Source organism: Amblyomma mixtum, chromosome 3, assembly GCF_055824585.1.
Source record: "Amblyomma mixtum isolate Tamu chromosome 3, ASM5582458v1, whole genome shotgun sequence".
NCBI lineage: Eukaryota > Metazoa > Arthropoda > Arachnida > Ixodida > Ixodidae > Amblyomma > Amblyomma mixtum.
Window position 1 is genome coordinate 39,982,151 of NC_143014.1, and position 71,398 is coordinate 40,053,548.

General features: G+C 47.6%; 1 protein-coding gene, 2 long non-coding RNA genes and 3 other non-coding genes across 6 annotated transcripts; 3 read left to right on the top strand and 3 right to left on the bottom strand.

Annotated features, from left to right (window-relative positions):
* Window positions 1-3,975: 3,975 nt before the first annotated feature.
* TRNAL-UAA (transfer RNA leucine (anticodon UAA)) lies at window positions 3,976-4,059 on the bottom strand. Its single transcript has one exon. It is a non-coding gene; the product is annotated as a tRNA-Leu (tRNA).
* A 598-nt stretch (window positions 4,060-4,657) lies between these two features.
* LOC149349814 (importin-7-like) lies at window positions 4,658-5,146 on the top strand. The gene is made up of 2 exons (XM_089575504.1): window positions 4,658-4,967; window positions 5,079-5,146. The coding sequence occupies exons 1-2, from the start codon at window positions 4,658-4,660 to the stop codon at window positions 5,144-5,146; spliced, it is 378 nt and encodes a 125-aa protein (XP_089431630.1).
* A 4,093-nt stretch (window positions 5,147-9,239) lies between these two features.
* TRNAL-UAA (transfer RNA leucine (anticodon UAA)) lies at window positions 9,240-9,323 on the bottom strand. Its single transcript has one exon. It is a non-coding gene; the product is annotated as a tRNA-Leu (tRNA).
* Window positions 9,324-14,611: 5,288 nt separating this feature from the next.
* Window positions 14,612-37,191, top strand: LOC149349816 (uncharacterized). The gene is made up of 3 exons (XR_016289421.1): window positions 14,612-14,738; window positions 32,632-32,681; window positions 37,165-37,191. It is a non-coding gene; the product is annotated as an uncharacterized LOC149349816 (long non-coding RNA).
* TRNAL-UAG (transfer RNA leucine (anticodon UAG)) lies at window positions 36,966-37,049 on the top strand. The gene has a single exon. It is a non-coding gene; the product is annotated as a tRNA-Leu (tRNA).
* Window positions 37,192-65,851: 28,660 nt separating the features above from the next.
* On the bottom strand, window positions 65,852-67,001 carry LOC149349818 (uncharacterized). Its single transcript, XR_016289420.1, has 3 exons — window positions 66,959-67,001; window positions 66,678-66,844; window positions 65,852-66,563 (listed from the first exon to the last, which is right to left on the bottom strand). It is a non-coding gene; the product is annotated as an uncharacterized LOC149349818 (long non-coding RNA).
* Between the last annotated feature and the right edge of the window lie 4,397 nt (window positions 67,002-71,398).

Genomic DNA, 71,398 nt, shown 5'->3' on the forward strand with positions numbered 1-71,398 from the left:
AGAATTTTGTTTTTTCTGCTCTTTTCGTTATCTCCGCAGTTACCCCTCTCGCCCCTTTCTCCTTTCTTCACCTGGATGGTTCCCCTTTGCATCAGCCATCCCCTTCACTTCGCTTTAAACCTGGCAACGGTCTTTTCGTCCCCCACTTCGTTACCCTCCCGAACTCCCTCTGTTCGTCATGGCCCACGGGCCGTGTTTCTTTTAAAGGTTTTTTCTACCTTATGGCTCGCCTCTGAACTGTGGAGCCACATGTTGAGCCACCGTTTCAACCTCCCAGGCTTTTCCTGATTTGGGGTGTCTTGGGTTTCCGAGCTTCTTGTAGCATGCAAGCGGAGTGCTGCAGTCGGCGCTGTTTGTGAACAGGCTTTTCCTTCTGGGCTAAATGTGAACGGGTATGTTGACCCGGCGTGCCGTTTTCTGTATTTCTCTGTGCGTGGAGTGAACCTCAGTTGTTGGCCACCTCCCGTGTTGTGTCATTCACTCTACGTTTTCCGTGCCGTTTTCCCAAAGTAATATCGCACCAGATATTCCAGCTTCAAAGTATCGCGCGGTGTGCTTCGTTCCCGCTACGATAGCGGTATTCAGGCAACAAACACGGCAAGGCTGTTTCGCGTCAAAAAAAAAAAAATTGCTTTCCCCCCCCCCTCCAAAAAAAAACATGGACGTCAGGAAGTCCTCTTGGAAACGGTTTTGGTGCTGTATTTTCATTCTTCTGACTGATTTCTTGAAAAAAGTGTCAATTTAAAAGTTGTAGATCACTTTGACAAACGGCCGGCTAGAGTGTTAGCAACAAGGTATCGTCCGAGTAGTTTTTTCTTAAAGCTCTAAAAGATAGCGCATGAAATTCAAATACATAACCGTGGTGCTACTTGAGCGTCCCCCCCCCCCAAAAAAAAAAATCATTTATCGTATATCCCACGCCTAGTGCAACCACAATGCTCATTCGGAGACCCGTTTTGGCTCGAACACCTCGCATATTACCATATGAAATAAAACTGTCATCCGCTATCTGCTCCTCGACAGCGGGCGCTTTTCGGGGCGCAAGGCGCGTGCATCTCCCGACGGAGAGCACAAAAATGAGCAGGCTTTTTGTATTTTCTCCCTGCCCGCGCACCCGCGCATCGCCGCCGCCGACGCTGACCAGCGCCATCTCTTGGTCGCACCAAGCAAGCCGCGGGTGACGTGAAGCGAGCTCGCGCTGTGACTGGTGCGTTCTCCGTGAGGCCACATTCTCACAGCCGGTTTTTCCCTTGCTCCGTCGCCTCCGTCACGCCGGGAGCCGACGGAGAGGGCTGGTTTTGGACCGTTTTCTCCCCCAAACCGGGCGGCCGGTGCCGCCGGGTCCTGCTCTACGTTTCCGTCGAGCGGCGGCGACTGAGCCCGCCCCCCACGGAGAGCGAGCCATTCACAGCGCGAGCTCGCTTCACGTGACCCACCGCTTGCTTGCTGCGACCAAGAGATGGCGCTGGCGAGCGTCGTCGGCGGCGGCGGCGATGCGCGGGTGCGCGGGCAGGGAGAAAATAAAAAAATCCTGCTCACTTTTGTACTCTCCGTCTAGAGGTGCACGCGTCTTAGCTAGTCTTGCGCCCCGAAAAGCGCCCGCTGTCGAGGAACAGAGAGCGGATGACTTTTATTTCATATGGCAATATACGAGGTGTTCGAGCCAAAACGGGTCTCCGAATGAGCATTGTGTTTGCACTAGGCGTGGGATATACGAAAATGATTTGTTTTTTTTTTGGGATGGTAATGAAGTGGGGGACGAAAAGACTGCTGCCGGGTTTAAAGCGAAGTGAAGGGGATGGCTGATGCAAAGGGTAGCCATCCAGGTGAAGAAAGGAGCGAGAGAGGTAACTGCGGAGATAACGAAAAGAGCAGGAAGAACAAAATTCCGTTCACCCGTTGCTAGCTCTTGAGGCCCCATTGTTTTTATTAGCCGCTTAAATTGTTTTGCTAGCTTAATTCTTGAATGGTTGTATAAAGACCAATCTCTCAAGCCATTGATAACAGAGAGAGAGAGAGAAAGGAACTTTAATGAGGGAAAGGTGGAGAGGTCGGCCGGTGGTAACATGGCCCTGGCCTGCTACTCCACAATTGATAACAGAGCTCATTACCACCCTACATATGTTCAATTTCGTGCATATCGGCCTGAATACTGGGACTGCAGCACTCATTTCTGCAGCGGCTTTAAAAGTAGTTGCTATACTCATATATATTTGTTTTGGTGTTGTACGCGTGGTGTTTCGCTGCGAAAACAGGGGAGTTGCGTAGAGTTAATACACTAACTTCAAACTTTTTCCACCGCTTGGGAGATCGCATTGTTTTTGTTTTCTTCGATAAGAGCCCAGTGAACCAAAGCGCAAGCAGACGACAGTCGACTTTCACCGCTACTTCGGCATGTCCTACGGACACCAGCGAGCAGCGTTTTTTTTTTTTTTCGCGCGGAAGAAAAAAAAAAGGCACAGACGTAGAGTCACGTGCGAGCAGCGAGCGCTCGCCCAAACTGGTTTGCCGGTGTCCGGCGCCTCTTTCGATTAGAACAACTCTCCGTTCCGTTGCGCTGGAGAGGAGACCGGAAACGTAGAGCAGGACCCGGCGGCACCGGCCACCCGATTTGGGGGGGAAAACGGTCCAAATGCAGCCCCCTCCGTCGGCTACCGGCGTGACGGAGGCGACGGAGCAAGCCAAAAACCGGCTGTGAGAATGTGGCCTAATCACTGGCAGCTGTCACGGTTGAAAGAAATTTGGAGATTCCTCGCCATGCTTGCGAATTGATGTTTGGTGACAGATGGGCCAGTGTGTTTTGACGTATGACGGTATCACCAACGTGCGAAAAACAGAAACTAGGTAGTATAGGATACAACAGAAGAACGAAGCGGCAGATGCCCTTCAAAGGAGGCCCTCCAGCCAATGGCGTCGACTGATTTTCATGGCGTCGCGGTTAATCCCTGGTCACGCTATAGCATGGCAGGGGATGGACCACAGATTAATTGCGACTTCGTGACAATCGCTCAGCGCCAATTGCTGGAGTAGAGCACCGCACAGGCCTAATCCTGAGGCCCGAGCCCGGCCCGGGTCCGCGACTTGAAGCCAGAGCCCGCTAAGTTATCACTTTACTGAACTTGTGGTCCGGTCCACCAAGCTCGTGGTGGGCTCGGGCCCGTTGCCTCAGCCGCGCAAGAGGTAAATAGCTCACTGTATGAAAGGAGATTCGTATTATACACATGTTATAAAGCGGCCAGAAAATGCGCTGAAATCGCTAAAACACTTGAGTAAATTCGTTTGCTAATTATAAAAAGAAATGAAGATGAGGCGGGTCCGCCCACACGGTTTTTTGAACAGTGATGTCATCTGTGAGGCAGCTCGGGAGTTCCGAGAGTTAAATGAAGAGGGCCGCATGCACGCGTAAACACTACTTCTAGTAGTTACCTTTAGATTTTTAATCTACAGTCATATTTTACGGCATGCGGTGTGTAAATATTAAAACGGCCTTGAATCCGCAGCAATAAGTTTTCTTTAATGAACACGCTTTCACAGCTAGAATTCATGGACGCTTTTCAGTAGAGACGAACAGCAAAAACGCGTTTAGTGCATATGTGTTAAAAGACACGACGTGGGCTAAACCAATATGCTTTTCCTCAGTGGCGTTTCTCAAAGCCTTCAGGTGTGATTTTGGGAACACACACAATGATCTTGGAACCGACTACTGCGGAACAATCGAATGAAGATCCTTCCGGACCCGCAACGTCAAGCCCGGCCCAGGCCTAGGAGCGACGGGTCAGCGAATGTTTCGTCCTGATCCCGTGCTGTGCTCTGGGGTGCCTCATCTGAGGATCATTTGGCGCTTTAGTTGTATCCGACTGCAGGGGAAAGGAAAAAAAAACAGGGCAGTGCTGCTTAATACAAATGCGTATTAGCGTTGCGCACCTGCAGCGTTCACAGTAGGTCCAAAAGGAGCAAAAATTAAAAAAATCGTGTTGTCAGAAGTGGGGTTCGAACCCACGCCCTCTTTCGAGGACCAGAGCTTAAATCTGGCGCCTTAGACCGCTCGGCCATCCTGACTACGGGATGGCGGCTTTTATGACCGTATATTCACTCTGTGTAAGTGTATGTGCGTACATGTACCTGTTCAGCTGAGTTATCACACGCTTGGTAAGGTTAAATATTGCACTGTATGAATGAATACGCCTGTGCGATCCCTGTAGCCTCCTCCTCGTCGCAACGCTGAGCGCGACCGAACTTAAAGGGACCCTGAAATGATTTCGATGGGCATAATGTATTGCAACAGATCTTTAAAGATGGTCTTTGTGGGTATTTTCCCGCCGAGGGAAGAAGTGCGATCCACGCGGAAATTCTTTTATCGAGACTGAGGAACGTAGCTGTGGTGTCAAGCTGAGAGCAGGAACTCAGCTTAATTCCTTTCCGCGCCTTTATTATTCCGCGCCCCGGGGATCCCGAGAGAGAGGCTGATAGAGGAAGACGACTACCGTCGAAGCCCGGAGCCCGAGGCGAGCGTAAAAGACGACGAAGGCCGGGCTGTTAGATGTGTTCTATGCTGACCAGGATGACACTGACGACCAGGGCCAGTAGTGTCCGGCGAGAATTGTGTAGCGCGCAATTTCCACCATCCTCAACCTCTACGAAGGAGTCAGAGCATGGCATGGAGTGGACCACGACGTCCCTCGACGAAGAGGAGCGCCCTGTCGGCGAATACCATGTCTCCAAAGAGGTCATGCGAGGCATCCAGAACACGGACCCGATGTGGTTTGGTGCGCTGTCGTCGGGACCGCCGTCCGTCGTGCAGCAGTGGTCCACACAGGAGGTAAACGTGCTGGCCAGCCAGAGGAAGGCCGCTGCAGAGTCGAGCCGGATCGAAAAGAGTGGCGGATACGTGTTCCAGAACCAGACGGTGCCCCCATCGTTCAGCTTTGTCGGCACACCCTTCTGTCGGCCAGACGATATCTACCAGCGTGAGTGTATTACCGTGTCTTGCTTCATTTTTCTTCTGTTCACTGTACCTTTTTTAGCGTTCCGCCTTTCCTTGGACGCGGTCATGTATCGGTGACATTTTTTCCATGCAGAGGAGGCCTCCACACTCCTGCTTGACCAACGAGTCGTGGTTCGACAAGCGGCTGGTTGGGCCGACTGAATGGAACTGCCGCATTCGCGGACTCCGGCCCCTGTGGTGGTGCCCACGGCGCCACTGCGCATGCTCATTCATTGTAATACCGATTCCCCATCAATAACTAAGTAGCGGAGAAGGTGGAGCGAGAACGTTCTTAACTTCATATGACTACTGCACTGTCGCTTGTTGACACTATCTGGGATGGATTCCCCAGTGCTCTGCAGGAGGACATTGTCAGTTTCGCTGTCTAAGATTGCAGTGCGCTCATAGTTTTCATAAAGTTATCTTCCAAATGTTTTGCCTTCAGAGTCATCCACTGTGACGCACGTTATGCGGTGGAGAGACCTACACGTGATCAGTTTTATGTGTCTTCGTGTTCTGAGTTATTTCTGTTGCCCGCGATTGCCCACATGCGCCTGTGTGTTTGTGTGATTCGTGACGCTTTGTATACATATGTATACAGCACCCACTTCTAGAACTTCCTTATGAAAGCTCCCGCGATGTCACGCAAACAGCTGCAGGGGGATTAAGCACGACGTCGCGACCATAGGCCGACGCCATCGGCTTGAGGGCCATCTTTTAGGGGCATTCGGCGCTTCGTTATTGAATTGTATCTCTACGTGGGACATTCATAGCCAAATATTCGCGCGCTGACATGCTGGCCGAGAAGGCTTGTCTAGCCGTTCAGAAAAGGCGGCGCTCTCTAGACGGTAAGATCACGTGATGCAGGCGGGCCTGGCTAGTACTTATGTGAAAACCACCTTTGCACTCTGGAGGAGGGCGTGAACGTTTCGCTCAGCGGATCGAGACACCCCTTTTTGTGTATGCCTATGCCGTAAACGAGTGAGCGCGATTGCAAGGCGCAAAAGTGACAAGCTGCGGGTTCCCTTTTATATTGCTTGTGCTCGTAGGTTCAGTATCGCGAGACTCAAGGAGGCAGAGCTCGCCATTTCACAGAGTCACTTGGATCGGCAGAATGAGGAGCAAGATGCGCCTTTTCATGTAGGAACGCATTCAGTGCCTCTATTCGCGGACCTCGGTGTCCGTTACATCCAGGGTTTTCGGCACGAGCGCAAAAATAAAGCGTAGATACAATGCAATGTCATCTAGATTTGCTTGGAAGAGGCTCATTTCTTCTTTACTGTGGGCTTAACACCGTGAGCCAGAAGTGATCATGTGGTGTTGGTTATCGTCGCTATTACAGCGATCATCATCGATGTTACATTCACGGTTGGAGAAAGGCGTAGTTCTGGCAGTGATTTCTTATAACCCCTGCGTTGCGCCAGGCGCGACTGCCCTGCATCAACATTCAAACCTGATTATTCCACTTGACCCTCTGCTGCCCTCGACTACACTTTTATTCCGTTGGTTTCTACGTGGCCACGCTAGGAGACAACCGGTTCTTTGTTGTGCATATTACGTGGCGTGGCCAAAGTCATTTCTTCGTGTTAATTTTTGTACCCGGTCTAATCGCATTTGTTCAGACACTGTCTGTCTGTCTGTCTGTGTCTGTCTGTCTGTCTGTCTGTGTCTGTCTGTCTGTCTGTCTGTGTCTGTCTGTCTGTGTCTGTCTGTCTGTGTCTGTCTGTCTGTGTCTGTCTGTCTGTGTCTGTCTGTCTGTGTCTGTCTGTGTCTGTCTGTGTCTGTCTGTGTCTGTCTGTGTCTGTCTGTGTCTGTCTGTGTCTGTCTGTGTCTGTCTGTGTCTGTCTGTGTCTGTCTGTGTCTGTCTGTGTCTGTCTGTCTGGTCTGGTCTGGTCTGGTCTGGTCTGGTCTGGTCTGGTCTGGTCTGGTCTGGTCTGGTCTGGTCTGGTCTGGTCTGGTCTGGTCTGGTCTGGTCTGGTCTGGTCTGGTCTGGTCTGGTCTGGTCTGGTCTGGTCTGGTCTGGTCTGGTCTGGTCTGGTCTGGTCTGGTCTGGTCTGGTCTGGTCTGGTCTGGTCTGGTCTGGTCTGGTCTGGTCTGGTCTGGTCTGGTCTGGTCTGGTCTGGTCTGGTCTGGTCTGTCTGTCTGTCTGTCTGTCTGTCTGTCTGTCTGTCTGTCTGTCTGTCTGTCTGTCTGTCTGTCTGTCTGTCTGTCTGTCTGTCTGTCTGTCTGTCTGTCTGTCTGTCTGTCTGTCTGTCTGTCTGTCTGTCTGTCTGTCTGTCTGTCTGTCTGTCTGTCTGTCTGTCTGTCTGTCTGTCTGTCTGTCTGTCTGTCTGTCTGTCTGTCTGTCTGTCTGTCTGTCTGTCTGGTCTGGTCTGGTCTGGTCTGGTCTGGTCTGGTCTGGTCTGGTCTGGTCTGGTCTGGTCTGGTCTGGTCTGGTCTGGTCTGGTCTGGTCTGGTCTGGTCTGGTCTGGTCTGGTCTGGTCTGGTCTGGTCTGGTCTGCCTGCCTGCCTGCCTGCCTGCCTGCCTGCCTGCCTGCCTGCCTGTCTGCCTGTCTGCCTGTCTGCCTGTCTCTGTCTGTCTCTGTCTGTCTCTGTCTGTCTCTGTCTGTGTCTGTCTGTCTCTGTCTGTCTCTGTCTGTCTATCTGTCTGCCTATCTGTCTGTCTGTCTGATTTTTATATGGCACACCAACACTGAGGGCTATGGAACACGGTGCAGCGGAGAGCTCGAAATTAATTTTTCGACCGCATGGGTTTCATTAACAGGCACATAAATCTCTGGATACGGGCGCTTTTGCATTTCACCGCCTTCAGAATGCTTCACCAATTTCAGTACTGCATCGACCCATGCCTCAGATCAAGATTGTCACTCGCCATCTCGATCCTCGCCATCTGGAAGCTCTTTATCATCGACTTCGTCTAAACACTGCATTTACAAACATCTTACAGAACTTTCCGTTTACTTCAAAGGAACGGTCCGTATTGCGTCAACTGCGGCTTAGTAGATACAGTGGAGCATATTTTGTCAGAATACCCAGCGTACGCTGAGAAGCGTGCACATTTTGAGCATCTTATGGAATCACTCAAGTCCCTCTAACACTGGACTGTGTATCAGGACCCTTAGCCTGCCATAGGCAGCAGAGACGCGCTAATGAGCTGCTGTGTCATTAGACAGGAAGGAATCTTTACTGAACCTCGCTACAGAGCTCACGATGTGACAATGCTTTCGCGTTCAAAGCACGTAAGCAGTCTTAAGTGCTGTCCGTTTTTGTCGTTCCCTTCACCTCAGCTCAAATGTCCGTAATCGCTTGTGCTGACGCCCTGAGCGAGATGGAAAGAAACACAAAGTAGAAACAGCTGTTCCCGGGGAAGAAACGCGAACCCGTGGAGTAAATCAGACACAGACGGCAGCAGAAACCATGGCCATCTTGGAGACATCCGAACTGCGTTAGAGACATCCGAAAGGACACCGAGAGCACTGCGCCCTTTATTGGCAGCGACGCGGATGGGAGCTGGGCGGGCAACAACAAACAGCGCTTGGGCTCTACAATGCAAGCCCGCGAGCGGTCCCTCTCCCGAACAGCAGATACCGGCCACAGTGGGGGTGGGGGACGTGGCCACCTAATCATTCGCACGAGCACAGGGGGGAAAAGGGCGTGTTGTGTACATTAAAAGGCGGGTGGACGAGACCAGTGCTAAACGAGTAGTCGTCGGAAGGAGTCGTATGTAATCTTTCCAGAATACAAGCAATGTTTTTGTTATCATTTTTCAGTTTTTGTCCCCGTTTGATTTATCCGCTATTATTCGAACCCTAAAGTTGAGAGTTGTAATATTATTGTTAAATTCAGAAGCTACTACACGAGATTCCTAATGGCACCAGAGCGATGGTCTACCGGCGCCATTGAGTGGGTGAGAACGCGAAGGAGTAAAAATTTGTGGTTTAACACCCCACAGCGATACGTGTGGACTGTGAGGGCCACCGTATAGCGGAGGGCTCCGGATTAATTTACAGCAACTGGGATTCATTGATGTACACTGACATCGCACGGCACGCGGGGGTTCCTGCGTATCGCCCCCATCGAAATGCGGCCGGCACGACCTGAATCGAACCCGCGACGTTAGCAACAGTAGCCGAACATCTCAGCCTGAGGGAAGAAAAAAAACACGACAGTGCGGCTTAATAAAAATATGTATTAGAGTTGCTCACGTACAGCCTTCACTGTAGGTCCATAACAAGTAAAAACTAAAAAGATATATTGTCAGAAGTGCGGATCGAACCCACGCCCTCTTTCGAGGACCAGAGCTTAAATCTGGCGCCTTAGACCGCTCGGCCATCCTGACTACGGAGAGGCGACTTTTATGAACATATATGCACTCTGTGCAAGTGTATGTGGGTGCATGTACCTGTTCGCCTGAGTTATAACATACTTGGTGAGGTTACATTTTGCACTGCAGGAATGAATACGCCTGTCCTCTCCCTGTGGCCTCCTCCTCGTCGCAACGCTGAGCGCACCGAGCTTAAAGGGACCCTGAAATGATTTTGGATGGGCATATTCTAGTGCAACAGATCTTTAGAGAGTCTTTGTGGGTATTCGATTAGAATCTGAAAGCTCTGCGTGGACCCTATAATTTATAATGAATTTTCAAAAATCGCTGCTCGCAGTAGCTCGCAACCGAGTAAGGCGGCACACATCACCGCGCGTCCCCTTCTCGAGCGTCCCCTGAAGGGCCAGCTTTCAAGCTCGCCCGAATCGGTCCAAATCGGCCTAGGTCATATTTCGTGGATGTCCTGGGCCAAATTCTTGCTGCTTGGCGTCCCGTTGAGCAATGCACAAGCAAGATTTTTGCTCATCTCTGACGATTGTATGAGTGCTTTCGCACTAAAAGTCTATAAATATGCTTGTGCCAGCACCGATGTACTCCTTCCTTGCTGCTGCCTGACCGACCGCAGGAAGTAAATGAAATTAAAAAGGAATCCTTGCGCCGAGTGGCCGATAACAGGCGATGAATCTAAGCAGCCATATTGCACACGCTGCTGCGTCTTCGCTTGGGGCTTACAAATGCATCTTGGAAAATCCAGTACAAAGGAAGAAGACGCAGACAGGCGCTGTCTTCTTTCTCTGTACTCGTCCCTTTGTTGCGCTGAATTTTCCAAGATGCTCCTCCTCAGCTCGCCCAGCCCAGCATAATCGGGCTTTCAAGTGACGTCACGAAACCAGCGTCTCCTTGAACGAAGCGAATTAGACAGTCTAGTTACCAGTCTAGCCTTATATAATCGCATCCAAGAACCCTTCGCTGGAATTGAGGGAACGAAAGGCGCATTTGTAGGCGGACACGTCAACCGCGCCGTGAGAAAAAAATATAAACAGCGACTAAAAACTTCAGTTGCCACCTAGTGCACGTGTTTGCAACTTTGATCGTTCGTGTTACTGGGTTGTTGTGACGCAGAAATGAGAACGAATAAAATGACAAACTAGAACGGTAGCTGGCAACTGAAGCTTTTGGTCGTTGTTTTTTTTTCTCACAGTGTCGTTAAGGTGTCCGCAGACTAGGAAAGCCAGTTATGCGCCTTTCCTTCCTTCAAATCCTGCGGAGGGTCTAGGCTCCGAATAAGGCTGGACTGGTAACTAAACTATCTGATCTTGTTTGTGCCAGCAGGCCCAGTGCATAAAGGTTTCTTTAGGGACAACCTTCCTTATGTTCATTGTGTTTGCATGAGAGGAAAACATTGAAGGGCACGCATGCATTCCTACTGTGGGTAACCTAGGTGTAGCACAGATTAAACTGCAATTTTTTATTACCTGCTAATTCCAAGCAAGCACAATTAATCACATCTCGCAAGGCCAATACAATAACGTTAAAACGGCAGCCGAACTTTGCCTTTGCTCTTTTAAAGACATTTCGGGTTCCATTCATGGTTTCTCGCTTTGCGGTTCATACACTTACTTTAGACAAACCACACTTTCGATGAAGTGCTCCCTCGCTGAGCGAGCATCCACATCAGTTTTCCACATTCTCGTTTTCCATACGCTGTGGAGGCAGAGCAACATAAGTTGTATGGCACGTATAGCCTTCATTCTTGACAGGTGGAAACAGTATCCCATACGGCGTGACGGGAGTCTTTTTTTAAAGAGAGCTGCAAGGTGTCCAACGGAAATTCTGCATCCTACAGTGGAGGAAAATTTGGTGTATGGTTTCTGGCTGACAGTTTACGGCATACCTGTATGAGGCTGTCCATCGACCATGGCACAAAAGCCTTTTTCTATCTACCATGGGCGTATACGTTGCTACTATCATAGCCCTTGTTTTAGAGCACATTCGTAATCAAATCTTTTCATGCGGCCAAATTTCCTTGCCGGCTCCAAGTAGTTGAAGTTAATACAATTTGCAAAGGTGCTGATAAAAATAACATTTCTATCTATAGGCTTATTTCAATGCTCCCTGTATTTTCCAAAGTCGTTTAAAAACTAATACACGAAAGAACGTGATCATTGACAGCCAAGCATTACATCATGACACCCTGTCAGTCTGTGTTTACAAAAAAAAAACGTTCGCAGAAAGCACTTTGGTAGGGGAAAAGAAATCCTTCTTGACGGTTTTGAGCATTAACTGTATACACTTGGAATTTTCATCGACTATTTTAATAGCATTTGATAGAACAAATTACGCCGCACTATTAAAAAAAATTGGAATATTGTGCTTTCAGAGGTTGTTTTCGGACCGTTTTCAACTCAATACCGCCACAAAGGGTGCACATAAACAACTCTCGCTCCAGCTTCAAACCATTACTACACGGCGTTCCACAGGGAATCCTTCTTCGGCCGCTGCTTGGGACGCCCCAAAGAGACTCAGGCTATGAGGGACGCCGTAGTGAAGGGCTCCGGATAATTTCGACCACCTGGGGTTCTTTAACGTGCACTGACATCGCACAGTACACGGGCCTCTAGAATTTCGCCTCCATCGAAATGCGACCGCCGCGGTCGAGATCGAACCGGCATGTTTCGGGTCAGCAGCCGACTACCGTAACCACTGAGCAGCCGCTGCGGCTGCAACTTATATATTAATGACCTTGTTATCAGATGGAAATACTTCAATTGTTATTTATGCCGGTGACTCGAGTTTATTTGTCTCACATCATAGCTTACCCTTGCTTGTATAAACAGCGAATGCAGTGCTTGATGCACTGAACACCTGGAGTCAAATTCTCTAACTATAAATGTCTCGAAGACAAAATCAGTTCTTTTCCACCCGAGAAATAAGCCAGGTTATTCAAATATTATCCTGCACCTTGGCCCTTCAGTCATAGATTTGGTACCGGTAATAAAAACTTTTGGTGTTGTTTTTGAAGAAAATATGCAGTGGAACACACATACCGACCTAGCTCACTCGAAACTTTCGCGAACAGTTGGTATTCTTACACAGTGCCCTTACTTTCTACCAGAACACATTAAATTACTTCTATACAATTCCCTTTTCGAATCCACATTAACTTATGCTTATTTGGTATGGGGCACATGCACTGGCAGAAACTTGTCCAAAATCTGTCGACTGCAGGAAAAGCTGTAAGAATAAATTCTAAAGCACCCTATGACACACACAGAAAACATATATTTAATTACCTTTCACAACCGATGTATTAACACAATTCTATTGAACCGTTATCACGCCTGTCGTGAAAATAATGACCCTTTCCTAGAAAAACTTGCAACCCTGGCTCTACGTGCAAAAACATACAGCACACGCATCAGTCAGATTGGGAAGACTCCGTACATCTCTACTGTAAAATATGCGCGCCAAATGTTGAAGTATTTACTGTCACAAACACTTTAACGCCTTCGTTAACGCGTCAGCCTAATCTTTACAACAGACTATGCATCGTTGCTCAAGTTATGGTTAACATATGCAGTTTTCTGCCCGCAGTTTTAGTCAGTCACCTAAATGTACGTGGTCTCTATATAAAGCCGTCGCTTACAAGGCTTTTCTTTGTTTTTCTCCTTTTTTTCCACTCTGAATCGGTTTTTGAACGGGGTTCTGGCCTTTGTAAAGCCATTACAGGCTTTTCGCGAGCACCCTGTAGCATCACGAGTATTGAAATTTCACTATCGGGGCTGAAATAAAGTTACTTGATTTGATCCTCACTCGGGCGATTGGCAAACATATGTATTCTTCTTTCGTCGATCACCGCCCTAATCCACGCGCACTGCCTCGTAAAATCCTCTGCAGTAACGTATGTGGAGTAGATTAGAGAGATTTAGCCGCCGCAGTGGCTCAGTGGTTATGGCGCTCGGCTGCTGTCCCGAAAAACGCGGGTTCGATCCCGGCCGCGGCGGTAGAATTTCGATGGAGGAGAAATTCTAGAGACCCCTGCACTGTGCGATGTCAGTGCACGTTAAAGAACCCCAGGTGGTCGAAATTTCTGAAGCCCTTCACTACAGCGTCCCTCATAGTCTTAGTCGCTTTGGACCGTTAAACCCCCATAAACCATAAACCAGATTAGAGAGATTTAGCGTACCGGATACGTATACTGGCTTACCGGACGCCGGCTGCACAAACACCCAGTGGCCCTGCCTGTCAGCTCCCATGCCACTGCGCATGCGCAGTCGGTGTCCGGTAAGCCGGCATTCATCTACGCTAATACGTCTCCAGTATGCTAAATCTCTCTGCTATGCCCAGGCTTGCCATTAACGTGCATGTCTCGTAAGTATAGCTCTAGCAGACACGTGTTTTCATAATTAGCATCTACTAATAAAAAAGACAAGTCTCGGGCTCCGGCAACAACTTGTGATGTGTCCAGGCTCCTGATAGACCGCTCGTTTCCTGGCTTCGAATGCCTTAGCTTTTCCTTCTTTCTCTTTTATTTCTTAGTCTCTTGTCGCTTTACAGTCCTTATACATCTCCACTCCGCTGCGCTCTTCCCGCTACAAAGTACGGCCTTCGTCGTTGGAGCTCTGTCCTCTGAAATTTCCCTACTTGTTTTAGGGCCTACCTGGGCGCATGCCTTCTCGGCTTGCCTACTGGCACGGAATTCTGCGGTAAGCTCTGCGGTGCGTTCCAGGGTTCTGCCGCCTGACCTGTCTTGTACTCATACGCGCTCGTAGCCGATCACTTTGATCACCTTGTCGTGGGTTCCAAAGCATCCTCTCCTTTCAGCCATTCAGAAAAGTTGCATTTCAAGTTGTAAGAGAGAAATCTGGAAATGACTGGTCTTGACATTTGCCCGATCGTATAAGCAGACAATTTTATGAAGAGTAGGTTAAACGCTGCCGTCTTGATGTGGAGGCGGAAGGTGTTCTTAACGTAAGAAGTTGGGCTAGTTCCCTGCGCCACGAACAGCGGCGTCGAGTAACACGGAGAAGCTCTTCATTGCGGGGCGTAAGTTTCTTTTTTGTGGACCAGTTTATCCTAGGAAGAGGGGGGGCAGTGACAGTAGTTATATTAATTTTCACTTGTTTGATAGTTCCTAAAGGCATTACGCTCGCTACGGGGACCCTCTAGCGAAACCACCAGAGGGCTTGTCGAGCAGAGGGCCCTTCGCCCTTGGCCGAAATATACATCATTACACGCAGGGATAATTTTAACCCCACGGACGAGCTGCGCCAAGAGGCTGCGAGCTCACCCTTCGTGTGGCTGGCGACGGAGGGGGGCGGCGGAGCGCAGCTCTGCAGCCTGAGTTAAATGGAGAACAGTGAGAGAGCATTGTGTAGGGAACGCTCATCAGTGGCGAACGTCTCATCGCATCTTGCTCGGCGCATGGAAGTACGTCCTACTGGACTAGAAGGTTTTTTAACCGCCGTAACACCCGTTGGCTGGCTGGCTGTCTGACTCACTGTCTCGCTCGTTCGTCACACTCTCTCACAAGCACTCACTCACTCACTCACTCACTCACTCACTCACTCACTCACTAACTCACTTACTCACTCACTGAAGCGCTCACCCACTCAATCACACAAGCACTCACTCTCGCATTCATTCATTCATTCATTCATTCATTCATCCGTTCATTCATTCATTCATTCATTCATTCATTCATTCATTCATTCATTCATTCCCTCTCGCCCTCAATATCGCCTGCTGCAAACGAAATGAACAGCACGATCTGTTTCAAAGTATTGTGTTTGCTTGCATAATGAACGTACTTTTTTTTCCGAAAAAATCTTTGAAAATATGGCGGGTGCGTTCATTACGGGGGGTAAAATATTCAGGAAAAGATTGGAAGTGGTTAAAACGGGGGGGGGCACAAAGTAGAATGGTTGAATAAATACTTATCCTTGCCGGATGCGATTTCTAAGTATATATATATAAAAAAAACGCAATTAACATGGTTTCAGCGCTCTAAAGAACAGCTAACAACTTTTATCTTAAAACCGTAACTCACGCAGCCGTCCATAATGATGACGTACGAGAGCACAGCTATAGTTCACTCTAGCACAATTCGCAGCATTCAACGCGAGGTACAACCGCAAAAAGTTACTACAATCAGTAATATGGAGGACCGAACAGAGAAACAACTCGTGACCAGGCATCATTTTTATTGGTCCTCGGATTCCTCAGGGTGCATTCTTATTGGCTGTTCATTCTGTTCCACCCCATGTGTTATTTGCTTGTTTCAGAACTAACTCGCAACCGAAAGGTTACTCGCGTCGTCGTTTTCGGTTATTGCGTCGTATTTCCTTTTATCTGTTGCTGCTACTTCTATGTGGTGATGTTGAGCCTAACCCAGGTCCGTCTACCGCAGAAACTCTGCAGATGCTCCTAGATGGCCAAGATACGATTAAGGCCAAGTTGAGTGCAATAGAACTGACCCAAGTTGAAAGTAAGAGAGCCATGCATGACCTCGGCAGCCGTATTGCATCGATAGAGTCAAGAATAGCGAGCTTTGATGAAATGAACTGTTCAGTTGGTGAATGGAAAAAACGATTTGAAGATCAGCAGCGGATGTTGAGTTCAGTAATGGCAAAGGTTGAGCATCTGGAGAACCAGAGGAGGCGTTGCAATTTGCTTTTCTTTGGTGTCGAGGATACAAAACCAAACGAGTCAAATGAGGACTCAGTAGAATGCGTAATTGACGTGTGTAATTCGAAATTAGGAGTTCAATCCGTAAAACTAGAAATTGCTCACAGGTTAGGCAGATTCAAGTCTGGTAGCAACCGTCCTTTAAAAGCGATTTTCGCCTCATACGCTGACAAGCAGAAGGTTTTAAAGAGGGCTTATAAATTAAAAGGAAGTGATGTCAGTATTTCAGAGGACTTTTCTGAGGAAGTACGTAGAAAGAGAAAGTTTCTATGGCAGTTCGCAAAATCACGTGAACAAAGTGGCGACAAGATCAGCCTCAGGTATGACACTCTTATTATAAACGGCGAGAAGTACTTGTTTGATGATAATACAAATGAGGTCGTACCGATAGTAGGTGATAAGGCCAGTGCTACAAAGGAGGTAGGAGCGGTTGAGTGACGGTGTCGGCGTAATGCAACGCTTATTTCCTTTCTCGTAATTAACTGCCGTAGCATTAAAAACAAGGTTGATGAATTTGCAGCTCTAATTGATATGGTGAAGCCGTCCGTTATTCTCGGCACTGAATCATGGTTAGCAAATGAAATTGCAGATGGTGAAGTATTCCCAGATCGTTTTAAATGTTATAGAAAGGACAGACACTTGCATGGAGGAGGTGTATTTATTCTTGTGGATGCTTCAATTTCTTCTTACCAAATAAATGTTGCCGATGAATGTGAAGCTGTATGGTGTAAACTGGTGCTTAATAACAACAAAGTTATAACTGTGTGTTCGTTCTACCGCCCGCCTGATTCATCAGTTGATGTGTTTGCGCAGCTGGCGGGGACAGTTGACGCAATTCAAACAGATTTTATGGTGATCGGAGGTGATTTCAATCTGCCTAGCATTAACTGGACTCATCAACCTCACTTCCTGTCCTTTACGAGTCGCTCCTGCCAAGAACTGATCAACTTGGTTGAACTTTATGAATTGCGTCAAACGGTTCTGGAACCGACACGTGGGGATCACATCCTAGATTTGTTGTTCACAAATCAACCTGAATTCGTCAATTCCACTCAGGTGCTACCTGGAATAAGCGATCACAGTGCTGTGCTTTGTGAAATGAAAGTTGAACATGTAAGGAGCGCTGGTACAGTACATAGGCGAGTATATAACTATGAAAAAGCAAACGTAAGGGAGATAAACGAAGAGTTGAATAAGTACCGATCGATCTTTGAAACGCATGCCGATAACTCTGGAGTGGTTGAACTATGGTCTAGATTTAAGGATAAGATGTTTGAACTGAGGCAGTGCTTTGTTCCGGCATGGATATTAACGAAGAGGAGGAGTAAAAGCAAACCATGGTTTACTCGGGAGCTACGCAGTATTACGCGCAAAAGGCAACGTGTTTACGTTAAATTTAAAGGAAATCCGACGCGTGAAAATTGGTTCAAGCTTCAGGAAATTGCCGGAAGAATGAAAGTTGCTGTTGCAGCTGCAAAGAATTCGTTTGGCATTTCAATGGAGACGAAATTAAAAGAAAATCCAAAGGAATTTTGGAAACATGTAAAGAGAAATGGAAAAGACTCTGTAACTATACCACCTCTTGTTTCTGGTGACACCTTTGTTGAGGATGATGCACAAAAAGCTGAGTTCTTTAATAAATATTTCAGCTCTGTTTTCAGCTCTGAAATCGAACATGCTGATATGAATACCCCGAGTTTCCAGCCAGTGGCGAGTGTTATGGATGATGTTGTGATCAGCATCAACGGTATACAGTCTCTGTTGCAGAATCTGAAGATTGCTAAGGCTGGTTGTCCTGATGACTTGCCAAACAAATTCTACAAACTGTGTGCTGAGTCGGTTGCACCCTACTTAAAGATAATTTTTGAAAAATCGCTTGAAGAATCCTGCCTTCCAGATGACTGGAAAATTGCAAGTGTTGTGCCAATCTACAAATCTGGCCCTCGCAACACTGTATCAAATTATAGACCGGTATCTCTAACTTCAGTTGCGTGCAAGACACTCGAACATATTTTGTTCACCAGTATAGCAGCACATATGGACGCACATTCATTGTTTAATCCTCGTCAGCATGGTTTTCGAAGGGGCCTGTCGTGTACTACGCAGCTGACTGAATTTGCGCACGATTTGGCTGAGGCACTGGACAGGCGACTTAGCGTGGACTGCGTGTTTTTGGACTTTAAAAAGGCCTTTGATACCGTGACGCACTCTTTACTAATTCAAAAAATGTCTTTTTACAATATTAGCCCTCAAGTGGTATCATGGGTAAAAGATTACCTATGTTTACGGCAGCAGTTTGTGGTTATGAATGGCGCCGAGTCTCAAAGAGTGCAGGTTGTGTCTGGTGTTCCCCAGGGCTCCGTGTTAGGACCACTATTGTTCCTGCTCTACGTGAATGACATTGGTGACGGAATAGTATCTCAAATGCGGTTATTTGCGGATGACTGCGTTCTTTATAGTGTTGTCACTAGTGATCGAGATGCGGAAATGTTCCAAGAAGATTTGAACAGAATCTCAGAGTGGTGCGTTAAATGGAATATGAATTTGAATTTGTCCAAGACTGTCCATATGAAGTTTACAAGAAAGAAAAACCCTGATGTGTATTCATATGTTATTAGGAACACAATGTTAGAACAGGTATTCGAATTTAAATACCTAGGCGTTTATTTTACTCCTGATTTGAGCTGGCGCCGTCACGTCGATTATATCTCTGCTAAAGCATGCAGAAACTTGGGATTTCTTCGCCGAAATGCAAGCACTTTTCCACTGTCATGTCGTGACATTTTATTCAAGACTTATGTCAGGTCGGTTCTGGACTACGCGTGCACTGTCTGGGACCCGCCTACTGCTAGAGATAAAGATAAGTTGGAGAGGGTGCAGAACATTGCCTCTCGTTTCGTGTCTGGCACACGCGGGGCTCGTTACAGTGCATCGCGTACGAAGGATGCACTCAACTGGGAATTGCTTGACACGCGCCGAAAGAAGTTGCGTCTGAAGCTGTTTCATGCTGTTTATTATTCAACTGTTCGGGTTGAACGCGAAAGGTATGTGCAGGAGCCTTTTTATAGATCCAACCGTGTTGACCATGTTTTTAAAGTCCGCGAATTTGCGGCAAAAACTGAATTGTTTAAAATGTCTTTCTTTCCGAAAACCATTAGAGAATGGAACAGACTACCGAGCGATGTTGTGAGTGTGACATCCAATGATGCGTTCTTTCGTTCTTTAATGATGTGATGCGATTGTGATGTGTTCTTTTGAAGTGAGATGTACATGGTGAAAGTTTTGTGCTTGTAACTCTGCCTGCGAGCGGAGGTGTCATGTGTGCTTCTTGTTGTACATTCCCCCCCCCCCCCCCCCACTGTAATGCCACGGCGCTGTGGGTTCCTTACTAAATAAATAAATAAATCTGCTAGGCTCAGGTATAGTAGCCTTCACAATAAACAGATGTGGCTTTATAATATTGCCCATTTGTTTCGGTGTCCAAAAAAGGGCGCCTGCTAGCATTCCCTGTCGTTCTCAGTAAACTGTGCGCCAAAAGGAAGGAGTGGGTCCCTTACGCGAGGGAAAGAAAAACACCTACTTTTTTGGTAGACAAAGTAGGGGGGTGCATCCATTATGCGAGTAAATACGGCACAGTAGGCCGATCAGCGCCATGGATCGAGGCAGCTTCTCGGAGTCACTGGAGCAGATACTTTTAATGAATGCGGAAGCAGCTGAATCTATAACCCAGATGAGGTTCATTTAAAATGAGCGGAAATGACAGAGTTCTGGAAGTACGAATTGCTGTTGTATGTTAGGTTGTGCTCAATCTGTTTCTCTCTGTTCTTCTTTCCTGCTTTCAAACCAAAAAAAAAAACGCCCGATCGCTCTCCTAAATGAAAACTGAGCACGGGGTAGGAGCGAGAGTTCAGACGCGACCGAGAAAGCAAGAGTAACAGTAGGGTAACGACGGTACATGTAGAGCTGGGAATATGAAATTATTGCAAGCACAAAATGCGCAAGAGGCGGCAGGTGAAGCCTCAGTCTGGTATAGCCCAACAACTCTTGATTTCGGATGCCAATTCAGCCTGACAATGGGACTTCCAAGCGCGCTTGCAATAGCACGACGCAGGAGGGAAACCCCAGCGTCACCACGATTACGCTACACTTTCGACACACCTCGTGTTTGCCGGCCGTGCTTGCACCAGTTGCTGCGCATGCAGTGCAAGATGTGGCTGGCGAAGCGAGCTGCAACTCGATCACGACGCATCACCCGAGTTCGTGAACGTCGCTCTGCCTGAACGATCTTATGCTCTAGTCTAACGCAACTTAAAGGTTATCACTTCAGGCTTAACCTACTCGGATGAAACTACTCTAACACGGTTTATTTTCGCAAGAATGCTGCAACGAATACATGAGGTTAGCTAGCCGAAGCATTCGGCGATCCGGCACCGTCATGTTTGTTGCGGACTAAGTGATCGTCACGCCAGGAAAAATGTCTTGGTCTGGTTTAGCCGGAACGAATGGGATAAATTTCAAATCGCGTTATACTAACGGCCTCGCGGGTATCTACGGGATACCACTCGACTGTCGATAAAGGAGGGGGGAACAGAGAAGCGCGTCGATATAAATTTAGCAGAAGTTTTACTCAATAGCCAACAAAGGAGCCTCATACACTTCGCTCCGTCTTGTCAGGACGCATATTGCATATAAAGCCGTTGCTCATGGTTTGTAATTTTCTACCGAAAGTATGTAATATAGGGATATTGAGAGGAGCAGCAACTTAAGGCGCCATCTAGAGGTGAAAACTCCACCCTGAAGATGATTTTGATCAATTCCAAGTTTACGCTGCGCGCGAAGAATTCAATTGTGGCAGCTCATCCCTGCGATACGCCCCGTCTTTGATATCCCTCCATTTCTGCATATACACTTGCACTTACCTGCTCACAAAATTTCTGTTACGTAAGCCTGTTTTCTTCATTGACCAGCGTGATTCTTGTGGGCAATCACTATTGGTCAGCGCTCGATCACCAGCCAGTCCAGAAGTCCTTTTACGTGAGGTGAGTTTCCGAATTTAGACCACCCCCTTCAAATCCTTAAGAAGGATGGCCATCATTCATGTTTCTAAGAGCAATAATGGCGTTAAAAGTGGTTCTAGGGGTAGACTACACGCTTTGGAAGCTCCCACACACAAAAAAGAGGAAAACCAATTGTTGGAGGTGTGCAGTCGCTCTCTGTTGTTAAGCCCAGGCAAACTCGCTTCGTGCTTAAAGGTGAATGCCTGAAGATATCGCTTTTACTACGGCGACCGTAATTCTTTTCTGTACACTTTGTCACGATGTGAACTGCTCTATCACATCCCCCGGCCGATACTAAACTGTATAACCACTGCATCTTACTGCACCGCCCTCAAATATTTATCACTGACACTCTACAGTTGCCTGGATGTCAGCACGTATACTCTTGCAAGAGTGAAATTATCTAGACGCTTTAAGCGAAAGCATTCGTGCGTGCATCGCCTTTGTTAGCTGTCGGGCTCTGCGAGGCACTACATCTTGATCGAGGTTCGAATACCCTCATATAAGATCTCAACATGAGACCCTTGAGGAATCAAACAAACCAATTCAACGTAGACTGGGAAATTAAAGGTGCTCCGTCTGCTGAAGCGATGGTTATAATACCTTCAGTGTTCAGTGATGAAAAAGACAATGCGGCGTTAAACGATTCTGTATACGGCTGAAAAAAAAAAGTACTACCTCTATTCCAAGAATTTAGCGCACAAAATGGGACGAGAAGAGGGACGACCACAGGAGCGCTCGTGTTATCGTCTCTCTTCTTCTCGTTCCGTCTTGTGCGCTAAGTTCTTGGAATGCAAAACCAACTTGCCCAACTTCATGCATTGGCACCCTACCTCTATTCTCTGAACAGTATGAACCTAGCGCTCTCTGGCACGGAAAATAATAGTTCTGGTACACTTGACAACACAGGCAGCGGAGAAGTTCGGTTAAGTAGAAGTAAGGAAGGTAAGGTCCGGCCTGAGTAGTATACCGCTCTTGAAGATAAATGCGTGCTGCCCGTTGCAACAAAAAGAAGTACCTGGAAAGAAAGTTCAACAAGGAACTGACTTATTACTTCATATTTGCTGCAGCCAGCTGCTCTATACGTGAAAAAAGATCACCAGCTGTTTCTTGAGACATTTCATTTCCGGCCGATCGGCGTATGCCCTCTTTGCGTTTGCACCACCGGCTACAGAAACCGTGCAAACTTCTCCCCCATCGAGCAGTGTTGGAGAGGCACTGCTGCGTCCATTGACGCTTGTGAAGGACGCGGGCGGGCTGGTATTCCGTCTCAATGAGTAATTCTTATCCTATAAAGACAGCTTCTTGCTTCAGCCTCAGAGCTGTTTGTCAACGCCACTGTGCAAGTGTGACTCCAAATCTATAGGTTCCAGTTTTTCGAGACGAGCGCGAGCTGATTTCTATTTGTGCGCGCGGCCTGCTGTAGGGCAACCTCATGTGAACTGAATTTCGGGGCAGACTGTTGCGTTCCCAGCCTCGACATATTGAGAAAAAGGGTAACATGTAACCTGCCCCACGTCGTTCACTTGTCATTTTGATTTCTTCAGGATGGTTGTGATTTGCAGGGGTTGCGTGAATGTGCTTTTCTTTTCTTTCAGCCAGAATGCTGTTGCACATTTTCATGGGTTTAGATGTGAGACGGAGCATGTCATCGTCCACTTTGTGGGCACATGCAGTTGCTCCCACCCGCTCAGAAGCCGGTGGTGTTTTGGTGTCTGACGGATGCGAATGCTGACTATAGATAGAGTTTTATCGAGCAAGTTGCAGTAGCAAGAAGCGACTAATAAAAAACTGAAGGAACTACCAGCGTACTTGCCTTCAAGTGCCATGCCGTGCACTTAGTCGGAAAGAAAAAATTCCTGCATGCTGGAAAACGAAAATTTGATTGAAGTAAAGGGTCACAGTTCATTGGTCTCATTTATGGCTAAAAGTGGGAAAGGGAGAGGCTTTGGAAGCGGCAAGCAAAGCTGCGCTAATTACACACTAGGCTTTAACTGGGTATAGGTGGTACTGGGGCAAAATGAGGCCGGCGAATGCGCCGCTAAATACAATGACTCCATCGAGAAGTATGCGAATGCTCACATTTAACGTATTACGTTATGTCTGCAATGCGCCGCGGGCACCAGTGGCACAAATGAAACGGCGTCTATCCACTTTGCACCTGAGGAGATTGAGGACGCAGACGTCTGGACTTCTGTTAGTCTTTCGGTGGTAGCGTCAGAAAAACTCTCGCGCTTTCAGCGACAACGAAACGTGTTTACGACACGAACGGTTCTACTTTAGCCTACTTTTACCTCAGGGCGTCGCCAGCGCTTGCACTTTTTCATGACTGCTTTTTGGATCAGCCCTTTTCCCTACTTAGGGAGGGAGGCTTTAAACGAGTCGCCGACCCCGTAGGCTTCACCTGTGGTGCATGTCGTAGTGGATGCCGTTTCAGGAGCAAATCCATTCGCTGAGCCTGTTTGCCAGAATGGACGCCACTGCAGCGCTTTGTCGCGCCTAGCCCACGCATTTTGGGCGTTGTATGCCCGGTGGGGATTGGCACTACAGCAGGCGTGACCTTGCGACCGTCGCCGCTGAGTTGGCGCGTTCGATTGTTGCCTGTTTGCTGGTCAAAAAGAGGCATACACTAAGGAAACTGGGCCATTTTCTCTAAATAGTAAGCTTCGGCCAGCTATAACAAACGTACTTGTATGCTTATTAAATCGCACTAGGCGAAACAAACTCAAACAACTGCAGTAATATAGATCCGTTTTCAAAGTGCCGCACCTTTGAAAATGACGAACGTCTCTCCTTCAAAACAGCTTTGTGGCAATGAGATGCTGCGCAATCTCTTATTTTTTTTCTAGATAGTATATAGTAGTTTTTGTAGTAGTGGATAGCTCTTTTTCTAGATAGTAGATACTTCCTGCTTTTAATGAACATTCCAGAGAACTCAGTAGGAGAACCATCTTATCCTCATCCCTAGAAAATGGTTACTGAAGCTAACTTACGGTACAAAAAGAAAGCGATATATAAGACGCCAGACAGTAGCCTGCAGCCGACTCCTCCAATTTGGTGGAAGCTGAAGACGGACAGAGGATTTTGACATGCGGATCGCATGTTTGATTTCATTTGATCTGACGTGATTCATACAAATAAAATATTGAGAAAGGGCATCAACGTGCCTGCACCCTATCGTGCTTTACTTTCACAACGCTTGCTGATGAGGTTAGTCGACAAAGCAAATACTGGTTGGTTATGCGATGCAAATATATTCCGGACAGCAGTGAACGACGAACAAGCAGCATTCATCAGCTTGAATATCTCCATTCTGATATCGCGGAACTTTGGAGGCAATCAACGCCGGGCCTTACCGGAGTTCGCGCTTTCTGCGTTCGGCATGCAACGAACATGCAACGGTCGTGAGAGCTGGGTGTGTATGCTGAGCGCTTTTGCGTCTGTGGAACGGCGGCGTTGGCGGCACAAAATTGCCGGCTGCAGGCGTATCGAGAGCCTTTGCCGTTTGTTTGGCGGCTCTTTCAGGTGGTGTCATGACGAGATGAAGCGAAAACGTGGTTGGGCGTAGCGCGCACTCTTATGCTTGTGTGATTTGTCAACAGTTGGTGACGAATGCGAAGAGAGAAAAGGAGAGAAAGAAACACCCGGCTTGTGTAACGAGGATTGCGGTGAAGATAGTTAGCCGTGGTGTGTATGCTCCTGGGGCTGTAATGACAACGCAATCACTTTCCTTTACATATTGGCGTCTGCATTTCCGCTGCTCCTGTCTGCAAACAAAGGTTAGGGGTAGTTTGAGTGCCCCTGTGTAAATGTTGAAAGTCTGCATACCTCCTTTCTTAGCAGCAGGAGTTTATCCAGGATTCAAAATCCATGTGGGGCTCAAAGCTTGCGAGAGCTTCTCCGTAGAGGGCGAGGGCTTGCTCTTAGCCAGATATGACCCCAGGAACTAGAACAATAACATGAGCATAGTTCTGGGGACCATTGCCCTAAGCCAGGTTCCCCCAACCCGACTTTCGCCAACTACTCAGAGACCGTGCTTTTGCACGAACCACAGTCAATGCTTCGGCACTTACTCCAAGTTCATGTCGAAACGGGACCCTTTCACGGTTTTCGGCATTGGCGGCGCATGCTTGCAGCAGTTAACCGTAAACCTGAAGCACGAAACAGTGGAGAAAGGGGAATCGCGAAGGTCACAACCTGTGGTGCTGACGGGGTGCTGTAGACCATCTTCGTTCGGCAAGTGACGGGCATGAGCTTTAAGGCCAACTATCTCGTTTCAGTGGACTGCATCACCAGCTCGCCAATTACAAGGCTGCCAGCATAATTAATCGAAATTGCAGGAGACACATAAGGTGTGGCTACATATAGAACGATGGCGTCCTTGTAGCGCGCATGTGTTTATTGCCGAAATACGCGTCACTTGCGCGCGACATGGTTGCGCATTCAACAAAGGAGTGAATGTAGCACACGTCCCTAATCCAGAAAATGAAACATATACGGCCGCCGCTCATAAAATAAAGCGATGGACAAAAAGAAAACCAGTTTCTACAAACAGCCCTTCACCTGTAGGACACTGTAGTGCCTAGTTGAACAGCAATCCCACCCCTCACCCGAGACAGCTACGTTAATTGGGTGGGTAATGGTCCCTCCTGCGGCCTCGATCTTATATAACCTCATTCGTTTTGTAACACTCCAAACGGTCCCTTAGGAAATTAAGTTTGGGTTCGTTTTATCGGTTTCATTGTCCCAAAGCGACTCAAGGTAGGAGGGAAGTCGTAGTGGAGTACTCCGGGTAATTTCGACCACCCGGGGTTCTTTAACGTGCGCCGACATCGCACAGTACACGGGCCTCTCGCATTTCGCCTCCTTCTAACTGCTACCGCCGCGGCCAGGATCTTTCGGGTCAGCAGCCGAGCACCATAACCACCGAGCCACCGCGGCGGCAAGAAATAAAGTCATGTGGTCTGATTTTGGGCGGAATTGCTGTGCTATCAGGTCACAAAGCCTTTCATCGACACTTCTGCTCAGGCGACTACCATGAGCGATACAGCTACTGCCCCTTTCTTTTCTTATGTCCCCCCCCCCCTCCCCCCCACGCTCCTTCCTTTCTAAGGAACGGTTTGTTTCATGACCAAAGTCAGCTTTGCTGTAAGTATCAGTTCATTTCTAACGAGCCTTGAAACTCCAACTAAACGAATTACGTCCGCTGCTTTCTCTTTCTGTCATGGCAGACTCCTAGAATAAAAAAAAAAATTTAATCTTTCGGAAAGTTAACAACAACGAAAGCCAGGAAAAAAACACCAGCCGGCGAAATCCGTCTTTATGGGCCATCGTGTGGTTGAAAGTGCGGTGCTCGCTTGCGTGCAAAACTTCAACTGCAGCCTTCAAGCTTCTGAGAAACCTTTTTAACGAATTTCGTCAGGCAGAGACCATTTTCGCGCGTTGCTTAGGTGAAGGAGCTGTGCCGACGCTTAGTTTAAACCAGCTCGGCGCGGTACCATGTCTTACGTTCCATGCTGTTAATACGTTTGTGCAGGAGAGGCTGGCGATATTTGACCGGTTCAAGTGCAAACAAAAGAAATCTTGAAACAGTGAAGGAGCAGATTTATTGGATTTTGGTTATTTGTGCAAAGTCGCACTAAATGGAAAAACGAACTAAAGGAAAATGGAACTAAGTCGAAGAAGAACTAAATGGTGGGTTACTTGACAAAACTACACTTTGACTTTCAGGCATACCGCACACTGGAACTCGGAGCTAGTTTTAAAAAGCATCCTACTCGTATTCGGGAGGCATACGTTTAGGGTACGCTTATAGGTTTTCTTCTCGTAGATTAAGGGATTACCCTTCGCCTCCGTCCAAACGTGGCTACCGCGGCCGCATATTCTGAACACGCGAAACGGATGGCAGTGGTTCTAAATAGGCTTGTAGGCTTGGTGTAGACAAAAGAATTTCTAGCGACCAAACTTCGAGGCAAATTTGGATGTGGGGTGGAAAGGGCAAAGGTGGCAAAATGAGCCCTTTCGTCTGTGTAAAGAAACGTGTTTGTTCGTTATTTTCCCCGCTTTCTTGATATTTGATCATGAATGAGCATCGACGGACAACTTTCACGTGAGGATAACCAGCGAGCCCTGGCCTAGCAGACGACCCATCTTTTGGGGCCTTAATCTGACTTCCACAGTAAATTTATTCCGACTGATTGACGAACCATTGAGCTGCGTCTTGGTGCAAAATTATTCACAAGTGCTAGTTCGTGTCCATAGAACTCCTAATTGCTTGTACGTGCGTACGTTGGCCTTCCGTCTTTTATGCTTCCCCTGATGGTGGAAATGGCCCCTTAGGTGGCTTTTGCCTTTACTTCATTCTTAGCTCATTAAATATCCTCACTTTTGCACTTGTTGTCTTCAGTAAAGCGCTGTTTCTCCCTTGTGACACATGAATATAAGCTTCAGAAGTTCGTTAAAACTGTCTGTCACGGTGCGTTTCTCTCCTCGCACCTGCCACTCATTGGCAGCGCATACTACTTTAGAAATGAAGCAGTGAATTATTTTCAGGATTGAGTAATGTTGTGACGCTCCGAATAACTTCGAAGAGGTAATTTCAAGACAAATTTATTCATTACCTTTGTGCTTTCCTTGCCATTTAAAAGTCTACGAAGATGTTGAGCCGGGCCTGTTGAAGCATATTTCTCAATGAGCAGCGCGAAATAGCAGGAAAGAAAGAAGGAACACGAAAGGCGGCACTGGTACTTGGAGCGCCATAGTCGTCTTACATGCTGCTGACTTGTAGGAGGAGTGCGGCCCGTCATGCAAGCAGTCTATGTTTTCTTTTTATTCTCGCCACTACCACTTTGTATGAGCGAAGTTAAATAAAAGCCTGACTGACGGTCTGTTTTTGCGTTTCCCTTGCACTAAATATTCTTCTGGATGAGAGCAAGGGCGGGAATCATATCCATCTTGATATCGCACTTGGTGGAGCGTTAAAAAAGAATAAGCACGCAAGACGCAAACATAAAGGCGCTATCGACGAAGCAGGGCAACCGTAGGCGGTGGGCTCTCGCCTGTTCTGCGGCAATGGACATTCGTTTGTTTAGACCATACCGAAAGAGCGAGGCGGAGGATACGACGGCATTGTCTGCTGCATGAGATGTCAGCAAATGCGCCGCGCGCACCCTCGAGTTTTCTCACAATCTGGTGAAGGAACCCAGGCGCGATAGCACGGCTATCGGCTACGCGATAGTTTCGGCGCTACAAGCTGAGGGGCTAGAGGACGTGAAGTATTGTCTTCTTTTCTGCCATCCCTCAGGCGGTATACACGGAGGCTCCTTTTGTTGAGCCGCCTTCCGTTTTTGGCAATGGCGCCCGATGTCACGCCACTGACGGCGAATTTCTGATACGGGCTGATAGCAGCAGCGACGCTCGCCCTTCCGCCGTCGTGTCACGGCGAGCAGGAGGGACTTTTCTTTTGGTGCTGTCGTCCACCTCGCCTTACGTCACTGGGAGCCCCGACCAATGAGAGAGGAACAAAACAAAGGAGGGCTTACGTCACCGGGATGACGCGACCAATGGCAAAAGATTAAACAAAGAGAAACAAAAGGTTACAAAATACGGCCCCGGGATTTTCTCGTTCCGTTGCGAACCACCACGCCGCTTCAACATCCCATATAACCTGGCACGAACAAACCTGATATAAATCTGGTTCAGCCCAATATCTACCCGGAAAAGCACGCTCAATAATGTGAGCGTGCTTTCAGTATACCCAGGACTGTATTCTGAAAAGCGCCAAGATGCAAGACTACCAGAAGAGGCGAAATACGGGCTGGTTGGTGCATGTTTGAAGAATTGGATAAAACAGCGCAACGGAAGACGAAACAAGAGACGAGCGCTGGTGTTTGTCCTTCTATTGTCTCGTCTTCCGTTGCGCTATTTTATCCAATTCTTCATGCAAGGCTACGCAGATAACCAACTAGCCGAGTTTGAAAACGCTGTTAAGGTATTTCTCGGGAACTTCCCTCACGTCGCAGGCTTGGTATTAGAAGATGTATGGTGCAGGACGGTTAACAAAGTGCACAACGAGAGCAAACAAACACGCACAAGTCTCGAATTACTTCGCGAATTAATTCCGCTTCTACGTTCGAGCTGACAATTTTCCCCCTGTACCAAAATTTCCTGCATAGTGCACGGCTTTAGCAGTCCTATAGCACGGCTGCACTTCTCAGCAACTTAGTAGTACTGCCTAACTGCACCAGACTTCATCAATACTTTGGTTCCTGGTGCCCTTTCGCATTCCGGCGTCTGCAGTAATAGGTTATTCTTGGAATAGATACACCGGATGCCCCAGCTAAAAAAACAACAACAAGGTTTTAAACAATACGGAGAGTCCTAGGCGAGTGGAACCAATTGAGCGCTGTTGAGAGTCGCATGGTCTAGTCAGCAGTATTTTTGTTTCCGTTATGGAAACTTAATTATTTAGTAAAGATTAATTAGCTAACTTTTAAAATCCTTGTTTCATGAATAAACTCTCAATGCGGACGTTATACAGGGTGATAGAAAGTAAGCATTGCAGATTTCTTAAAGTTAGGCACTGCAGGTACAGTGAGGGGCAGAAGTCTCCGGACCACGTGTTCCTCAAACGAAGCTTATAGCGCTACTATCAGACAGCGGCTGGAGACCGCACTGGTGGAGATGAAAGAACAAAAATTTAACTTTTACCTCCACAAGTGTGGTCTCCAGCCGCCGACTAATAGCAGAGCTGTCGGCTTCGTTAGAGGAACACGTGGTTCGGAGACTTTTGTCCCCGACTGTACGTACATAAGATCCACTTCACATGAGTTATGTGGTCAGGGGCACACAAAGCGACATAACTGACACCGTCGGGCGCCGAAATAGCTAAAATACAGACCATATCTGAAACAGCGCATGGACGGGACATAATAAGGAGACACCACGAGCGCTCGTGGTGTTTCCTCACTGTGTCGAGTCCTTGCGCTGTTTCAATTATGATTGGTAACCAACAAGCCCAATTAACAACACTTGTGAACTAAAATACAATAATCAACTTCTTAGTCACTGCGGCTAGCGTGAATGTTAGGTTTTAAAGATTATCATTTAGTCCAATGTAGGCCATTTTTAGGTAGGCCAGACTCCACACAGGCAGGCCCTAATGCCTGCTTGTAGTACGGAGTGCCGCATGAGGTAGCGTAAGGCACGCATACTATAGAAGCTAATATGGTCAAGTTCGGCGATACTCTTATATGTATACGCATTCATGACGCCGAAAAGTTTCGTAAGACACAGTAGAGAATTTTCGCGCCCAGAGAACGCGTTAAGAAATTGCATTACGCGTTTATTACTCGGTAATATCAGCGTATGTTGGCAATACGAAGAGCAGACTCAAGCTTTGCAGCTACTAAAGGTTAGAGTGGAGGACGTGGCAGGGCGGGCATGTTTTGCAAGGTGAGTACGATGGGGAGTCGAAGCCAAGGGTGGGCGAGGGCGAAAGAAGGAAAGAAGCGCAAATTTTTAAAGGTGAGGACGAGGAAGAAAGCAAAAGTGAGGCCATCTGCATATCCCTCGGTCGTACCCTCCCACTCCATCTTCCAGTGGAGTGGAATCCCGTGTGCGGTGAAGGCTTGCGCAAACGTGTTATATTCGCGCGCTCAAGAGTCAGCCTCGCGGCCTCGCAGCCTACTCTCTTCACCTTCACTTATTTCTCTCTTCTCTCTTTCACCGCCTTTCTCCCTATCCTCAAGGAGCGGTTTAGCTAAGTGGTTGCGGCATTCAGCTGCTGAGCGCGAAAACGAGAGATAAAATGCCGCCTGCGGCGAACGCGTTCAGCTTCAGGCGAAATGTTAAAGAAAGGCGATGTCAGTGCATGTTAAAGAACATCAGGTCGTGGCAATTAATTCGCAGCCCTCCGCACGGTGCCTCTTTCTCTCTCTCTCTCTCACTTATTTCACTTCCTCACGGCACGGTGGAAGTGTCCACCTAGAGTGATGCCCCTCTCTGTGCCCTTCTCTCGTAATCAATTCTCACGGAGTTTTTCACGGAGTTCTTCATATTCAATCGGAACAGCCCGCCTTGCCTTCGTAACCGCCTCTGTGTACAGACTTCGACGCTAAGCATTTGAAACTTGGGCTCTTCTTGCAATGCGTCACAGCAACAAGCGTCTGGACGAGAGCTTTTTGCGATTTTCTTCGTTGGTCACAACGTGCGCCTCGCACAGGATACAAGTGCTCACTGTGTACGTGAAACCATTCCTGACTCCTGGCTGTACCTTGCAAAGGAATAGCGGCGACGGCTGAGATAGTACACGCTTTGCAGCATACACACTGTACAGCGTCTAACCCGACCGCGGCGGCCGCGTTTCAATGGAGCCGAAACTCAAAAATGCGCCCGTGTGCTGTGCGATGTCAGTGCACGTTCAGGACCCCCAGACGGTAGAAATAATTCAGGAGCCCTCCACTATAGGGCAACTCTCTCTTCCTTCGTTAACTCGCACCATTATTCCATCCGTCGCGGCGCGACAGAGGTGTGCACGAGGAAGTGAGTTGCTGCGCCTTTCAGTTCCCCCAAACCAATATTCATTTTCAGAATAACTGATATGAGCGGCGTCATTATCTACAAAGAAGCTTCTGAAAGCGTTAGTTATCAACTCAGGGCTGTCATTAATCGCATCTCCATATACATATGTCAGATAGACTGTTGTGACTGCAGTTCGTGGTCAAAAACAGATTTGAGGATTTGACCAGTTGTAGTTTGTACTGCTACCGCATTCGGTTATTTCATTTCGCAGTAGCCATTTTTCGACCTCTTCAGTAGTGCGCTGACAGAGTTGCAGAATTTTCAATATCGATTATGCAGTTTGATTTAAATTGCTCTTATTATTTGATAATTTTCGTGCCTGAGCACGGCCTTATCAGTTATCCACGGATTTAGCGGAAAAGCAAAAATATTTTTTTCTTTCCTTGCTTGTGAGATCAACAGTGAAGGTAGAATGGCAGAAGTGGTAAAAACGGAGAAAATACTTGCTGTGCACTATCCGTAGCAGTAAAAGATGGCCAGTCAGCGTTAGAAAAAGCGTCGAAAAATTTCTCTTTATCAAGCAAAAGCTACTAATACTAGAAAGGTTTTCTGTGAGATGGAGTTAATACAAAGTAAGGCTTTCAGAGCAGTGAACTCAAGTCCGAGGCACTCCCCAGCTTCTCTTCCATGCGGGCGTCTTCATTGGCAAGCTGCTCACCGCCTCCTTTGAACAAAGCTGGCTCCTCCATGTGTGCTCTAAACTAAAAAAGAAAATGGTTAATTTGCATAGATAGGCCGAATACGAATTAGGGCGCTAACAACTCAGTTTTCACTTCGGTTTCGGTGTTCAGATCCAGTGTTCACGGATGGCAGTTGTTCGGATAGCGATAATGGGTTAATGTCCATACATGCGTAATCGGTCATTCTCTACAGTGATAGATCCCTGGGAGTCTTCCTACCAATTCCTGGCGCAGTGGTGCAGCGGTCTCATTATTAATTGACCTGCCCACGCTCGCTGGGCAGGCGAGCAGCACAGGAATATCCTCTTACTTTCGCAGGTGAACCCACACCAGTTCCGCATATCTGCCACAACGTTTTCAATGCCAAGGTAAGCGGCGCACATCTCTCTGTCACTACAGCCACGTAGCTCAAAGCGCGATTGAGGTGCACCTTGATCCACGAAGCCAGTTATTCGCCTTCCCTTTCGCGACTGTCTCAGAGAATTCACGTAAGAATTGGTTTTTAAGCAAATGAAATGGCGCGGTAACTGTCTTACATCTCGGTGGACAACCGCGCCGTAAAGGAAGGCATAAAGGAGGGAGTGAAAGAAGACAGGATGACAGAAGTGCCGTAGTGGAGGTGTCCGGAATAATTTTTACCACCTGGGGATCTTTAACGTGCACTGACATTGCACACCACACAGGCGCCTTTTGCGTTTCACCTCCATCGAAACGCGACCGCCGCGGCCTGGTTCCACATTTGATTTCGCCCGGTAGGATCCTAACAGTGCTTCCCAACAATAAAAACTAGAATTGCCGCATCTGCTCCTCTCCCTCGCCTTTCCTTCACGGCGTGGTTTAGGTGTCCAGCCGGAGAGCTACGGCATGCCACTCATCGTAATTAAACCAAACCTAACCTACGTGGGTTTAGCACAAGTTTGATGCCAAATACGAAGAATAACGCCGAAGACGAGACCAGTTATTACGAGTTCCTGTATAAGCGTCCTAGGCTTAGTACAGGAACTTGTCTGTTGTGCATTTTTTTAGGGGGGAGTGGGATAAAATGGATGAGGACTGTGGAGGTGAAACTAGGCTGTAAGCAAGTCTATTAACCGACTCGATCATTAATCACCAATTACTACTACCTGTTGACCACACGCAAAAATCCCTGTTCCGTTGGCTGCCGGTTCAACGATTAATGACGGAACCGAGAATTTTGCAAAGCATCGCGCTACATGTTCACTGAAACTAATTATGTCAACCGACAGTGTACAAAAGAATTTTTACACCACGCGGTCACTGGCGAGTCATGGCCAGAAAATAAAAGTATCCTTCAGCTGTCGGCCTACTAAAACGAAGTATTAAATTCATTTTGCAGCACACCACGCCAGTCTCTGTGTCTGAATTGGTGGACGGGGGAACGTTATGGAGAAATAGCCCAACTGATAGTGCAGTCACCCAGCACAAGCTATACGCTTACGCAGCGAACACTGTATTCATGCTCAGTACAGCCCTGCGACACAAAAATTTCGGACACACTGATGCAACTTTTGGTCATTTGCATCGAACTTCGCACTCTTGCTCACTAGTTCAATGTGGCACATTGCTCAGAGCAGAATACTGAAATGAGCTGTAGGTGAGCTGTTTCGTCCAAGGATCTTAAATGCTACAAAGGAAGGAACTGCGTGTTCCTAAAGCATAAAAAGCTGCAGCGCTTTCAAATACTCTAGGAGTGTCTCTTTGATCGTATGAGGATATTATGCATTCATAAGTGGATAAAATTTACCTCTCGTAGGGTGTGTTTAATATCAGTCTTTACTGCAATGCTACGGTGCGTACGACCTTAAATTCAATGTTCACCAATGCTCCTATTGCTATTGTCATACTTATTGCGAGCTAACTATTACATGAGCAATTGCCCCTTTGCATAAGCTTCTATGACCTGCATGCCTGTTGACATGGGTGGCATTGAGTGTATCTGTATAGCTGCAGCAATCATTTGGGCTGTTGAGGTTACTGGGAGAAGCCTTTTTTTTCAATATTTTCTTTCGCATCTATTTCTTTCAATGGCCTTCTATCTGCCCGCGGCCGTGATAGTGGCGTAGTTGGAGGTAGTCATTAGACGTTTTTAGCATACCCGAGACGTATTCGCGCAGACGTATACCAGTTCTACCGGACGCCTCCTGCGCACGCACAGTGCCCTCGCCCAGCTCCATCCATGTCATTGCGTGTGCGTCCAGTAAAACCGGTACACGTCTACGCTATTGCATCTCAGGTATGGACTGACGAACGGACAAACTTCTGTGCACAAAGAGAGGCTGAAATGTAGCGCTAAAAGCAGTCCTGCATTAAAAAATAAAAGCATGCAAATACTTGGCAGCAGTGATTTCGTTTTCATCGCTTTCCATGTGTTTCTTACGGCTGCGGTGTCGAAAACCATCGTGCAGATTGTTTTCATTAGTCGCCGCTAGGATTTTGCGCGTGTGCAGATCGGTCATATGAAACGCGCCTCGGTTACGTAAAGGGACCCTGAAATGATTTCGATAGCCATATTCTAGTGCAACAGATCAGTAGAGGTGGGTTTCGTGGGTATACGAGTCAAATTTGAAACCTCTGCGTGGACCCTATATTTTAGAATGAATGCTTAAAAATTGCAGCTCGCAGTAGCTCGTTAGAGATTAGGACGACACACCTTACCCCCTCGTCCGCTCCCCGATGACGTCAGTGGTCAGATTGGGCGACCTTGAAGACTGGCACTTCTGGCCACTGACGTCATGGGGGCAGGGCACGCGCGGTGAAGTATGTCGCCCTAATCGGTTGCTAGCTGCTGCGAGCAGCGATTTTTGAAAATTCATTATAAATTATGGGTCTAAGCGGCGCTTTCAAATTTGACTCTTATACCCACAAAGCCCACCTCTACATATCTGTTGCACTAGAATATGCCCATCGAAATCATTTCAGGGTCCCTTTAAGTAACCGGCGCGCGTTTCGGTCGCGCTCGGTCGTGCTCAGCGTTGCGACGAGGAGGAGGGTACAGGGAGAGGACAGGCGGAGTATTTGCTGCAGTGCAAAATGTAATCTAATAATAATACCCCTGCTACACGGGCGTTTCGAATGCCTTCCAACCGAATGTCATTCGACTCGACTGCCGAACTAACGCTGCTACACGAAGTTTTTCAACGGCATTCGGTTCAGATGACATTCGAGTCGAAGGAGCTCCGCGGAGACATTCCAGATTTTGGAATGCCTTCGAAACGCGACACAGCCCGAACCAACCAATAGCCGTCGCCGCCTCCGTCGCTTCGCCCCGCCCACCGCTGCGCGACTGCTTTCGGCTCTGTGGCTGTTCATTTCGATACCCGCTACTCGCTTTTTTCTGCTGTTTGTTTAGCAAATTGTTCGTGTTCCGTCTAAGTGAGTGCTTGCAGATAGTACACCGATGAACATTTACCGCGTGTGCATGAAATTTCCCCAGGAGTGCGCCGATGAGGACGACTGCAGTCATACTACTGTTTACATTGGTTTACATCGCTTCGTATGAACAGCTTGTGCTCGTTTGCAAGACACAAAACGAAATATGCGCTTTAGTTCTATTAAATAATCTCTTCTCTTCTGTACCAATTGTACCCGTGCTTGTTTACGCAGTGCGACAATCTGTGGGAAGCGCCGACGCGATCGCTCGCCTGGGAAACACTTGACAGCCGGGTTGTTGACATCGGATGATCGGCGCTTCTCGCTAATTTTCCCGGCTTCCTCCGACATGTCCAGTACTTTATTTTAAACTACTTTATCCAGAAGTATGTTTGGTGACCGTTCGCGCTAACTGATATGGCCTAACTTGTTAGTCACAAGCTAGCGACGGCGACGACTGCTGCTGGCCGTAAAGCACTGCTCGGCAGCTCGAGTCAAACCGCCGCTTCCCGTTCATCGTATGCGCTTCCTGCGATGTAAGCAATAGTTGATTTCATGTGACTGTTGTCAAAACTACACTCGTTGACCATTTGCATTTGCTAAAACTTGTGAATTCGTTCTTCACAACCACCGCAATCACCGATCCAACTTTGCGGACTCGCTAGGCCTAGTCGTCGCTGAAGGGAACGGAGTCGTCGTCGGCTGAAATTGATTTGGCAAGTGGTTATCGCTATTGAGTGTCCAAGTGTGCACATGTGAAATATAGCCGTTCGTTTCGCTTATTTCCAATACGGATAATGTATAAGCGCGCATGTATTCGCACTGTCCCCTCATCAGCGTGTTTTCGCTCAGCCGCCGAACTCCCGAGGGCATGAAGGCTGACCGTCCGCCGATCGGATTCGTCGGTGTCGTTTAGCCAAAAAACTTGTCCCACTACAATCATGTTATAGTAAACTAGATAGTTCACTATAATCACATGATGCTGTACACCGTGATAGTGCCGTTGTCGGACTAGTGTGACCGTCGTCGTCGTTGTACACTGAAAACGAGCTGAGAATTTCGAATGCGTTTGGAAACTGCCGTGTAGCACCGCGGGAGTCCGTCGAGTTCGAATGCCATTCCAAGTCTCGAATGCCATTCGACTCAGATGTCATTCGAAAGTACCCGTGTAGCACAGGTAAGATCAGCTGAACAGGTACGTACATGTACGCACATGCACCTGCACAGAGTTAATATATGGTCATATAAACCGCCACATCGCAGTCAGGATGGCCGAGCGGTCTAAGGCGCCAGATTTAGGCTCTGGTCCTCGAAAGAGGGCGTGGGTTCGAACCCCACTTCTGACATTAGCTCTTTTTAATTTTTGCTCCTTTTGGACCTACTGTGAACGCTGTAGGTGCGCAACGCTAATACACATTTGTATTAAGCAGCACTCTCCTGATTTTTTTTTTTCCCCTGCAGTCGGATACAACTAAAGCGCCAAATGCCCCTCAGATGAGGCACCCCTTGCACATGATGGGATCCGGACGGAAAATTCGCTGACCCATCGCGCCTAGGCCTGGGCCGGGCTTGAAGTTGCGGGTCCGGAAGGAGCTTCATTCGTTTGTTCTGCCGTAGTCGGTTCCAAGATCATTGTGTGTGTTCCCAAAATCACACCTGCAGGATTTCGGAAACGCCTCTGAAGAAAAGCATATTGGTTTAGCCCACGTCGTGCCTTTTAACACATACTATGCGCTAAACAGGCGTTTTTGATTTTTGTCTCCACTAAACAGCGGCCATGAATTCTACCTGTGAAAGCGTGTTCTTTAAAGAAAAAGAAATGCTGCGTCTGCAAGGACGTTTTATTAATTAGACACCGTGCGGCGTAAAATATGTCTGCAGATTAAGAATCTAAAGGTAACTAGAAACAGTTTTTAGGCGTGCCTGTGTCCCTCTTCATTTATCTCTCGAAACTCCCGAACTGCCTCACAGATGACATCACTGTTGAAAAAGCCGTGCGGCCGGAGCCGCCTTTTCTTCACATTCGTTTTATAATTAGCAAACGAATTGCTTCAAGCGTTTTGGCGATTTCAGCGCATTTTCTGACTACTTTATAACTTATGTATAATACGAACCCCCTTCCATGCACTGAGCAGTGGAGGGCCTCCTTTCAAGGGCGTCTGCCGCTACGTTCTTGAGTTGTGTCCTGCTATATAGTTTCAGTTTTTCGCGCGTTGGTTATACCGTCATACGACAAAACACACTGGCCCAACTGTTGCCAAACATTAGTTCGCAAGCACGGCGAGGAATCTTCACATTTGCCGCCGCGGTGGCTAAGTGGTTATGGTGCTCGGCTGCTGACCCAAAAGACGCGGGTTCGATCCCGGCCGCAGCGGCTGGAATTTCTTTGGAGGAGAAATTCTAGAGGCCCGTGTACTGTGCGATGTCAGTGCACGTTAAAGAACCCCAGGTGGTCGAAATTTCCGGAGCCCTCCACTACGGCGTCTCTCATAGCCTTAGTTGCTTTGGGACGTTAAACCCCATAAACCAAACCAAACCAATCTTCACATTTCTTTCAACCGTGGCAGCTGCCAGTGATGCCGCCGTAGGATTACACCTAGCTGTGGCGTCTGGTGACATGCCATCACGGCCCCCACACTTTATGCCTGCAGCGGTGGCGCAATGGCTTTGGTGTCCGGCTGCTGATGCCAAGGTTACGGGTTCGATCCCCGTTGTGCCGACTGTATTTCGATGGAGGCGAAACACAGAAACGGGCGTCAGCACAAACGACACGGACATTTTAGCTGAGGTGGAGGGAACGATCAAAACGGAGGGTACTTAAGACTGCTTACGTGCTTTGAACGCGAAACCATGGTCTCATAGTGAGGTCTGTTGCGAGGTTAATTAAATATTCCTTCCTTTTTAATCACACATCTACTCATTAGCATATAGTCGCAAGGAAATGCATATACTAGGTACGCCTCTATTCGCGGAGCAAGTCGGTTCTATAGGATGATCGCCGAGTTGCAAGTCGCGATTTCGGAACACATTCTGTTTTGTGGCCTATGGGTTGCGTGCTCGCCTCGCTATCTGAAGGTCCATGGTTCAATTCCCACACCTACGCAGGAAATTTTTTTCGCACTGTAGGCGTCGATATATCAGATGGTTTACTGCTTACTTCACGCGAGAGCATGGTGACGTCACTGGGGAATATTGCGCCATGCACGCGCGACGGACGCTGGCTTTTGTGCGGATGGTACATATGTTTTCGCGTTAATATAGGCAAAAGCGTGCGCAATAAATCGCAACGAAGCGTCAGCGTCCCGTCAGCGCGTCGAATACGCCATCGCGCTGCACTTTGGTGACCACGCGGCATCATGTAATATGCAATTCGAATTGAATGTTGCACAAATACACGCATCTGCGTTGTCTTGTATAGTGATCACGTCCCACAAATATTGCAGACTGTCGACTGTACGTCTTTTCTGCTGGTTAGCCTCATTGCGCGAATCATTGTACTGCATCGATGTTTGCACCCTGAATGCACACAGCTGTCGCTGTCAGACAAATTGTCACTCAGCTCAAAAGGTTTGACATTGAGATTCCCAGCCGTCGCCACAGTGCTACTGGTACCAGGCGTCGTTTAAAGATACCGACCACTTCTAGGGCACTGTTGAGGCAGCTCGAAATTTTTGGCATTGGGATTGAGGGCAGTAGCCACTTTGCTACTTGTAGCAGGCGTCGTTGAACGATACCGGCCACTTCTAGTCTTGCTGGTGGTGCTGCTGGTAGACTCTGCAGGGGAAACATAATTCACAAGACAGCAAGGTGCTTCGATGATGATGATGATGTCCTCAGAACTGCGACGGTTATGGTGATGATGTCTTCAGGCTCAGTGGCACACGCACACGGCGGGGGATTGGCCAAGGTGCATAGCGGATAAAAACGCACACATGTCCAAGGAGTGGAGTATTTGCATGGAATACTTTTTCTTCGTCAGTTTTTTTCGCAACCGGGATCCCTTCGTTTCTAAAAAAATACCAAGCAGCTTGTGGTAGCTTGAGAAATTCGATGTAATCTACATGATATGCTTATTGGTCTGGATATTTAAGGCAAATACAGAAAAGGCGAGGAACATATTGCGGCAACCCTGTTTCCGTCTTAGTCGATCGGTGCAGTCGTCTTCTAGTATATTTCACAGGGTAATCTTGTCTGCTTAATAAGAAGTAAACTTCACGCTGAACCCACGCACGCAGTCACAGCAGGTATTCAAATAAAGTTCGTCATGCAGCCCGGGCCCAAATTCAGAGCCCTGCATTTATACCTTTCCCCTGGCGTAGCAAAAATCTTTTAAATGGCGGATTAGATGGGAGTGGATTAAGACTAATCGAAAGAAAACGCCGTGAAGCCTTTTTCATAAAAAATGGGATGTTTATGTTGGCGAATTCTTGTGCTATAACTAGGGGTTGGACTTCTAATTTTTTTAATTTTGAAAATCTGGTGTAGAATATTTTGGTTCTTTTCTGCGAACATCTTTTCTGACGGAAGAAATGCGTTTTTTTTTTTTGTGATATATGTGGCAGTCATGTGCGCTCAAAACACTCGCATAGTTTATCTTGGCATATTTCTTTGTAGGAACGCTTTATGTACAAGTATTTTACCCAAAAATGCTCATGTTTAGAATAATGGCTGCAATATGGAATAATATCGTCGTAAAAGCACAAGTAACAGCCTAACAGAAGTAACAATGCGATTGAGGTGTCTATCGATAAGTGGGACAATTGCCGCGCCATTTCCTTTTTTCAAAAAACCAATTTTCATTTCCTACTCAGAGACACACTGCCTGAACACGTACTCTAGAACTCTGCAGAATTCATCATGGCACTAATAGGCACATGATAACTGAATATTGCTGTAGAGTTAAGACAGCCGACACTACGTAAATCGTTTCCGAAAAATTTAATCCAAAACTGTGCGAAAGGTTTATTATTAGTACCTCAAATGCCCCTTGGTGTGGGGTATTACATGAGGGATGGGCATAATGTTCAAGTGAAGAGTGGTTCGATGGCAGTCTTGAAGGAATGTGGGTCGGAGTGGCGCACAGCGTCGACAGGCAGTTTTTTTCCAGTCCCGAGCGGTCTGAACAAAAAACGAACGAAGATGTGCTGTGGTCTGTGCTGGGGGCGGATAGACGGCTTTAGGATGGCTGGTGCGGCTTGACTGTCGATGAAGTGGTAAGATTGCTGAAACATTAAGTGGCGTATGGTAGAATTTGTGAAAAAGGCACAGCCTGAAGATGCAGCGTCGCTTTTCAAGATTAGTAAGATTAGCCCGTGATTTGAGTGCAGTGACACTGGAATGATAGGAGTAGTCTGAGAAAATAAACCTTGCAGCGCGATTTTGTAGAGCTTCGAGGGTGTTAGAAAGATTAGCTTGATGGGGATCCCAGACTGAGCATGCGTATTCTATTTTAGGTCTGATAAATGTAAGATAAGTAAGTGTTTTCACGGATGCAGAGGCTAGGCGCAAGTTTCGACGGAGGCAACCAAGAGTGCGATTGGCTTCGTTAGTAACTTTCATTATATGCTCTGACCAGGTTAGTGTATCTGAAAGGGTGACGCCAAGGTATTTGTAAGAGTGGACAGATAAGATTACCGAGCCACAAATTGTGTAACTTGATGCCTGATAGTTTTTCCGACGGTGAAAGGAAAGCAAAGACGTTTTGTTAGTGTTTAGGCACATTAACCATTTGTCGCACCAAGTTTCAATTCGTTTAAGGTCATCCTGTAAAATTCTAGAGTCAGAGGTGGTGTGGATGGGGCGGTAAAGTACGCAGTCGTCTGCGAAAAGGCGGATGTTAGAGGATATGTTACTAGGCAGGTCATTAATATAAATTAGAAACAGCAATGGTCCGAGTACTGTACCTTGGGGGACTCCGGAGAGGACTGGAGAAAAAGACGAGGAGCAGTTGTTAGCGTACACAAATTGCTTTCGGTTCGTAAGGAAATTAGAAATCCAATCTAATACAAGGGGGTTAATGCACAATCTTGAGAGTTTAAGTAGTAGTCTCTGATGGGGAACTTTATCGAAGGCCTTTTCGAACTCTAAGAACAGCGCGTCTACAGGTATGTTCAGGTCTAGGTTAGAGCTTATGTCATTTATGAATGAAGCTAATTGTGTATCACATGAGAGGCCCTTGCGAAAGCCATGTTGTCTAGGATTGAAAAAATTAACAGATATTAAAAATTTTACTATGTGAGAGTAGAGGACGTGTTCCATTACCTTGGAACAAACACTTGTTAGTGAAATGGGACGATAACTGGAACATAAATGTGAAGGACCTTTTTTCGGGACTGGAACTATTTTGCCCACTTTCCAGTCTTCCGGCACCACTCCTGATGACAATGACTGCTGAAAAATATTGCATAGGATCACACTTACAACAGTTTTTGTGCTCTTTAGTACTTTAGTGTTGATACCATCAATTCCGGATGAGGATGTTAGCTTTAGTGATTCAATTATTTGGGCTATACCGGAGGCATTAAAAGTGATGTCGGACATGAATGAATGGTGGCACTGGGGAAAATCTGGTAAATTATGATCAGGTTCTTTTGTGAAAACAGAGCAAAATGCGGTGTTAAGTTCTTCGGCTGCTTGACTGTCTGGAATCGGACAATTCTGGCTGTCGTACAGTTTTAATGGCTGAGAGCGCTTTGGGTTAATCGTATTCCAGAATTTTTTAGGATTAGTTTTTATCATGTTCGGAAGAATTTCAGAATAAAAATGGCGCTTTGTTTTGTTAGCTTGTGATTCGAATTCCTTTTCTGCAGCGTAATACTTTTGCCAGGTGCACTGCGTGTTAGTTCGTTTAGCAGAGCGGAAAAGTCTTTTCTTTTTATTATTGAGGCGTTTGAGCGCATGATTGAACCATGGTGATGTTATAGTTGGTGTTATAGTTGGTGTTAGGTTGGTGTTATAGTTTTGTGTCAGCGCTATGCATGCACTCTCCATGATCGCTACTGTCATGACAGCGTGTTCTACGGCAATTAGTAGCTGTAGGCAAAGACCTACGAGAAATTCAGCCTTTCATTTCCTGTGACGTTCGCATGCTGACCATAAAGATGCCGGATGAATTCCGTTTCAATAAAGGTGAAATGCGAAAGTTGCCCGTTTGCTTTGCGACGTCAGTGCACGTTGAGGGACCTCGGGTGGTCAAGATGATACGGCGTATCTTTCTGCCTTTTTTCACTCCCTACTCCAGCCCTACTTAAATGCTGAGCCGGAAGACGCGGGATAAATGCTGGCCGCGGGGGTCACGTTTCGATGGAGACGAAGTCAAAACGCACCCATGTGCTGTGCAGAGTCAGTGCGCGTTGCAGGACGCAAGGGCTTCGAAGTTATTCCGCAGCCCTCCACTGGGGCCTTTCTATTTCGCCTCGTCTTTCACTCCTTCCTTTATCGCTGCCCTTCACGGTGCGGTTCAGGTGTCCACCGACGAGTGTGACAGTTACTGCGCCTTTCGTTTCCCCAGAAGCAAACTTTTTCATTTTTATATCGCGGCGCGAATGAGGTGTCTATCAAGAATGAGAAAGTTATTGCGCTGTTCCTCAGAGTCATTTCTCTTAGGCTTTCCTCCTCAGGCTTCTCCCCTTCTCAAGTCCCGGATGTTGTCACGCCAACTCACATGCGTCCGCTGGGTTTCCTCGCCAGTGAAGTCTGCCGTCTTAAACTGCCTTCCTCGATCGACGGTTCCTATCTTCATCGCGAACCAATCAACACAAAAGTGCTGTGCTCTCGAGAGCTATGTGCACAAAATTCCAGACGAAAGAGAAGCTACAGACGCACACAGGACAAACGGATGAACTCGCGACACTCGCGACCGACCAGGCCATGGCTTCTATAAAACCTGCTCGACCATTCCCTCCCCCCCCCCCTCCTTCCTTCCTTGGCTGTCTTTCTTGGTGGCGAGTGGACTGGGTGGACCCACGCTCAATCTACAGCGACCTACTTTGCCTCGCTCCAACTCCGTCAGCTTCTTATTTTTCTCGTCACCTTACCCCATCTATCCTTGCGCATTTCATCTTTTGCAAGGAAAAACTATAAAGAATGTTTTTATCATGTTAGCTCAGCTTGCAGCACCGTCTCTCTCCCTCTCTTTGGTTCTCACTCCATGCGTTCAACGTAGCTGCCTCTTTTTGCCGCTCCGATAAAGTTGAGCAGACTGAATCACGCTCATCCATTTCAACAAACTCTGCGTGCTTGATTTCAAGGGAGAATGACATGCTGCGGCTGATTGAGTAAGTTCCAACGGATATATGTCAGCACCCACGTTCGCTCGACATTAAATTCGCAGTGATTGTAGCGCTCTCTGAGCGTGCACGCATGTGAATCCCTCACTCAATCCTTGTGTGTGAGAAATAAGGAAAAGCGATCGCTCTGCGCGTGGGCAGAGTGTCTCGACGAAAGCGCAAAATACCGCGAACATGAAGCAGCCCCGTTAAACGTCCTCGCCTCTGCTCGTTTGTCCTCACTTTGTTGGACTGCAGCGAACCACTTTTCCGGCGTCAGCGTCGGACGTGCCTGGCGCGCATGACTTGAGTCTCTTGCGGGGGCCTCTGCTTGCGAAGAACAGCATGCACTTTCCGCGTCAGTCTGGCAAGGGGTAAAGCCGTTTCGGAGGTGCGCATGAGCCTGGTGCACAATAAAAAAATATAAACAGGCGCACCAAGTGCCAGCTGTGCATAAAGCCGCGCTGCAGTGCTTGTCATTTACGCCCGTGCGACACAATTCAATTTCTAGCCGAGAAGCCGAACAGGGAAGAAGAGCGCGGGCGGCTCGATTTGAATCGCAAATCACCGGTAACTTTAAGTTCGGTTCGAGCTCGTCGCGTTAATGAGCGCACTCCATTGGTGGGGTATTAGCGCTATTCAGGCGACGATTTAATTAGGATGAGATGTGGCGGTGCCTGTCGCCAGCCTCCCGCAACACAGCAGTCAACTGCCTGAAGCCCTGCATCTGTCCGTGGCTGAGGGTAGCGAGAATACTGCAAATGCAAAACTTAATTGGTCATATATAGCGGACATTTATTGGAGCATTCATGTCTTATTTCATTACGCGTGGCGTTTACTATCAGGTGTCTGCAAAAGGAGAAAACGAGGAGGACGGGGGGGGGGGGGGGGGGGGGAATTCCCAGCAACTGCGACGAAGAGGATTGTTATCAGTAATGACGAAATGAGCAGGTTTTCACGCATGGCATTATGAAATGCGATGCGCGAAGGGGATTCATAAAAACGAAACAAAATCATTTCCCTGCCCATTCGGCCTTGGGAAAGTTTGACTTCGAACTTGGGACGACATTCGCTTGCGAAACTTTTACCTCAGTCTTGCTGAAACAGTGAGCAGCGTTGCATCTTTTCTTGAGCACAAAGTGCCTACGCTGCGCCGCACGGAGGACGGACACGTAAGCGCTTGCGTTTTTCTTCAAATGAAATAAAACATAAAGTGAGCACATTCGAGAAACGAAGGACGGTGAGTTAGCACAGCGAGAAAAAAAGGGAGGTCATGTCTCCATTAGCGACAGCGATCAGCACCTCTGGGAGCTGGTTCCAGCCTGCGATCCCCTCGGTGAACTTTTCTCCGCGGAACGCACTTCCTCGTTAAGTTCCGCTTCACTCCAGCTTTGTCGAAGTGCGCTGATTGCCGTTGCTTTCATTCCGTCGCTGCTAATTCAGCACTTCCGAACTGTCTGCGCCTGACCCAATTTTCGGATGCGGCAATGGAAGCAAGGGTCCACCTGTTCACGAGAAAGAGTTGCAGACAAACTGCGCAGAAGCCGCAGTGCAACTTGGGGAACCACTGCTTCCGGTCTGAGCTGAACAACACGAAGCTACGGAGGAAACGGCTTTGCAAGTTGCGAAGACGAGCGCAAAAACGGCCCTAGACGTTTCAAAGCAACTTAATATGTCCGAAGCGCTCTGTTTAAGGCTGTGAAATGGGCGAGAAGACGACGTACAGAAAGTGCTCGGTTTTCATTCCGCGTCACCTTGCCTCGCGAAACTGCGGCGAAACATCCAAGCTGCGACGATTCCATTCAGTGGCGTTTGTGGCGAGCGGAACGCCGCTGTTAGCGCGCTGTTCGCTACTTCCTGGTTCCGGTTACAGCGGGTGAAGTCTGCAACAAAGCCCCCTTCCAACATCTACCAATTACGCAATTTGCCTCGTTAAATCTAGATTTTTCGGGCCAAACTTTTCCGTCGTCTGGCTGTCAGCGGATCACTATAGTCTGCTATTTGCGGCTCTCGGCCTTCCTGTCGCGAACAAAACAACCTTCGAGCTGGCTGAAAGGTATTCACGCAATTTAATTTGTCCAGTTGTAGTTCCTGTTAGTTTAAGGCTGACTTTCTTTGTACAAGGATAAGGTGCAAAATTATGCATGAAATATACTAAGCCAGGCGAACGATACAAGTCTGTCTCACGTGTCGAGATGCCAAAATAGCTACGACACTATTTCAGTGTTTTGCCACCCCTCACCCTTTTTACTGCTAGTTTGTAGGTGTACAGTTTGCATCGCTTTAGTTTATTTCAACTACACACTTCGTGGGCTCTTCGAAGACAGTTGAAATCCAGGTACCTGTTGCTGAAAAAAAAACGAAAAGAAAATCTGACCGAATGATCAGGCAACCTGCTGCGAGAAAGCTGCGATACCAGTTAGATTAGCCGTCGATGATTATTTGATGCGTTTCCTCTAATAAATGATTTTACTCATATCCTAGGGTTCACACAAATGCCAGAATTTTTCTGCGATTCGATGATGACATTGCCTTGCTAAGTTTCTCGGGATATGAACAGCGAAGCATGATGAATGACTGAGACAGGCAGAGCAGAATGGTGGGTCTAAAAATTAATATGCAGAAAACCAAAGTAATGCTCAACAGCCCAGCAAGGGAATAGCAGTTCGCAATTGGTAACGAGCTGCTGGAAGAGGTAAGGGAATACGTCTACTCAGGGCAGGTAGTGATCGCTGATTTGAACCATCAGAGGGAAGTAACTGGAAGAATAAGAATGTGGTGGAGCGCATAGGACAGGTTCTCTCAGAACACGAATGGCAGTTTACCAACATCCCTCAAGAGAAAAATAGGCAACAGCTGTATCTTACCGATACTCACCTATGAGGCAGAAACGTGGAGGCTTACGGAAAGGGTTCAACTTAAGTTGAGGACAACGCAGCGAGATATGGAAAGAAAAATGATAGGTGTAACGTTAAGTGAACGAAATAGGGCAGAGTGGGTGAGGGAACAAACGCGGGTTAATGATATCCTAGTTGAAATCAAGAGGAAGAAATGGGCTTGGGCAGGGCATGTAATGCGAAGGCCCGATAACCGCTGGTCCTTGAGAGTAACAGAGTGGATTCCAAGAGAAGGCAAGCGGGGGGCGGCAGAAAGTTAGGTGGCATAGTCAGGCTGGTGGTGGTGATGATGGTGATGAAGGTGGACGGGGGTTGGTAGTGCTTCTGGGAGGTGGAGGTGGGTCGAGGGTGGCGGTGGGTGGGTGGGCAGCCCCCCCCAGCCAGATAGGTCGGGTGGGGAGGTGGCTGGTAGGTGGTGCTTCTGGACAGCAGCCAGCTTTTTCACTGCGTCAGTAGATTCGATTTTGCCGTCGCTTTTTTGTTCCGCTGCTGGGTGGGATTCAGGTGGATGAGGCATTGTGGAGGGTGTAGGGTTTTTCGCCTAGGCTTCACACAGACGATTCCGGCGTTTTCCTCAAGTGCCGCTGGTACTGCTATCTGAATGAAGTGTGTTTGTCTGCGGAGAATATTATAACTTCTCTGCAAATTGGCCATAAAATTGGCGGACATTTCCCTTGCGCCTTATCTTGGGGGGAATTTGATAACTAATGCAACACACGTCGAGGACTTTGGCAGAACAGAATGTTTTCGAGCGCTTAACATTCGTTCTTGCAGTGCCATCTAAAGTTAGCTCCATAGCCTTCCTTCCTTCCGGTCTTCTTCAATTCGCAATAGACGAGCGTTTTCGCATTGCGCCTCCAAAAGCAAAAACGACCATGGGTTGAAACTTCGGTCACCGTGGCCGTACGAACCCTCGAACATCATGGTGTTCAGTAGGAGAACACCGTAGCCAGTGATCCGCCGCTGCGTCGTGCTCATATGGTGCAAGACTGTCAGTGTTGTTACCCTGTGCAGCGCAGGGTAGCGGCTTTTCGCTATCTACAGAGTACCTTCTATAATGCACCGTTTACCGTTTAAGGTGCACCCTCGCGGACAGGAACGATACCAATACGGCGCCCTCAGGATCAGCCGGCCAACCGATCGGTGCAGCAAGCACGCTTCTCTGTACGACATCGAAGGCTGTTGGGGCGGTATACAGACAAGCAGAGGGGTGAAACCGGGTCGGCGTGATGGAGAGAAATAAGACCAAAATTTGGGCCCTTTTCCATGTGCAGAAGGACAACTAAACATGACATGGTCATAGCAGCGGAAAAAGTCATTTCACGGTTAGTTCATGACGGCATCACCCTTTCCTAGTAAACGTTTTCGCGATAACTTCACTGAACTCTGATGGGTTCCAGTGCGTGCTCATCGCCATCTTCGTAATCATTCTCACCCGCACTGCCCTAGCATTCTCTCGCCATTCGATACAGACCTCGCGCTGGCCTCTGCGCAAAATTGGCGAGGTTCTGCGAGAGCCTTGCTGAGAATTGCTTCACGCCATAATGTTTGAACAGGAAAATCTACTCGAACCTTTGCAGTTGAAATGGTAGCATTGGAATCTCGTGACGTTGTCAGCAATAGCCCCCCCCCCCCCCCCGCCCCCCTTTCGCAGAAAAAAATATCGCGGAGCAGTGAGCCCCTTATGACGATTCAAGATGCCACAGTGGCCGATGCAGGCAGCGAGCTCTGAAAGCATGCACCATGTTCATTTTACCTTGAATGAAGTGTGCAACTAGAAAGTTGAACAAAATACGCTCACATTCGATATACCGGATGTTTTACCTAAGATCACTTAGTAAAACACGTTGCGGGGCTAGTTGGTTAGGCATTTTTACGCAAGATGTTCCGCAATTTTCAGGAATAGGCTTTTTGAGTTAGAAAAGCGTTTTTGCATCAGATTACAGTTACGATGCGCTAACTAGTCGGCTGGTTAACTAATATCGAATAACTAATATTGAGTTGAATAACTGATATTGAGTAAGGGTTAGTCAAATTCACTCTAACGATTGACGCCGCCATGGTGACTCAGAGGTTGTGGCGCTCGGCTGCTGACCCGAAAGACGCGGGTTCGATTCTGGCAGCGGCGGTCACATTTCGATGGCGACGAAATATAGAGGTCCTTGTACTGTGCGATGTCAGTGCACGTTAGAGAACCCCACGTTGTCGAAATTGTCTGGAGCCCTCCACTACGGCGTCCCCCAAGCCTGAGTTGCTTTGGGACGTTAAACTCCGTAAACTAAATGAAGTTACCTAACGTTTGACATTTCTTCCGTGCAAATGGTACAGAGTGACGCCACGCAACAGCTTGGCGAACGCGTCTTGTGGTGAATCCTGTAATGAGGCCGTGTTCAAAAACGGTTGTCTTACTTGCGGTCGCTCCCTGTTTCGTTGCTGACTTTGCGTTCTCGAGTTTCGTTTCGACCACGGCAGCCGCATTCCGATAGAGCCGAAATGCAAAAATGCCCGCTTGCGCTGAGATCCAGGTTTAACTCGACGGCTTATTCTTGGGCAAGTTGGAGCATAACTGAAGATAGCTTGCAACAACGGCAGCACACACGTGCGGAGGAAAAAACGGCACTACAGTGCATGGTGTGATATCCTTCTTCATGTCTGTGTCCAGGGCTATGCGTTGCGGTGTGCGCATCACGCAGGTGTAGTTTTGCGTGCAGATTTTTCTTTCTTTTATCAGGAAATGGTTGCTACTACATTTTTACATGCGGGGTTCTTTCCAGAAATCCTGCCCTAACATTCTTGCGGTAGGAATGCAAGGCGTCGACGCAATCGATAATCGTCTCACAGCTCGGCTCAAGGTTACCACGGCGAAGCAGGGGCGATGTGAAATGAGAATTCAGGCGGAGGACGACGAATCGTCAGGAAGCGCGAAAGCTGTCGCGGCAACTTTTTGAAGCTCTTTCCTTCCAGGAAAGAGCAATAAGTTGGCTGTCACTGTCACAATTTATGGAGCGCACAAGCCTCAATGATCGCTGGACTGCACGCCAGCTCTTCCTTGTTCCTTGTTCTTGATGTGGGTTTCGAAACCGCGTGCTAAAAGTAAAACACCGAGGAGAAAGTGAAATAGGAAAAAAAAAAAGGTTTTAGCATTAGACCTTAAAATGACGCGCGACGCGACATACTAATCCCTCGCTGTCGCTTCGTTGGCACTGCTTTTCAGTGCTGTTAGCGAGCTTACCTCTTTGAAAGACCTCACTGCAAAGAAATCTGAACATTTCGTGATGTTTTGCGCTGTTTATCGCTCAAGCGCTTACACTTTTGATAGAGGGGATCTCAGTAAAACATCCATGCAATAAATGTTGTAATTTCGACCTTTAAAAGAAGGTGTTTTTAACAATCAGCGCCTTTCTTGAAGGCGGTGAAAAGTCGGACTGCACTCGTTCAGATAAGCTGATCCCATTTTTTTTTTTTTTTTGCCTTAGCGGAAATCACGAGCAAAAAGTGTACATGGAATAGACGTGTGTAATGCAGCGAACAGAAAACCGGCGGGTAACTCCCAGAGTGAACTCCAGGAGAAGGAAGCGCTATCTGGTGGCGGTCGAAAGCGAGAGATGATATGAGGAAGTTGCTGAGGTATAGGGTGGGCCGGCAGCTTCCGCAGGTTAGGGATAATTGGAGGGAAGTCCTTTGTCCTGCGGCCATTCCCTTTGGATCGGGGGATCCCAGCATACTTGCTCACGCCATTAACTCAATAGGAAAGATTACAGAGCACTGACAGCAAAAATAATGAAGAGGAGTGCATTGAAGTGCGAATAACGTGCATTGAAGTGCACGTTATTCGTGCACTTCAATGGGAAAAACATACCAGTTGCAAAGAAACAGTTAGTATTTAGTTGTCAACATAATCTCGAGGCGCTCAGCAACTACACTAGTGATATGGTCATTTTGCGCATTTTTACTTTGTCTCTCTACACACGTTCTTATTTGGACGGCGCTTGCGTCCGCAGAAATGTTCCATTTGATGAATTTTCCCGTTTTCAGGGAATCTGAGGAGCAAACTTTGAGGGAAAGGGAATTTTCGCGGAGTTTCAAGAAAAGTTAAGGAGCAAACTTTTCTCACTTTTTCCAAGCTGACGGATTTTTCAGGCTTCCATACGGAAAAAGGGCTTGAAATAGGGATTTGTGAGCCTAACTGGGGGAATTTTTGGTTACGGCATGGAACGTCAGGGCGCGTCTGTAGGTGTACGTGGCGGACATCTGCTTGGGACCTGAGGCTGCTTGGGTATATTAAAAAAAAAACTCCATAAATTCACCCAAAAAGCAACACCGATAACCAGCATATGTCGTGTGAAGTGGCAACAGATCAAAGGACATGCCTGAGACCATAGGCGCCGACTGCGGGGGGCTGAAGGGATCATGTTTACATGGTGTCCTAGTTTACTGGTCGGAAATTTGTACTACTTCTATTACGCTGTGATCAGCTTTGCTAATGTTTGTTTTGTGTGCTAGTTCAATGCTCGTAAATTTTTGCATCATTTTGCGTTCGTTCGCTAAAATTCCCGCTGCTTGTTTTTTTACGATTTATGTAAACCCAATCTCCTCTATAATGCTTCGGTGACTGGGGGTATAGAAAATAAATAAATAAAATCCAAAGTTGGCCAAAACAGCAGAGCACGTGAGCGTGGCACTGCACCACTTCGGCATTGTTAATTTCTGGTGCTTAGAAAAAAATCGGGGTTAAACCAATTGCAGATCTCTATTTTCCAGTCATCAGGCAACAATATAGGAATAATTGGAATAAATTTAAGTGATCAAGCAGCCATGCTTTCTTCGATATTACGTGAAATCACCCTATCCATCTCTCCAGCGTAACTAGGAGGCGCCATCTTTCATATGTGAGGCAATATCAACTATGCCAGATCATGCCGGGGGGGGGGGGGGGATGAAAAAGAGAGAGGATGCGAACTCCTCCCCCCCGGCAGATTACAAAATCGGCGCCTATGCTTGAGTCATCAAAGGATTTGGGCTTACGAATATTCTTAGGCTGCCAAATCAAACAAGCAAGCATAATTAAGCGACACAGGAGAAGCCAAATGAACGCAATAAACGAGAGACTGTCACGTAAAAGTGACACGCCTAGTGCAATATATTAAAAGAGCACGTACTTTCGCCAAGATCTTATTCCATATATCACTGAGCCCCCGTTATAAACATTCGTTAGGATGGGCAATAGAAAATAAATTTAAAAAATGTCCGCATCGCCTATGGCACAACGGGCCCCCGTTAGAGACAAATAGACAAATGCCAAGTTGGGGCAGACGAAAAGGAATAAAAGGTAAGATGCCCCGGCCTGTGTCATCGAGTACGACGGGCTTAACCCAGACAGTGGGGATTAGCTGTTGAAAGCATATTTTAACAATAAACCCCTGGCTATATGAAAGGCTTGCACGCATCAAGCTGCAAGTGTATTTCTTTATCAGAAAAAAAACCATTAGTTCTCATCGTATTTTTCTTTGTTTTGTTTTCTTTATTTTCCAAGGTATACGCACTTTCGGGGCATCTCGAACTCAATTCGAAGACACTGGCGCTTTTGTGTGAAGCAAACGGCCTGCTCCACTTGTTCCCAAGACTGATACCTACCTGTGTCGCAGGGCTGATGTTTGCGCGGCGCTCCGAATCTCATCAACGGTGCGAGAATAGTTCTGTACTCACGGCGTGCTGGGAGAAGATAGGTAGACGAAGTGCCGGAGTGAAAGTTTTCGACTAATGCTTCTCTTTGCATCTCTCATTCTCTAAGTCTAGAGCTTCTCAGTGCCGAAATTTGGTGACAGACGAAGAATAAGACAGCGAAGACATGAACCGGAGCCGACTTCGCTCACGGGAATTCCGCCCTTTCGCCGCTTGTTTCAGTGCACTTCATTTTGGCGCACGCGCGCGGCTATTTCCTGCCTTCCCGCCTTTATTTCACGATCGAAGAGGCACGCCGTGCACAGCACAAGCGGGCACTGTTCGGCTCGCGACAGTGCGAGATGCAGTGGCGCGCGGACGGCGACAGAGGCCGCGAGGAGGCGCTGCCAAGGTCGTAGCTGGAAACGGAAAAAGCAGCCGAATCCCGTCGCGCCTGCGGGATTTTCGGGAGCCCTCCTTCCGTCGACGCGCTCGCAATTCAATCGGCGCTGCGCTGGAATCCGCGCGCCTCCGTTTCTCTTTCTTGATTGTGGCGCGACGAGCGGCGCTCGCATGTTCGCCGTGGATCTTCCCGTTGTCGTGTTTGCGCCACGGCGTCGGCGGGCGGGCAAAACGAGAGCGCGAAAAACCGTTACTCTTATTTTGAGGATGACGTCAATTTCCGTCGGCGTTTATTGGCCGCGCGGGGTGCGAACCTTGCGCGCTGATTATAAGGCAGCGCTAGTTGGACGCTGGCTCTCCGGAAATTGATATCTGCCGGCAGCGGCCACGCGGGTCTTCGGTCGTTCCAGTGGGCTTCCGTTTGCAGCCGTGAGCTCCGCGCGCGCACCCTTTCCGTCCGCGCTCGGCGCACCCTCGCAGCTTTGGCCCAAGTCCGGGCAACCCGTCAGATCCCCGGCGAGTGACAGCGTACACGATTGGCTCTGTCCTGCATTGCACTGCACGGCGAAGGAGCAGGGTCAGCGGCCCAGGACAAACGGGCCCCATATAGCATCGGCCTTTGTGGAGAAGAAAGAACGGAGCGCCGCGCTGCGAGGTCGCTTCGTTTGAGCTCTGCTTCCCAGTGCCTGAGAGGCGGCGCTTGATCAAGCCAGGATAACCGCCGCGTTTCGGAGAACAACCTCGTAAACAGTGTATTTCGCTCAGCCTGACTGCAGTAAAGGCGGCTCACTGTTGTATCTGTCGACACACCGCTTTCAGCAACCAAGCGCTGATCAATAAATTAAAAAAAAAACGCACGTTCTCGTGTCTACGTTCGATTCGGCTGCCCTAATAAAAACGGTTAATGTAGCAATAACAGTACCGTCCGGATTTTCCCTGTTTTTTTTTTCTTCGTTGCCGATGCTCTCTTTGCAGTTAATTTATCTGAGCACTTGAAAACTATTCGGGGGTTGCCGCATTCATTGTATATTCTAGCCGTTGATGAGGCAGTGACTGCAATACGCCGTAAAAAATAATTTCGAATCTGTAAACACGTTATCATGCAAGTCCTCATTATAACAACTGTGATCTCATAGATTATTTTCATTCTTCCCATTAGACAACGATGCGTGGATCCATGTGAGCGTAGATTGCAGTACTTGAGCCAAATCACGACAAAGATCCCTCTCAGTAATGCTTGTGACCGTGGCGTACTGAGGGCTATATGCGAAGCCCTTGCAGTTGCCATGACGAAAGGTCTGCCCAACGCCCTCAGTCATTGCCTGCCGCGCTGATGCGGAGAACGAGTATTGTTCTCGGTGGGATCGTTGCGCAACGCATCGGAGCTCGCATAATAGACCGAGCACAGTCTCACCGACCCGGACGGCATTCACCGTGCATTTCGTCTTCGGTGACAAAAGCGTGATGTTAGCAAAAAATACAAACCGGTAGCCGTCAATATTTTTTTTAGGCAATGATCATGCTTACTACATTGGAAACTGGGTGCTTAAAAGCCCAACCAAGCTTAGCTATAACGCCATACAAATATGCTTGTGAACAGTGCCCCCTTTCTGAGGAGGAGGAGGAGGAGGAAGAAAAACTTTATTGAAGGCCAGTGCTGGGGCCCCACGAAAAAGAGCGCAGGCCTGTTTCGCTAGGGCCCGTTGGTGTCCCGCCCAAATGAAGCCAAACACTCCAAGAGGAAGAGGGGGGGGGGGGGGGGGGGGGGCAGCGTTACATGCGGATAGAGTGTGTTCTGTGTCTGCGCTTATATCCTCAAAGTTGGATGTGTCAAGTTTGCGGTTCCCGTTCCCGACGACTGCAATGCTTTCAAGCTATTGTGTCCAGTCATCTAGGATGTAGGACTACCATGGTTTACAAGTTCATTTTTTCGAGCCCCAAAGTCGGGCCTGGGAAGGTTGCATACTTTGCAGTCTTAAAGCTGCTCCCTTTCCACTGATACCTCAAGGCGGAGCGCCCACCAGCGCCGGATTTAGTGGCCGACCACTAACTTCCACGCCATCCGGAAACTGTTGTTCGTCGTCTTCGTCTAAACGCTAAGTTTACAAACGGCCTGCGGTACCGTTTAGGACAGTCTGCACTGCGACAACTGCGGCTCAGTAGAAACAGTACTACATTTTCTGTTTGAATGCCCAACGTACGCCGACGAGCGTGCGCACTATGAACATTGAGTGGAGACGCTAATCCAAGTGCCTCTATAGTGAACTGTCTGTTAGGCCCCTTAGCCTGCTTTACGCTGCATAAACTTGCAATAAACTTTTTATTGGCCAGTTTAGACGACGTTGGTGTCCTCGACAAACTCTAAAATCTCCGTACATCTCACCATTATGCACTCTTCATGCGAAGAACTTTGTCAGCCCCTTTGTTGAACATTGCGCTTCACCATTTACTATCTTGTAGCGTTACTCGTTGATGCACCTAAGCCCAAATCCAATGGCCAATTATTTTTTATTCCTTTCATTATTTGTTTGTTTTTTTTGTTTTCATTCTTTCTCATTTACTTCATAATCTTGTGCGCCTCTCTCCTTCCTTTTCTCTATCCTCGGTTCCCTTCCTCACGCAGAGTAGCATATCAGCGATTTTTACACGCCAGCTAAAAACCTCTGCATTTCCTTAAAGGCTTTCTTTCTCTTTCTCTCTCTTGGTGGGTGGGTGGATCGAGGCAACGTTTGTGGAGATGAATGTCGAACTCGCGTGCTCTAATGCACGGTCACCAAGTGAGGTGATCGTTGGCGGACTTGGCACCTCTACACCATATATCGCTGTTCGCGCGTCCTGACGACCTTTTTCCTCGATAGTACGCAAGGAAGGGCGACAGTATGCCAGCCTGTATGCAACAGCGCGCAGTGGTCGGCAGGCGAGAAACATCGGCGCGACGCCAGAGCTGTCCCTCCGTGGAGGTCTTTGAGGAAGCCCATTATCCGCCCGCCCCCGGAGACGGCAGCGCGTGATTAGCTGCGCACCCGCTTTGCCCCGACGCCGGCGGATGAGGCGCCCCTCACGCTCCAGTGGACAATGGGCTCGGAGGACGCGGCGCCTCATTTTCCACCGCAGAGGAGCTGCGTGCCCGGCGCTCAGGGTCGGTCCAACTCCTCCGGTGCCCGTTCGCCCCCGCGCGCTGGGGCATCGGTGGCGTGACACGGCCGGAGGCCCCATTCCGCACTCTAGGGCGAAGATGGCCAGCAGCAGATGGGAATACGCGACACGGGCACGCGTACTTGTGGGCAAGATGCGATTAGCGCTTGCTTTTCGTGGCTCCCTGTTCCGGTCGGGCGCCGCAATGCCAGGACACCGCTCAAGGATCTTTCCTGTGCGTGCGTTAGTTGAAGGTGCCCTGATTTCATGCGGTCGCCTTCATCCGTCGTCATCATTCCGTCTGCCACTGGGTAGTGCCCTTGTGTCTCTAGCAGACCCCTTCCCCTGGGCACGGTAGCTCTCCGGGCACTGAGCCCTCAGCATAACCTATCCATCCTTCTTGATGCGTAATCTGTCTCACTTCTTGACGTCAAGGTCAAAGGAGTATTCAAGGCAAGGTTAACGTGTTTAAAGGAAACAATCTTGTAAATGTAGTTTTGGATAATTAGCAAGACGAGTGGCACGCAAAAGAAAAAATTGAGGTTTTAGCGTAGCTAAACAGAGTAGGACGAGCGAACGTGGTTGAGGCAACACCGCCTCAAAAGCGATGTTGCATGCTACATCGTATCGTCAACCGCTATCTCGGCCGCCGCGCGTGGGGAGGGGGGTGCCGGTTCCGCGCGTGCACGGAGCAGCTGTGCAAGGCCTCCACCGCTGGCGCTCCGTGAAAGGTTGAGGCTTCACACATACCTCGGGTTTTCCAGCTTTGCTAGTGAAGTAGCGCTTTCACATTAAAATGTATGCTGCAGAGAGAAACGATACATAACCTTATACTATATATTAGCCCAAATACCTCTCGGTGATCATACTGTCCCAGTTGGCTTCCTTCACATGTATGTAATAAAGAGCACCTCATTCCCCTGCCCCTGTCTGCTCAATAGCTTAGCGATGGCCTCGGTCCTGGCACTCTTGATGTCATAGACACCATAATAGAGTTCTCGCACACCTGCCGCCCTTACAGTTCGATCACGTCCCACGTGGCACTGTCGGTTATACAGGATGGACTATGTCCGCCGCTATGGGCGAGGGTGGCATTGTTAAACACGCTTAAGATTTGGTTACGCGCAACGTAAATGCCCTTGAAAGTTGAAGGTTAGACGGCCTCCACCACAACTCAGTTGAGAGAGCACCGTACGCGACGTACGGAGGTTGAGAGTCCGGCTCCTATTGGTACCTTATGGTCTGCTTTCTAATTAAGTATCTTTCAGGCATAAAATGATTATGTGACTAATTTACGATTGGTCAATACCGTAGATTTCAAAAGTAATAATACAATTACCTAATGCTTTCCTTGGCTTCGGTAACTGTTGGCTTCCTTCATTTATGTGTCATAATGAGCCCCTCATTTCTCTAGGCTTGTCTGCTCTGTACACTCAGGAGTATTTTGACTTTCTAATTGACTGATTATTGAGTTCAGTGATTAATTTAACTTTGCAACTTTCAAAATAAGTAAAAAAATTGGAGGAGTCACTTAATCTCCACATTAAGGGTACGACACGATAGCGTTAAAGGGTTAATGCCCATACATGCGGAATTGGTTTCTTTTCCACTTTACGTTCATAGATCTCTGGGAGTCCTCGTACCACTCCTGGTGCAGTGGTGCAGCGGTTGAGCGATGCGCCACTGCCCTGCCGTGGCAGGTGCTGCTACCGCCGGGGCCTGTGAGACCCAGGTTGCTCTTCCCGAGCGACCTCTCGCGACCAATCCCTATTTTAATTGCCACCTGCCACGGTGGACAGTTTGCTCACAATCCGATGAGCAGGTTGCGATGACGTCACAATGTCACGTGACCTAGGTGGCCCAGCTACCACCTAGGCAACACGGGAGCTTTAACGCTATTGCATTAAAAGCTTTCAATGGGAAAGTTTTGCCGTCCCGAAAGAAACGTAAAGCAGCGCAAACCTTCGAAGGGCGCCTTTAATTTTAGGGGTTTTTTTTTTGGTACGTGCACTGAACTGAATGCATGAAACGCGGCCGCCACTCACTTATGCATGTCACTGCGCTGTTCTGAGCAGGGGCTTATGTTGCACACGCTTTGATTGAGTACGCTTTGTTTTATTTTTATTTCCTTTCGGCGCTCGGAATGTAGCCGGCATTCAGAAAATAATGTGGTAGCGGTTTCTTGCGTCACACTACTGTTAATACAGAATATGTTGCGTGAATCGTTCGCCAAGATCTGTCTGCACTTTGCTGAAATTCTGGACAGCGTAAAGTAACAAATGTGCGAATGCAGCGTAAACGGGACTTAAACCCACTGCTTCAGGAAACCGGCGCGCGCTGCCGATTCAGCCACGAGCGCATTTTTTTTTTTTATTGCCAAATCAGCAACACAAGAACGTCAGACTTGGACACAAAGCGTTAGTCAACCTGTGGTAGAAGATCATATTAAAAATCGGGAAATGGCTTAGAGGCTTCCATTTTTGTGTGCCATTTTGCTACTGGTGTAGCTTCAGCATTTCAGTGACGTCACTGAAGAATTCTTGAGTGTACGACCATCCTCGTCAGTATTCTCAGCCATTTCAGGTCGTCAAATGCTATGAAGAGTGTTGTGAAGATCCAGAAGAATTATCATATTTAGTACATGCTATCATCATTTTCCTCGGGTAGAGACATGATCCCATAACCGCCCCTGTTGGCAAGCTTTTCTTCGGTGTCCTTTGGAGAATTTCCCGGAGCAAATACCATTCTAAACAGTATAAAAAATCATGCTCAGTAGTTCCTAGCTTCAGACAAATAAAACGATGCGTTGCCCATGGTAAAAGGAAGCCCCTTTCATGGAGATTGTATTTACTTCTAATGTGTTAGTGTAAAATAAAAAAAAAGAACCTTTTATCCCATCCTGTTCATGCATGCTTTTGACTTATTTGTAGTGGAGGTCCCGCCTACGGTCTTGTACCATGAGGCCTCTTGCTGTTTATTCCTTGTGTAATTTGTTCTTAACCGTCAATAAACTATCAGCTTCAACTTCAAAAAAACATTCTGACCTGGGAGATCACAACGTAGAGAGCTGTACAACTACACTGGAAGAACAGCATCATACTGTTATTTCTCAGATACACTGCTCAAGAGAGATACGGGTGTTGAGAACACGACAGGCCCAGTACAGTTCTTTGAAGTAACCATAAAAGCCAGGGAAGGCGGGAAGAGGTTGGCCGAAGATCCCTTTCCCAAAAATTTCACCCCAGAAGAGCCCGACTACTAGGCCGGGTGAAATCTTGTACCCATTAGAAAACCGGCGGGTATCCGGCGTCACTAGGGAGGGTCGAACCAAGCTCCTCCCGACTGCGAAGTAAATGGTCTAACACAAGGCCATCACTTTTGTAGACAGGATCTCAAATGTGTTTCACTGCGCACAGCTGATTTCGAGCTTAGATGCGTCGACGACCCGCCCAAGGCGAGTAGGCCAGTTACCCTTTCCCAAAGCATTTCCCCCCTGAAGAGCCGAGCACCAGGACGATGGAAAGCTTGTTCCCATTAAACAACCGATGGGTACCAAAACAGCCACCAGGCATGCGCACTGATGAGAAAACCAAATTGGGTAAATATCTACCCAGCCTACACTGAAATACTTGCTGGAGACCGATCAGCCACCATCGCTGAGCGTTCCAACAGCCGATAAGCAAAGACACATTCTTGCACACCACTTCAAAAAAAAAAAAGGAAAAAAAGTGGTAGGGTTTTAACGTAGTTAAACCTCGTAGACGTGCGAAAGCATGTCTTGAGCCTGGTTGGCTCATGGTTTTACTTTGCTGGGTCGTCGGCATGTCTGGCGATGGTATTAGTTCGATAGTAGCATTAGTTGGTCAAGACGACGGCGTACAATGCACAGCGCGAGATTGTGTTGCAGTTCAACGCCAGGCGGGATCGGCTGCTCTCGTGCAGAGGCCGGCGAAGCTGCTCTGTTCGCTCCGACGCGGGTTCGGAACCCAGTCGCGGCAAGGTTTATTTTATTTATTTAGGCTCGCAAGGTCAAATCCTCGTTACAGCGATACACCGACTCGTTTGATGTAATGGAGGGGCATTTCGTACGGCGAGATTAGGGCGAGTTTCAGTTGCTGTTCAATTTGTGTACGTCGCATAGGCGCGAAAAGTGTTTGAAAAGTGTATGATGTTTACCTCTGGGGAAGCCGGGAGTCAGGAAATGTGTTCCAGTTCGGGATCTGATTTCCAGTTGACTCCTCAGTAAAAAAAAGAGAGAGAGAAAGAAAGTGTTCAATTTTCATTTTCCCAAAATATCTAGTATACGTATATTTCATTTGCTCATTCACAGAGGCTACAAGGCTTGCGCTTTGTACCTCTCAGCTCGACCTAAATTCAAAGAAATGCGCAACATCGGAAAGCCTGCCACCCACTCTAGACAATCTAAGCGTACACGGCGCGCAGTATTCGTCACGGTGTTCTTGTGCTAAAGTATAGTTGTGGTGCTGCTTTTAATCCTTCACAAAAGCCAGTGGCTTCCACGCACGGTGCTTCTTTTCGACCGTTGCGAGGCAATACAGCTTCGTGCGGAAAGTGGCGGCCACGTTCCACGAGGGAAATGATTGGGCAGACACAGGCGCGGGACTGCGGCTTTCACAACCGCGCGCTTGGCCCACAAATTTTATTCGCAGCATGCCGCTTTCATTACGGGCGAAGCCGCTTTCTCGTTCGATGAGCTTTGTGGTAAAGCTAGCCATACACACGGTTGTAAGAGCACTGCGGTGTTCCTGATGCCGCACTTGTTGCTGGCGGCTTTCTGAGTTCTCTGCTAATTGAAGTTTGGACGTGTGTAGACCACGGGCGGAACGAGGAACTTTTTTTAGCGTCACCAGTGGTGCATCAAGTTCGAGCGCAAGTAAGCAAAGCAGTAATAAAATACAGAGACAAGCACTCGAGCTTCACCACACACCAGAATTCGTTGCATTATCTCAGGCCACCATCATTGCTGCGTTCAATGAAGGGTTTGACGCCATTCGCTCAGTGTTAAAAACACGGAAGGTAAAAAAGCCTTCAGGTAGTGTTTGTAAGTGCCCGAAGCTGTGTCACGGTACCGTGAGCCACACATAGACCCTCTAAAAAGTGTCAACAAAGCGTCAGCGCCTCCTTTTATTTCTTTATTAGTTTGCTGATATCCTTCGAGGGCATCTTGGGAATATTGGCTGAGCTGTTAGCGGTTTTGTTTTGTTTTTCTTCAACTTTAAAGTTTCTGAGGAAGCTACGTAACTTCATTTGTAGCCATGCGACCGTGCTTAGGTGCATTCTACTTTGTAATTGCTCCCTTAATTGAATGCAGTGTTGCGCGCTACTCTGTGCATACCGTGCCTCGCGTTGGTCAAGACCCCGATACTTCGCTGGCGCTATTCTGGTTCGCGCTGGGTGCTTCCGCAGCTAGTCTGGCCACGTGCCCCCTGTCCGAAAACGTCATTCGCCTGCAGGTGTGGTAACCAGACGATCAATAACGCTCATCGCCGTCCTGTCCCTCGCACAGAGCTGTTTTTTCAACGGCTGTGCGAACACTGCGCGCAATAACCTGCCGGCGGGCGGGCTTTGCCTTGCGCTGTGTCTGGCATCCACGCTTCCGCTTACCTTCCTTGGCCCAGAATAGCTGACCAGAATGTTTTACCTCAGCAGCGATTCCTCCATCGCAATCTCCCGCCATCCCCCCTTTTATTTTTTTTTACCGTTACAAGTGATGAAGGAGAGCTGTGAGGGTTGATAAGAAATAATTTTGCTTATCGAGGTCGATAGGCCGCATACGATTTGAAGGAAAAAAATAAAACTGCGACTATGAGACGCTGAATCGTGAAAAAGAGAAAGAGGGCAGTAAAGTGAACCGGCAGAGGCGACGCGCAACTTTTAAAGCGGCGTGGATTTACGGGGAACAGTACGAAACTATACGTCGGCTATTCGGAGAAGGCATCAAGTCTTGTAAGCAGCTTTTTAAAGTCATGCGAATTATTGTCTCATGTGGCACTGCTGCTGCTCCTGGAGCAGGATTGTTTGAAGGTTTGAAGGTTTATTTCCGCAACTAGGTGTTGCGAGGACAGCCAGGGAAAAAGCTGTATAGACAGCTTGAGAGGTCCTGGCTTCCTCTTACAGTGCAGCATTGACGGCGGCGGAATAGGACATCAAACAAATAGTAAGAAAAAGCTCGTATGTTCTGTACATAGAATGACACATGTACGTTCAGTAAGCAGTACATTCTGCTTGTAAAAGAAAAAAGAACTATATTAGGTCAAAGAGACTATAAAGGCAAACACAGGGAGGAGAAAATAAAGGACAGCAGAACTGACAGGTGCACTCAAAATGGTAATAGCAAGAAAAAAAATAACTACACGAATATTTGGGGCAATTCTTTCAGAGAAATATTGGAGACATCAAGATTCTTGTGGCAGTAGAACTGGTTCAGAAGTGTCGGTAAGGTATGCTGCAACATTTGTTTGCCATAGTTTGTACGGCATTTCTTAACATTCCAAGGCTCTGCTGCGCGGGTATCATACACAGTTCTGCTTTGCTCTAACCTAGCAAGTGTAAGTAAGAAGTCATCATTTTTCATTATGGCGAGTTTATATTTATAGCACAGCCTATAGTTATACATGGATTTCATTGGAATAACGTTGTGTCGGTGGAAAAGGCTCGCAGTGTGGAAGAAATACGGCACTTTACATGCAATGCGTATAATACGTTTTTGTAAGACAGTGAGTTTGTTAATATTTTCAGCTGTTGTTGTTGCCCACACCATACATCCGTAGCTGGCTATGGAAAAGAACAAAGAGTGATAAAGTAACATGTTGACTGACGTAGGAAAATTAAAGCAATGGCGGCGCATGATACCAACTGTTCTGGAAAGTTTCTGAACGACGTAATTAATATGGTCATTCCACGACATATCTGCTGCAAAGTAAACGCCCAGAGTTTTCACAGACTGCACAAATTCTATTCTGGTATTGTTTAATTCAATTAGAGGAAGTTCAAAGTGTTTGTGACGTGGGTGGAACATGACGGCTGCAGTTTTACTAACGTTAATTCTTAAGTGATTATCAGCAGTCCAAGTATTTATTTTTTTTAAGGTTTTATTAGCTCGATTTGCGAGATCAGCCGTTGAAGTACCCGAAAAAAACAGACTGGTGTCATTTGCATAAATTATGTACTTAGCAGTGCTATCGATGCGAACAATATCATTAATATAAAGAACAAAAAGAAACGGACCCAAAATGCTCCCTTGCGGAACGCCAGAAGCTACCGCTTTCAACTGGGAGCATTCACCGGCAATACTAACAAACTGAGATCTATGTCGCAAGTATGAGGAAATCAGCATATGAGCTATGCCTCTAATACCGTAGTGGTCTAATTTTTTAAGCAGCACAGAGTGATTAACAAGGTGAAACGCCTTTGAAAAATCTAAAAATAAACCAAGTACCATGTTTTTGGATTCAAAATGTTTTAGTATGAATTCTTTCTGAGCAACGAGAGCTAACTCAGTCGATCTATTTTTACGAAACCCATATTGAGCGGTAGTGATAATGTTACATCTTTCAGTGAAGGAGGATAGCCGTTTAAGAATAACTTTTTCGAGGCCTTTGGAAAACACAGGTAAGATTGATATCGGGCGATAGTTTCCCATTTCATTTTTGTTTCCTTTTTTATACACTACTGTGACTTTTGCCCTTTGCATAAGACGCGGAAAAACACCGGAAACTAAGGATAGGTTGAAGATATGGGCGAGGGAAGGTGCAAGAATGTCGATAGTAAATTTTATGGGCTGTATCTGAAAACCTGACGCATCTGTAGCTTTACTATTATTAAGCGCTAAAAATTCTGTAATTACTTCATTTACTGTAACCGGTGTTAAAAATATTGTTTCACTATTTCTGGCACTCATATAGGAAAGATTTACGTCGCCGCTTGATGTGTCAGCAAAGGAAAGAAAGTAGTCATTAGAGGCATCTGCTAGATCAGAACCTTTTAATTCAATGCCTTCATGATTAATTTTTGTGGTCAGTTCGGAAGAATTACTGAAGATAGATTTTAAAACCTTCCAAACTTCTTCAGATTGTCTACCAGTTGAATTAAATCGGTTATAAATATATTGCTTTTTAGCGACGCGAAGTTGCTTTGTAACGAAGTTCCTAAATTTTTTTAATGTTTTCAGTGCTTCAGGACATCTACTTTGTAAAAACACTCTGTAAAGTTTATCGCGTTTTCTTATCAACTGCAACATGTCTTTGTCGACCCATGGTTTCTTACTTTTCTTTGACTGGGAGAATTTCTTAAGTGGAAAGGAAGCATTATAAATGTCAGTAACAATCTCTAAAAATTTTTCGTATGCTTCATCAGGGTCGCTTTCCTCAAAAACATGTTCCCAGTTAACAATAGATAAACGTTCCTTGAACTCGCATAACGTGTGATGATTTATAACTCGATAAAATGACATTTGGTCGGGTTGTCGTTGAGAAATCGGAGCAAGATTGACAGATATGAATATTGGCATGTGATCACTCAGAGCATAAGCAATGGTGCCTGACTTCAAGCTTTCTGTTTTGGAGTTTGTTATGAAAAGATCTAAAAGTGTTTCTGATTCTGTCGTAATCCGTGTAGGTGACATGATGACATTTTCACAGGAGTGGACGTTAAGTAAAGTATTGAACTCGATTGTTGTGTTATTGTTGGCCAGCATGTCAATGTTAAAATCGCCACCTAAAATTAACTGATATTGGTTCATGTTAACAAATTCTAGGAATGAATCAAGAAATAAAAAGAGCTCAGCAGAACTGCTACCCGGTGGACGATAGCAGACACAAAATATCCTTGTGCCAGACTTGACTGCCAGGACTTCGTAATGGGGCGTAATACAACAAAATTCAGGCACCATTTCTGATTCCATAATATTCGAAACTAACATTGAAACACCACCTCCCCTTCTTATGGATCGGTTCATATAGAAACATTTGTACGTCGGAATCACACAGACGTCACCTTCACAAGTAAACCACGTTTCAGAAAACATAACAACATTGAAACGAGTTTCCACTTCTCTGAAAAAACAGTCAAGTTCTTCTTGCTTATTTCGACCAGATCTGAGATTAACATGAATACAAGAGCAACAATGAGGATTATCAGGCTTAATGAAACTATTGAGGTCAGAAAGATTAACTAGATCAGTAGAAAGAGCCATCGGAAAAAGAGTGCCGCATATTGCCGCACATTACTGGCTTTACAACTGGTCCAAATCTGCTGGACAATGAATGACAATCGCTGGATCGCGTTGTTTCCTTCTAACGAACACTTTCCCATTCCGGTGCCAAGCGTACTGGTAATCATTTTCACCTGCCCATGCCTTTGCTAAGCGCAACAGCTCACGGCTTTGGCGCGTCATGTTTTCGCTGACTGATACATCCGAGTGAGCATCTCTTAAAGCTGTACGCTTCTGAAACCACATGTCACGAGTTGAGAGCTTTGAAAACCGCACAATGATCCCGGGCACCTTTCCTGGCTTTGAAGGAAGTCTGTGCACAACATCGACGTCATTCAATGTAAGCTCTGACAAATCCACAGATTTTGCTACGTTATTTACCTTTTCCATCAGATTCTCATCATTTGTCACCGGTATGCCGTGCACCTCAAGGTTCAGCTTTCTGTTTCGCCACTCAAGGTCGTTCACAGTCATTTTCAATGACTCAACATCATCAGCGTCGACTCTGGTCTCAAGTGCACTAACGCGTTTCTTTAAGGTACAGATCTCTTTCTCATGTTTTACCTGTTGTTCAAGTATATCATCGTATTTTTTTGACATTAGTTCAATGGACTTCTTCACTTCATCGACTTGGTCAGGCAGGCCAGCAAGAGCATCAAGTTTTTGACATATGCCGGCTAAACAGCTAGCAAGGTCAGGTTGCGTACTGGGTGTGTCAGAGCTTCCTGCGTTTGTTTTGCGACATTCTGGACATCGCCACGCTTTGCGACCTTTCTCGCCTTTTCCCTTATATGTTGACGCAGAGACACCAGAGCAATTGCCGAGATGGTAGGTGTACTCACATTCGGCGCACTTGATGGCGAGTCCGTCATTTGGCAGACATTCTTCGCAGGAAGGGCATGTCCCCGGCATGTTAGCCTTGGTATAGCTTGTGCAACATACAGGTTTAAATTCGGAAAATCTTTCTCCTAACACTACAACTGAGAGCACGGTAGAAAACAAAGGCAGCAACGAGCAACAAGGCAGCAGCGAGCAACACGGCAGCAGCAGCGGTGGTGAAAGAAAAAATGGCAAGTAGAAAAGTAGGTTTTTTACCAACCTGTAAGGCGAAAACAAAGCAGATAAGGGGGCGTCCGATCACCACCGTCGCTGCTGCTCGTGTGACCCGTTTACAGCTCGGCCGGTAGAAGCGCGGTGGCGCAAAAGTCTGTGACGTCACACTTAGTGCTGTCTTGAGTCGAGTGCAGCAGGGTTCGTCGTTGAAATCTGCAGATGTAAGTAATTCACGGAAGCTGAGCGTCGGAAGGCACACTGGAATGTCCGCCTTCAGGTCAGAACAAGGCAGCGCACTATGGCAGCAGGCAGTCAGGGGTAACCCACCTGTAAGGCGAAAACAAAGCAGATAAGGGGGCGTCCGATCACCACCGTCGCTGCTGCTCGTGTGACCCGTTTACAGCTCGGCCGGTAGAAGCGCGGTGGCGCAAAAGTCTGTGACGTCACACTTAGTGCTGTCTTGAGTCGAGTGCAGCAGGGTTCGTCGTTGAAATCTGCAGATGTAAGTAATTCACGGAAGCTGAGCGTCGGAAGGCACACTGGAATGTCCGCCTTCAGGTCAGAACAAGGCAGCGCACTATGGCAGCAGGCAGTCAGGGGTAACCCACCTGTAAGGCGAAAACAAAGCAGATAAGGGGGCGTCCGATCACCACCGTCGCTGCTGCTCGTGTGAACTGCAAACGAGGTTGAAGGCATCATGGTAGATATAGCAGACAGCTCTCCCGCGCGTTGGAATCGTGAAGTCGCAATTCCTAAAATCGCCCTGTGAACGCATAATAGACAGTCGTCAGACGACAGCCCGAATGACGCCGATGGAATTTAACGACATTTTTTTGCAGCCCATACAGAAATGGGAAAATATTTCCAGTTCAGTAATAAGGCAAAATATTCACTGGCGGTTAAAACATAGCCTTCAGGTTTGTAATAACAGGATGACCAGTTTGGTTATTAACTGTACTCGATTTTGAATCGCAAAAATATGTCTAAAGCCATAGCGAAATATGCAAAACGAACTTCTGTGCCCTTCTCCTACCGCTCCCGAGCTATACTATACCGCTGGTGGGTCATATTAGCGAGTTTTAAAACAGATGGACCCTATTGATTAGGGGAATGGGTGAATAGCGGGCAATAACACCCCTCAGGTTCTGCGCATAAGCACTGGCGCCCCGTTATTCTGCTATCCGACTAACGGATAGGGTGCCCCTATTCTAAAGCACCCTATTGCCGCTATGCGTTTTGTTCGTTTTTCCACGTTCTTTCGTCAGCTATCGCCGCACACGACACGTGTCCTTATCCCTTTGTGTCTACTACGCGAGACGAGACCAGAGCACTATGGTACAATAATTACGGCCCGCTGCAGCTTCCACGATGTTTACACCTCATATATTACCGTCATAACAGCCACTGATTCAACCGCTCTGGCTAACGCAAACTATTACTGTTCACGGAAATACTAAAGAATGCCTGAGTAAGAGCTTTCAAATTTCAGCTTTCAAGTTCAACCTCCAAACAGCTTATCGAATGGTATTCAGTTGCTCGAGGCCCAAATATAGTTTGCTTGCCTAGTGCGTAATTCAGCCAGTGGGGGCGGAAAGTGGAGAAACAGATAAGAAGAAAAGGGTTTCACACACCGGATAAACAAGGGCACACGCGCTGGATCAAGGACGCGCCACTCAGCAGAAGAAAGCAGACATCCCTCTCCTCCTCTACTTCCCCAGTTTTATTTTTATGCGAATAAGAAGGCTGAACTGGGTCAGGGTGCCTAGACATTGACAGTACTTAAAAATAGAGAAAGAGACAGAGAGAGCGGTCCGTATTCATTGACAGAGGTCTCTATTAGAGTGAACTGCGCGCAAAACACGTAACCGGAGTCCTCTGCTTGAGTACCCCCGCCACCGGTCGAGCCATTTGTTTTTTGTTTTTTACACCCGCCAACCAGACTTTCCGTATTTATTTCACCTGTCTACCCACAGATGAGCAGACGAAGAGGCGGAAGAACATGCGGTTGACGCTTTGTTTTAGCGCACTAATGCACCCGCACAACTTGCTGGACTTCCTATCCGGTGGGGGCGGGCGCTCGGATTATTTGCAAGCGACAAATAAGCTCCAGCTTTGCTTTCTGCACTCGCGCGAGGACAGAGCCACCTGCTTTTGGGCAGAACCTCATGTTTTAGGTGAAATAAAAGAAGAAAACTCCGTCCTCCGCAAAACTAAAACGGGGTGCCTCTCTTTAGAGGCACCTTGCCTCCATCACAGAACAGACTAAAGGCCGGATCGAAGGCCGCCAAGTTAAAAGAGAGCCTGTTTTGAAGAAGGAGCGAAAGAGAAAAAAAAAATACGCCGGGAAAAGCATCTGTATAATAAATATCCATTAAAAAAGGGCGTTCTTTGGTACCACGCGGGGGTTTTCTTACCTCGTGGCATGCACTCGCCCACGATGGGAGCCTTTATAGGTTGAACATAGGCAACTAGACGTGCTTCCATGTTTAATGGTTCGTAGAAAGCCCTATTTGGACTATATATGCATGTGGTCTTTAGCTCATGCAAGTCCATATAGTATTGCCGGAAAAGATTGTGTACGGGCTTTTTTTTTGTGTGTGTGTGTATGTGAAGATGAGGCAGTGGAAGGGAAAGCCGTTGCTCGACAATTATTCTGGAGCGCTCGCACTCGCGCCAACGCGGTAATACGCGTGATAGGTGTAGGTTGGGGCCAGTTAAGGTCACTGATGTTAGCGAAGGATACGATAACGAAAATGACCGTGTACGCATGACCAGACCCAGACAGGACCACCGAGCTTCGCTCGGGATTTTGTTGATCGCGTTAGCACAGAGGCAAGGCCATTATGCAATCAGCGGTCTGGATAGCCCCAACAAGATTGATTTAGCAGGAGCCTGCAGGATGCAGAACAAACACGCAGAAGCACAAGCACGCACGAGCACAGGGGTTAGTTGGCGACGGGAGTAATGTATAAACCAACACATGTTCTGGGCGCTCGAGAACCGATTCCGAGCCTGAATGAACGCCGTCGCTGACAAGGAGGGAAGGCAGGGGAAAAGCACGAATATCGCTCCCAGCGAGAAGCCAATCGGTACTTATGAGCGCACCTTGAATGGACGCTCTGTTCATCCACTAGCGGCCGCAAACACCTGCGTAGTTTCCTATAGATTGGGCGCCTCGAACTATTTCTGGTGGTGCGGGCTACATTCCACTCCGGTAAGGCGCTGGTTCTTTCCTAAGGAACAGAGAGGGAAAAAAAAAAAAAAACACGGTGGCAGCTCGCACCTTTCGCAGAATTCTCCAGCTCTTTTTCCTTTTTTCCCCTTTGTTCCCCTCCCCAAGTGTAGGGTAGCCAACTGGGCATCGCCTGGTTAACCTCCCTGCCTTTCCGTCCTTTTCTCTCTCTCTCTCTCTCTCTCTCCAGCGACAGAATCCCCATCTTCCGCTGCGTAGAAACTGCGCCCTGATAACAAAGGGCGGATCAGTTGCCACCTTTTATTTCTCCGTTTGTGGCCTTTTTTTTTTCTGGGGAGGGGGGGAGGAGGTAATAATTTCAAGTTATGTCGTTTTGTGAGCGCTTTTAGGCCACTAAAAAAAAAATGAAGGGGGATTCTTTGCATGAAACGCGGAGAAGAATGGCCCAGAAAGATGTGGAAACGCTTACTCTTACTGCCGGATTGAAATTCAAAACCTTAATTGAGACACCGCACTTCAACACAATGCGATCGGGTCGAAGGAGGAGAAAGTTCGAGTGTTTGTAAGCAGCATAAATTAGGGACCGAATAAGCTGGCTTTGGCGGCACGAGAATAAATAGCCCAGGAGAAAAAAAAATGCCAGCATACACCGCAGGTAAGAAACAACTCTTGATCTCGAGCTCGGCAAAAGCTAGTGAAGGTATTTTATAAATTGCGGTAGTCCCTCTATGAATAGAATCTGCCCCTGTGAACCGTGCGTTGCGCCACTGGATTTCTTGAGTTTCAGCGAATGAACCGAGACAATAACGTCAGAAGCACCAAATTAAGTTCCGGCGCGAAAGCCGAATAGGTTGGAATAATTGCTCAACCCGAACCCCCGCACAGACGCTATATGAAGCAATAATAGGAAGCGTGCGCGTCGAATCCACAAAATCCCAGGAAGAGCGGGCAAAAAAAAAAAAAAAGAGCAAATCCGCAGTTGCTCACTGTGCCAGCTCCTCTTATCGCCATGAATGCCAGCCGTTTGTTGAGGCCGAATATTCTACCCGTGTTCAGAAGCTCGTCCAAGGGGTAGAATTTCCACCCTCTTGCGACAGCCTCAAAGTTTCTGCGAACAAACGAACTGCAGCTGCATGTCTGCCTTCTTTCATTAGGTCAACTACACTGATTATCCTCGAGTTCACGGCGCGTTGCCCCTAATTAAGGCCTCATCGTCAAACGTAAGCGACGGACTGCAGTGCAAAAAGGAGGATTCCGCGTTGGCGACAGGTTAGGCTCTTTATACGCCGTGAGCGGAGGAGGGGTGGCCATCGAAATCTTGCGACGATTCTCTAGTGTACCAAGAACCTGACCAGGCCGCTGGGGCCGCACCCGCAGACTTTGTATCGTCGAAAGGCGTGTCGTAACGGTTGCTCGCATCAAAGCGATCTCAAGAGAAAGAAGCGCTTTATCGCTGGGGGGCTGCTATCCAAAGGTACAGCGACGCAGCGGCGGTCCCACCCGCCAAACGCCGCAGTGATAGCGATGAAAACTGACGCAATTAAAAGAAGTGAAATTCCGAATACCGACGAGGAAGCCCAGATTTACCAGCGCGGCTGTCCGGCCATTCTCTTAACAAACCACAGGGACATCAATATTTGGCGTTTCGAAACTTTGCCTTCCAAACGTTACGTTCAAGCACAAAGGATCGGTATATAAATTCTGGAAACCGCATTTACTTTTGCGAGCGTGGAGACTTAAGACTTGCTTGTACATCTGCACCGTCCTTTACATCGAGGTATAACGGTTATAGACAGAAGCACGGGAAAAGATCATAATACTTTGAACTTCATATAACGTACTTAAACGAATCTGT

Excerpts from the sequence above, each read along its gene's own strand:
- LOC149349814 (XM_089575504.1), top strand. The coding sequence starts at position 4,658 with ATGGAGTGGACCACGACGTCCCTCGACGAAGAGGAGCGCCCTGTCGGC. Across the intron at positions 4,968-5,078 it reads GCCAGACGATATCTACCAGC|AGGAGGCCTCCACACTCCTG; the intron begins GTGAGTGTATTA and ends TTTTCCATGCAG.